Here is a 60,948-nt window from a genome sequence, read left to right on the forward strand (position 1 = left end):
CCATGAACAAAAATCAACTACTATCTAGACAATCGAAAAGAAGTTTGGTTTGTTCTAACAACTAATAAAAGCAAGTAGTAAACAAGTAACAATTAAGAACATGGAACACGGTGAGAAAAATGAGGTGAAAAGATAATATGGAGAAAATTGCAGAACTCAAGGATCCGATGCACAATTCCAAGCTCTTATCCAATCAATTCGCCTTACCTTTTGGTGTCTCTAGAGTTACTAAGTCAACCACAATTATAGATTAAACCCCCTCCCGAGGTGAGAAACCTGTAGATTAGATGCTAGAATTGAAGTCCCCTTCTAATCCTAAACCTCTAACTCCCAAAAGCCCGATTAGGTCAATGACCTCACTCAAAACCTCAACTCTCCCGAGTTCTATTGTATTAAGGTGTGAATTATTCTTCTTTTCGGATTAATTATTTCATCTCCCGATTAATCTAATTAATCATACACAATCAAGTGGTGATCAAGCAATTGAGAGGAATAAACTCAAGAACAATCAAATAACTACAAGAGTAAGGCAAGAACAAAATCAATCGGATAAAAATTATGAAATTAGTGCATCATCACCAAGAATTCTACAACAAATGTTTAGCTACTCATGTTCATCATAAAAACCATGTTCAACACATTGGAATTCAACAAATACATGAATAAAAGATACTCCATCCGTCCCACATTTAGAGTCACTTTTAGTTATGGCTAGGGTTTTAAGGAAGAGTTGGTTGGTGTAATAAATAAAGTGAGATGGTAGAATGTGTAATAAATGAGGTGAGTTGGTGGAAGATGGGTCCCTTTTGACTTTTTGGATTTAAATGATGTTTTGGTTTATTTTAATATTGATAATGGCATTTTGATGTAATTTTGATGAAGAATGGGGTAAAATTGTATGTCCAAATATTGAAAATTCTAAAAGTGACTCTTAAACTGGGACGGACTTTTATGGCAAAAAGTGACTCTTAAACTGGGACGGAGGGAGTACTAAGTACTCCTGTGAGATCGATCTATAGACTGAAGCTTCAATCTTCCGATGTGGACTCTTCAATCTTCAATTCTCTCTCTCAAAGGTGTGTTTGGGGTGGTGTGTGAGTGTAGGAGGCGTTAGGTGTGGAATGATTTTCGTCCTCTGGAACCCTAGCCTTTTTCTTCTTTCTTTTCTTTTTCGTCAAAAATCGCGTTTCAGCTTGCAAACGCGTCAGAGCACAGTACCCGGTCGGGTGCAATTATTGCACTGTAAATTCACCCGGCTGGGTGTCCCTTTTAGACCCGTAACTGGACTTCTATTATGCCTGGCCGGGTGCTATTATTGCATTGTAAATTCACCCGGCCGGGTGTCCTTTTTCGTTCCTCCTCTGCCTCTGAGTGTAATGTGCCTCCTTTTCTCCTCTTTTTAGCTGTTTTTCCTAAAACACTCAACAAACACATAAAACTCCGAAAAGTAGAGTCATTGGCTGGATAAAGACGATTTCAAGTGATAAAGTCGGCATTTAGCACTTCAACATACCAATTACACCTATGAAAATATGAGTTTGTCAGTGTTTGGCAATAGCCAATAATGTTCAAGGAAGAAAAATAGCTACCCAATTAATCTTATCTTCTACACCCTTTATTTCACTCATTTTATTCTAATGATAAATAAGTCATTTCTTTATTTGAAAAAAATCAACTATTTTAATCTCCTCTATATTATTGACCATTCATATATTATATGTGTGTGTGTTAAGGTCCTTCGCAGCTTTTCAGTCCAATGTTCTTATCTTGAATTGGATGGTTGTGATAATTTGCATTATTTGACGAAAAAATTGCATTATTAGTTGGTGTGCATTATTCAACTGAAAATCTGCATTATTACACTATAATGGTGCATTATTAGTCGGTGTGCATTATTCAACTGAAAATCTGCATTATTAAATGACACGTGACATCAATCTAACCGTCGGATGACAAAATCGTGGGGCTGAGATTAAAAAGAACAATAGAACAAAAGATACAAAAAGAAAATGAATACATCCATATATATATAGGGTAGTGATCTATGACAAGCACCCCTTAACCAAATAACTAGAGAACAAATCACAGCCACAAGATTAAGAAAATCAAGGGCTGGTATTAATACATGCAATTTTAGAATTTAAAGGAGAAATTAGTTCTCCCTCTCACAAATTTACTCCACAATAACGAAGTGGGGGTATAATGGTCATTGGCAGCTAAAATTAGGTTACGTCAAATTCAATTCTCAGCAGAAACATGGCTTTCTCTCAATCTCTGCAACTTCCATCGCTTGTTCGCTTACACAAATCTTCAACCCTAGTTCGATTCTCTTCCCTCCATTCATCTTACACGAAACGCTCTCTGATCCCCAAACCAGAGCTCTCTACAATAGAGACTTGGCTTTCGATGCTGCCTTTTCTTTCTCTCCCCAGGTACACCTCTGGCAATTATTATCTCAAATATACATATTTTTTCTTACTTAATTTAGTACTATAATTCAAAATGAGTGTGTGTTTTGTTTGGTTAGGGAATGGAGGAGCAGCTGGGAGTCACAATTGGACCAACTGCAGCAACGCAATTGTAGGGAGAGATCGTCGTGGGGGGCTAGAATGCGAAACTCTACTAATTAGTGGACTACAAATTAATTTATGTAGATTAAAATAATTGTGGATGAATCTAACTATCAAGTATAGTATGAATGTATATGCAAGCTAAGTTGCAACGTCGTGAATTATATGAGCTGTTTTTTTGTTGCTTGTTGAAAAAAAGTTCTCTCTTCTCTCACAACAGTGAAGTAAAATCATGCTAAGAGTGATGTGTTTTGTAAACAAGAGTATGTAAAATCATGCTAAAAGTGATGTGTTTTGTAAACAAGAGTGAAGTAAAATCATAATAAGAGTGATGTGTTTTGTAAACAAGAGTGAAGTAAAATCATGCTAAGAGTGATGTGTTTTGTAAACAAGAGTGAAGTAAAATCATGCTAAGAGTGATGTGTTTTGTAAACAAGAGTGAAGTAAAATCATAATAAGAGTGATGTGTTTTGTAAACAAGAGTGAAGTAAAATCATGCTAAGAGTGATGTGTTTTGTAAACAAGAGTAAAGTAAAATCATAATAAGAGTGATGTGTTTTGTAAACAAGAGTGAAGTAAAATCATGCTAAGAGTGATGTGTTTTGTAAACAAGAGTAAAATAAAATCATAATAAGAGTGATGTGTTTTGTAAACAAGAGTGAAGTAAAATCATAATAAAAGTTATGTGTTTTGTAAACAACAGTGAAGTAAAAAAATATTTCCTAAAATATATATAGGGAGTAAAACATAAATATAATTAATTTACACATTTTGTTTCAATAGTAAACTCCATTGATAAATATGACGGATTAAGAAAATGCATATTGTTATTTCATTTAGTAAAGTGGACTCAATTCTATAAATCGGAGGCAAATAGAGTGATTATGAGTAAACCACCCAAAATCAAATCGAGCATACCAACATTTGAATCAACATTGAAGGTTTAAAAATCAAAATTGAGAGTAGCAATCACCAAAATAAACATTGCATCTAAGGAAAAAACATAAGAAGTTCAACGCAAGTGCGTGGTTGAGGGAGGTGGTGGGCCTTTTGGAGCGTGCAAGTTCCTTCGACGCAAGTGCGTAAAAGGGTGCGTATTTGCACCGTATTTCGACTCCGATCAAGGCGCGGCCCACTTCGCCTCCGTGCACAGGGTCTTCTGGCGCCTCCAAATTGTTGCTTCGAATTCCGCCGCACTGCCTCCTCGACGCCGTTGTCACGCTTTGCAACGAGGCCCTCGCTAAGTGTATAACTGATTCAATCCTCTCTTCTCCTGCTACGCCATTGTTTGAAAGGTGATGGGGAGAAGGAGATTTGGAAGGTGAATTGAAACCGCGTAAACTTTAAATTTCATAATTTCCAAAAATACCCTTGGCGTATTTTATATTATTAAAATAAATAATATTTGTTCCATTTATTTGTGTGGCTGAGATTTGTTCTCTAGTTATACACTTAAAATTAGTTATATCTTGATCACAAACCTATATATATATATATATATAGGGTTGTATTATATACCAAACTAGTTTTAAACACTAAACGCCAAACACATCATTATATAATAATACGGAGTTCATTACAACTTTATTTGTAGTTCATTATAGGGAATTTTGAGGTTTAAAAACAATGACATCATCATGCATAATTTAGAAATCTGAAGTTCATTATAAGTTTGTTATTAGTTCATTATAATGGACTCCGGGTTATCATATAATGATGTTGTTCGGCGTTTAAGGTTTAAGAGTGGTTCTGTATTGATCATAATCCTATATATATATATATATATATATATATATATATATATATATAAAATTCTTTATTCCTTAATTTATTTTATTTTTTTCACTCAATATGAAATACAATTTTCTTAAATTATGTATCTAAAAAGAAAGTGCCAAATGAGATGAAGGGATTACTTTAAATTATAATACTCATTTCCAAAAAATATGAACACTTTCCATTGATCCGTCCCATGAAAATATCATCTTCTATTTTTGATAACTTATTTCTCACTAATGAAGTGGGGCACATCATTCACTAACAATACTCTAATTACTTTTTTCTTTCAATCACTCTCTTATTTTAATAATTGTGCATTAATTCTTATATCATCTCAAATATTCTTATTTTTAAGGACGGAGGAAGTAGTACTAATATTTGATGATGAAACGAAGTTTAGTTGGTAAAAGTATTTGATACGATTATTATTATTATTATTATTATTATTATTATTATTATTATTATTTAGTTAGTTAATTATGGATTTGCATATCTTTTACATATCTTTTGTCTTACTCATTAAGTTAGTATCCACTATTATAAATAGTGGACATTGTTCTTTAGTTCAATCATTCAAGAAATATCAATTATCCTTCTATTTTATTCTCTCTTACTTTCTTTCATTTCAAACGTGCAAAACGCACAAAACCCTAATTTTGACGTCGGATTGATCGACGGGCAAAAGCTCCCGCGACGTTCGACGCAAAATCTACGGGTTAAGGAACTTCATCCTTAACAATTGGCGAAAAACTGACGTTGGTATATTGTAGCTTGTTTGGGTTTGCCTTGTTGATTTGTGAATGCTACAATTATGAAGCAGGGGTTTTGCCTGGAATAAAAAAACAGTTTTAAAAAATATATATCTCGTATGAACTATGACCTCGCCCACATCATTATTTTCCTTGATCATTTGAGCATTTCTGCTTGTGTTATAAATTATATTGTCGTTCATGCGAAGGTTTTAGTCTTTTCAGCTTTGTTTTGAAGTTCTTTCTTGAGGTTAATGCTTGTATTATATTGTATGAACCTTGTAATAACCTCGTTTCGTCTTTAGTAGTCCGTGTGTAAGTCTAACACTTCATTCCTGCATTTAACATAGTAAGTAAATTGAGTGACAATAATTCTATTCCTACCTAAATTTGATATGATGGGAGGAGTTTTGGCCCAAAGGTGCTTCCAATGGTAAGAACTAGACTTTCCACTTTCTGTATGTTGTGTGTGGCATGTAACTTACTTTGGCAGGAGAGGCGATGCACTCAAGGGACGGATCGGGATGGATACATAAATGGGAGACGGGAGCATGGTCGCCCTCCAGTTTTGGTATGCTCCTAATCTCAACTGTCCTGTAGTTCTCTCAATCTGATATTCGTTGTACGACAACGTGCAAAGAGCCTTTCTCTTGACTTGAGTCTGCAAGAAAGAGAAGGATATGCTTTGATCCAATTTTGCAGCAATCACATAGTATAGTGGATTTTCTCAGCCTGTATATTTTTGTTGCAAACTATTTGAGGTTGCAAACTTCCCATTGTGTGTGTGTGAAAGGGATAGAGCTTGATTGAGATTATGTATAAGATTGCTTACTACGGAGTAGTTACATATATGAAATAAGTATAAGATCTTTTTTAAGGGTCATGGGGTTTTGGTTGGGTTAATTTTGATATTTGCTGCTAATCTTATCCGAATGTTACCTAAACTTCTAGGAATAATCATAAACAATATTAAAATCTTCTTGTTAGGATTTGAAGTTGTAATTTAGTCATAATTGAAGTGAAAGCACATGCTTTGAACTTAATCATGTGAACGCAACTATAGTATACTCTTGTTAGTAGTATAAAACAAAACAAGTTGCATTATTCAAAAGTTTCCCATAAATTCCCCCTTAGTATTTTATTTTTAAAACATGTGCTAGGTAGTATTTTTTTTTGTTATAAGGAATAATATAAATATTAATATTGATAAGATAAAGATTATATTCCTGACGATTTTATCTTTAAGTGAACAAGTGGACCAATAGTCGATATGTTCCAAAATTAAACAGTTATGATTCCTTTATACATTTTAATTTTACTACTACTATAATTTCATAATGTGTTTGTTCATATATCATAATTGAAAAACATTTCGTACACACTAATCGGATGAGAAATATTGTAGGTAACTTCAAAATTGAAAATAGTTGTTATTCTTAATATCATATTGAAAAATACGTATATATATTGGCAGATGACTCTCAAAATTTTAAAATCAACAAATATTAGTACTCCTCTTTCCCTGAAAGTTTGTCCCATTTTTCTATTTCCGTTTGTCCACAAAATTTGACTCATTTCACCTTTTCACCATTTTTGGTAGTGGACCTCATATTTCACTAACTCATTCCTACTCACATTTTATTATAAAACTAATACTTCATCCGTCCCAGATTAAGAGTCACTTTTTGCCATAAAAGTCAGTCCCCGTTTAAGAGTCACATTTAGAATTTTCCATATTTGGTCATACAATTTTACCTCATTCTTCATCAAAATTACATAAAAATGTCATTATCTACATAAAAATGTCATTATCTACATTAAAATAAACCAAAATAAAAATCAAACATTTAATTTCACACTCTATCATCTCACTTCATTTATTACACACTCCAAAAAGTCAAAAGGGACCCACCTTCAACCTACTCACTTCATTTATTACACACTCTATCATCTCACTTCATTTATTACACACTCCACCATCTCACTTCATTTATTACACTCTTCAACTCTTTCTTAAAACCCGAGCCAAAACAATAAGCGACTCCTAATCCAGGACAGAGGGAGTACTATATAAAAGTATGACTCACATTCCACAAACTTTTTCAACTCATTGTTCATTACATTTCTTAAAATCCATGTCGGGTCAAAGTGGGACAATATTTGAGGGACGGGGGGGAGTAATATATTTTTAAAACGCAACTTGACTTGGATGATTAAGAAAATAAAACAAAAACAAAACAAACCCATACCTAATTTATACTCCATACTCCATTGGAGAACTAGTAGTATGAAATACTCTCTCCAATAAAGGTTCATTTTGTTATTTTCATCCTTCCATCAATACAAGTCTCATTTACTTTTTACCATTTTTGTTAATGTACCTCGTATTCTACTTATTTTATCTCACTCACATTTTATTACTCCATCCGTCTCAATTAAGTTGAGACATAACTTTTGGGAACAGAGATTAAGAAATTGTGTTGAAAAGTAGGAAAGATGAATAAAGTAGGAAAGATAAAGAGAGAGTAAAGTAGATAGTGGAATAAAGTAGGAAAGATAAAGAGAGAGTAAAATAGATAGTTGAATAAAGTAAGAGTGATTAGATGTTTTGTTTTTTTAAAAAAGAAATGACTTAACTTAGTTGGAACATTCCAAAGAGGAATACGATTTAATTTAGTTAGGATAGAGGAAGTATAAAACTAACATATAAATATAGAATATTGCTTCCATTAACCTTTTCTCATCCATTTTCTATAACATTTTTTAAAATTAATGCTCAATCAAATATGATCTTATAATAATGAACAATAATGGCGGGAGAGAGTAACTTATAAGCAACGATTTTGATTTAATTCAAAATATGAAAGTATCTCCAAAAGATATTCATCAACGAATGGGCTTCCCCCACGTGGCCCAATTAAAAGCCTCCAATCACTCAGCACTCCCACTTTATAGGGCCCGCTTTAGCGTCGCCGAATATTCATTCCCACTCTCGCACAGAATGAAGCCTCCACCAAACACGCCCCTACTCTCTCTCTACTTCATCACTCTCTCTCTCCTCCTCCTCCCCTCCTCCGCCGTCTCCTCCTCCGGCCAGGAGACCTTCATCGTCCACGTCTCCCACTCTCACAAGCCACTCACATTCTCTACCCATCGCCATTGGTACTCCAGCATCCTCCGCTCCCTTCCACCGCACCACCGCCCCGCCAGAATCCTCTACACCTACGACCGCGCCGTGCGAGGCTTCTCCGCGCGTCTCTCCGCCGATCAGGCCGCCGCATTGCGCGGCGTCCCTGGCGTAGTCTCCGTCGTCCCCGACGCGATTCGCCAGGCTCATACCACTCGAACTCCCAAATTTCTAGGTTTAGCCGATTCGTTCGGTTTGTGGCCGAATTCCGACTACGCAGATGATGTAATTGTCGGCGTTTTGGATACTGGTATCTGGCCGGAGCGGGAGAGCTTCTCCGATGAAGGTCTCGGCCCCGTACCGGAGCGATGGAAGGGGAAATGCGCGGATTTCCCCGATTTCCCTTCGACGTTGTGTAATAAGAAGATTATTGGCGCCAGTGCGTATTATTTAGGTCACGAAGCTGCTAGAAACGAATCGACGGATGAATCGAGCGAATCGATGTCCCCGAGGGATACGGAAGGCCACGGCACGCACACAGCGTCGACTGCCGCCGGAGCGGTGGTGAGGAACGCGAGTTTGCTCGGATATGCGAAGGGTGAAGCTAGAGGAATGGCGATTAAGGCGAGGATCGCGGTTTACAAAATCTGCTGGACGAATGGATGCTACGATTCGGATATTTTAGCTGCGTTTGAGCAAGCGATCGAGGACGGAGTGGACGTGATCTCGCTTTCCGTCGGCGCTTCTGGCTACGCGCCGCAGTACGATGAGGATTCCATCGCGATCGGAGCTTTTGCAGCGACGGAGAAAGGAATCGTCGTTTCGTGCTCCGCCGGAAACTCAGGACCTGGCTCCTACACTTCCGTCAACATCGCGCCGTGGATTTTGACCGTCGGAGCTTCGTCGCTCGACCGCGAGTTCCCCGCCGATGTTGTTCTCGGCGACGGCAGAGTGTACGGAGGCGTCTCTCTATACTCCGGCGATTCGCTCGGCGAAGTTATGCTTCCGTTGGTTTACGCCAAGGATTGCGGAAGCCAGTACTGCTACACCGGCGAGCTCAATTCATCGAAAGTCACCGGAAAAATCGTGATCTGCGATCGCGGCGGCAATGCGAGAGTGGAGAAAGGAGAAGCCGTCCACGTCGCCGGCGGGGCCGGCATGATCATGGCTAACCTAGACGATTCCGGCGAAGAGCTCCTCGCCGATGCGCACTTCATCCCCACCACAATGGTCGGAGCATCCGCCGGAGACCAAATCCGATCCTACTCGAGCTCAGATCCAAATCCAACCGCTACAATCGTCTTCAAAGGAACCGTCATCAGCAATTCCCCTTCCGCTCCCCGCGTCGCCTCGTTCTCGAGCCGCGGCCCGAGCTACCGCACCGCCGAGATCCTGAAGCCGGACGTGATCGGCCCCGGCGTCAACATCCTCGCCGCCTGGACGGGCCACACCGGCCCCACCGGCATCGAAACAGACACGAGAAGAGTCGAATTCAACATCATCTCCGGCACGTCGATGTCGTGCCCCCACGTCAGCGGCCTGGCGGCGCTGCTGAAGCAGGCTTATCCGTCGTGGTCGCCGGCGGCGATCAAGTCGGCGCTGATGACCACCGCTTACAATGTGGATAACACCGGAAAGAATCTCACGGACCTCGCCACCGGAGCTGAATCCAATGCCTACATCCACGGGACCGGCCATGTCGACCCGAACCGGTCATTGGATCCGGGTTTGGTTTATGATTTGGAAATTACAGATTATTTGGGGTTCCTCTGCACAATTGGATATGATTCAAAGAGAATATCCGTGTTTTCGAAAGATGCTTCTTCGTTGGATTGTGATAAGTTGGGATTCAAGAATCCTGGAAATTTGAACTACCCTTCGTTTTCGGTTGTTTTCAGCGGCGGCGAGAGCGTGATCACGTACAAGAGGACGGTGAAGAACGTCGGGAAGGCAGCGGGCGCGGTGTACGAAATGGGAGTGGCGGCGCCGCTGGGGGTGGAGGTGAGTGTGTCGCCGAGCAAACTTGTGTTCGGTGAGAATGAGGAGAAGTTGTCGTACGAAGTCACGTTCAAGAGCAGCGCCGAAGCCGTGGATGCAGCCGGATTTTCGGTGGTGGATGGAGAAAAGTCTGCGTTCGGGTGGCTGGAGTGGAGCGACAGCGGTGGCCACCGTGTGAGGAGCCAAATCGCGGTGCTATGGAAGGAGAGCAGCGGCGCCGCGGCGGTGGCGGCAATGTGAAGTTGTTGAGGGGATTGTTGTGCTCTGTTGTTGTTAATCTTGTGTGTAAAATAAGGATTTAAAAGCAAAGGGAGAGTGTTGTTTTCATGTAGGATTTGAGATTCTTGATCAAGATTATGATTATTGGAGGTGGAAGAAGCCAATATATTTGGATTTATTGCATTTTTATAAAGTATAAACCCTTGAGTTTTCTGTTGTTATGTAATCAAATTTGAGTCTCTAAAACTTTTCAATCATGTCGCTATGCTGACTTTATTAAAAAGAAAGTGTTTGTTGCTTTCTTTCGATCAATTCAATAATAATTAAATCGATTAATTGAACCAAATAACAACCCACTACATAATTAGAATCCAACTTTAACTTTAATGATCATAAAGTAAATGACTTCTAAATTTCCACTGCAAGTATCTAATCTGCAAAATTAAAAGTTTCCACACAATTAGCTTTAGATTTTGATAAAATTATTTAAATCTTTAATCAAGCTATGACTATCATAAACTAAACCAACATACACCAACACCAATATTTCCATTAGAGTTAGCGCAATTTGCATAACTAAAAGCTTTTGCTCAAATCTACGCTAAATGGATCTTTTTTTTGGATTTTCATTGGAGATTAGGAATAGATGGACTCTCTATATAGGACTCGTCATCACTACTTTAGCGACTTGGCCGGTTACTCGAGATTCTCGATTATTTCATTTCCAATGTACAGTAGACAAATAGGTATTTTCTTCTTGAGATCTTTTACTTTATTTTCTCACGAGGGAGTTAGAATTAATTCCCGTTTAATAACAAGCCTAAACGTATTTTCTCCGGGTGTCGAAGATAGTGATAGAAGGTATATACCTTATTATTATAACCGTAAGTTACAGACCGTCGCTTTGGCCGAGTGGTTAAGGCGTGTGCCTGCTAAGTACATGGGGTTTCCCCGCGAGTGTTCGAATCACTCAGGCGACGATTTTTTGTAACTTCAAAATATTTTTCCTCAAACAGAACTCAGAAGCCCAATTTTATATGAGATATCTAGAATTATTGATATTTTTATTTTAACCTAGATACTACTCCATATAGTAGAACTTTATATGAGATATCTTTAAGCATAATTTTCGTTTAATGCACATTTAACACTATTTGTTTTATTCTACACATTTAATTTGATTATGATATATTGAAAAGTGTTATTGATATTTCTAATATTATATTTTTCATAAAAATATTTTATTTAAAAAAATCAAATAAAAATTAAAATATTAACATAAAATATAATTCGAATCTTTTGATTTAAATAAACAATTCTAACAAGACTATAATTTTGAATTTTTTGAAGAAAAAGAATCTGAAATCGTTATGAAGAAAGTTTATGTAGTTTTATTTTGTATATTAAATGGAGAGAGTAAAATAAGAGAAATGGAATAAAGTAGAAATAAAATTTGTTTCTATTTTAGTAATGGATCGTTTTAATTGTGAAAAATTAAAAAGGAAAGTGAGTAATTTATGGCAACATTTGGGAAGTAGTATTCCTTCTCATGCATTGGCAAGCGTAGGTCAAATTTTCGAAATTAGTGAACTTCTCAACAGAGCTGTATTTATTTTAAGCCTGTGTCGCTTCATACCTACTCAGATTAATTAATCATCATAATGTGCCAGTATATTTTTCCTTCTAAAATTAATCGCATAAATTAAATCCGACCAAAATTTTGAAATGGAGTCTTAATTTGATCTTGAAGTAAGCTTTGTATCATCAAAATTGCTAAACCCCAAATTTGAACACGCAATCATCATTAATCCTTGTATTTTATTAATTAGGTAAAGTTTGGATTTGTATTCATGTCTTGGCATTGCTTATGTGTTTGTTTGCTACAAACAAAGTGATTAATTTTTATGATCATTACGTTGCAATTATCGTACCAATGAATACATTTTGTGCATATCACTTTAACATGGAGTAACTCTCATGATTTGGTAAATAAAAAATGAAAAGAATAAAGCTATGCGGCCATAATGTGGCCGGCCATAAATTAATTAAATAACATAAAAAAGTTGATTTTTTGGTTTAATACAACTTGATTTTATCATTGCGTTTAAATTTACATGTTATTACATGTAAGCAAAGTTTCTTTTGTCACAAAAATAATACTGATATTATAAATAATGGAGATGTATATGGAATAAGGAAAAATATTAGTAGTAGTAATTGAGTCTAAAAATTTTTATAAAAAATTGCTCATGAATATATGAATTTTCTATTGAGTCTAAATACAATAATTTCACATATTTCATTGTGTAAAAAAGATCTAGATTATATATGATTTTTTCTGTTGAGTCTAAATTCAATAACTTTCACATGATTTCATTTTGCCTAAAATGATCTTGAGTATATAAGTTTTCTATCGAGTCTATAAACAATAACTTTCAAATGATTTCATTATGTAAAAAAGTACTCTTGATTAGTAGTATATGAATTTTCTATTGAGTCTAAAATCAATAACTCTCACGTGATTTCTTTTTGTACAAAATTTGCTCTCAAACTCTCAAGTATACTAATATTCTATTGCCTGATTTTATACAACGATTACCCTCATGAAATCTCTACATGAATAACCTTATGAAAAATATCAAAATATAAGTTGGACAACATCATGTATTTCCTTCGTTTCAGTAGTGTTTCAATCATTTCTTTTTGAACAAAATTCAACCTATTTTAAAAATATCCCTTACTTTATAATCTCTTTTATTCTTTTATATCTCTTATACTTTTATACTTTATTCACGTTCCACTTAATTCACTATCTATTTATCTTGGACTCCAACAGAAAGTGAAGGCGCATTTAATACAATTTGCCAAAAAAAAAGGAAGCAACACGCCAACAACATGTATTTACGAAAATGCCCTAGTTAGATCTATACTCCCTTCATTCACGAATAGAAGTCCCGTTTTTCCATTTTAGTCGGTCCGCAAATAGAAGTCCCGGTTCACTTTTACCATAAATGATACTAGAGTCTCACATTCTACTAACTCATTCCACTCACATTTTATTTAAAATTAATATATACAATTGAGACTCATATTCTACTGACTTTTTTTCAATCACTTTTTTCAATGTTTCTTAAAATCTATGTCGCTAAAAAATGAGACTCCTAATGGCAAACGTAGGAATAAATTTAACTTAATAGGAGTAGTAATGTCACACCACCAAACTTTATCCCTATATAGTATATAAATGCTCTATAACCACTCTATATGTCAACACTTTTCTCTCTCCATTTCCACCCAAAATATGTCTTCCGAAACTGCCCCCCTCAACCCAAAAAGCCTCAGCCTCAGCCTCCGCCTCAGCCGCAACTCCGCCACCCCCTTCCGGTGGAGCCTCGGCCGCAGACGGCCTCGGCTCCCCACCGTTCGCCTTGGCAGGAAAAGGTCCCGTCACGGCTTTTCCCTGCCGAGGCTCTACAAGAAGGCGAAACTCAAGTGGAAAGAGCTCCAGTATTTGAGCATCCTCAAAAAGTTGAAGAATTACTATAAAGGATTTATGAAGGATTTGATGGATGGAAGCACTACAATTGAGTCATATCAGCAACGCATGTTTCTAGAAGCTTCTTTCGGTATTCCGGTTATGGGCCTTTCAATGAACAGTTATCACTCTAGTCATCGACATTGGTGAGTGAAGATTGAACTCATATTTCTCATCGTATTTTAAATAATTTTGAGAAATTGTTGCGATTGTAATTTTGTTTCGGAAATAAAATGAAAGCAAGGGTAAGATCTATCACTTTCTTTTGTATTACAGATCATGTACAAATTCAATTAGTTTGGTTTTTCTAGAAATTCTTCTTACATTTGCATGTTGTTATGTGATTTTTATGTTTAAAGTATGTTCAGACAACGAATCTCATAATGATGCACAAATCAAGAAAGTCAAAGTTGATTAATCTTTTAAGCAAGTTTCAAGTTACAAGAAATAAAAAAAAACTATATTTCTTAATTAACCAAAATAATGTGCAAACAGCTATACTGCACATGTATCTCAAAATTGGAGTCCACAGCTAATTATGGTATATATATTTTCATTATGTGTAGTAGTAAATTATTTTGATAAAATAATATTATAATCAAGATCGATATAATAATAGGCTTAATTGAAATGAAAATTGATATGGTATATTTATTTTTCCTGCCGATATTCCGATTATTGATATGGTATATTTATTTTTTCATGTGAGCAATCACATATAATTAATTTATTAATTTTGTAATTAATTTATTGATTTGTAAAATTGATATACAAAATCAGAATTTTAAAAAAGTTTAGAAATTTATATGGAAAAATTGAGTTATATTTCAATGCGTCGTTTTAGAAATTTGGAAATATGTGCAAAAAACACGTATAATATACTCCACAATTGATTTCCAAAAAATAGTTTATTTTATAACTTGAAAATGAAAAAATAAAATAAAATACGTAACATAATTATTAAAATTAGAAAAATCACCTGTCATTTAGCCACTAATTTAAGTTTCAATAATGTAACAGAATACATGCAGAAATATTATTTATTTACGACAAATATTAAACAATCATTGAACTAAAGTAGAAAATAATCTGACTATATCATCAGTGCTTCCGTCACCTTTATATTTTGATCCATTACCTTTTCTCAATTATAAAACCATGTCACTGTCGTGTGCTTATTTTAATAAATCTTTGTCGTCAAGTATATTGAACACAACTCAAAATAAACAAGTACTATTGAACACAAGTTACACAACTCAGAATTAAATTAACAACATACAGCCAACTTCCAATATATTACGATTGTACTAATAAATTTCGAAAATTCATGAATTGTGATAAATTTTAGTACTATCTTAGTAACTTAAAAAGTTAGACGGATAGATAGTGAAATTTGAATTAGTTTGTAATTATCTAATGTCGATTTTTGTGAAATTGTATTTAATATGATAATTTGAAAATCAAATTATGTTAATACACAAAATGACGTGGCTTAGTTGTAAAAATTAACAATACGTTACTCCCTTGTATGAATTTTTTCTTTTTTTCGATCTATTCTGAAAAGTATGAATATTCTAATTTTAAAAACTCTTTTCTCTTTTTAATAAACTATGAATCATTCTTCACTAAAAATATTTTAAAAACTTTTTATATCTATCTCTCCTACTTTACCAATTATGCATTAAAATTCATGCCAAACCAAATGTTCATATTTTTCGAAGATAGATGGAGTATTATACAGTACATTGACAACTGATTTTTCCACTGAAATAATTGTAAATAAATCTAAATTTTGTGATTTTTTATTCTGGCGTTTAAATTTGGTGATATTGAACGAAGTTCATGATTTTTTGGACAATTTGACACATTAGGATAATTCACAGAAATATTCTATAAAAAATACGCTATAATAGTATACAATAACAATATGTAACGAAATTATAACAAATTATCACGAAATAAATTGGCTTGTGAAACGCCTACCCCAAGTACAATTTCTTTAATTTATTCAATGAAATAGAGTTAAATATTATTAAAATCGATATAATAAATTATCATATACTTTAATGTATGCTAGTGTATTTTCTTATTCCAATTTTTACTTCGCTGTTGTTTTATTTGATATGGGGAAGAAGATTTTGAAGATAACGGTTCGAGCATGGCTTGTGCAATTGACAATTTAGTGTACTTTGAATAAGGAAGTTCAGAGGTTCAAGTTGACACTTTTGTTTATCTATATGTATCCCTTCCCAGATCTTAAGATGTTATTGTCATCGTATTCACTAGGCTTCGATTCTCCTTTTTACTGTCTGAGAGACCTTAGATTGGTGTATGTTAACTTCGAAGATGAAGTGATTCATTACTTTCTTACATCGTGTCCCAATCTTGAGAAGTTGTACATACAATACTCTCGTATCTTAGAGAATATTAAAGTTGTTGATCCACCAAGCTTGAAAGTTTTGTACATAAGAAGTTGCATCGAGTGGAGATATCTGCTGCCAATCTTGTCTCATTGACATTGGGGAGGAAAACAATTTGGTTTTGAAGAGAGTTCCGAATTTTTGTGTGTTAATTATTGATGATGATATCTGTATTTCCTTTGTTTTACAACCCAAGCAACACTCGAGCTATTCAGCTCGGCTGGAAAAGCTCATATTGGATTTTCGCTCAGTGAATGGAGTAAACATACACAACCTTATTCTTTGTTCATATATTCCATTTAAATTTGTTCATATTTAACTAAAGATTGCCATTTTTCTGACTATGTAACTTTTTTCCCCTCTCAGGTATACAATATACCAATTGTTGCTTCTCCTGATTTGCCCCAATTATGCTCCCTCAAACAGCTGGAAGTGCAAGTTCACACCGGAACCCGTCAAAGCCTTCTCTTCTTCACATCGTTGATCAAGCCATCTCCACAATTACGCGATTTTAGGATTGAGGTGAACTAAATCTGTAGTTCCTTTCTTGAATTGATTTTGTGTACAATTTCATTTGCAAAATGTCTCTGATCTTCCTCAGACTTGGTTCAGTCTGATGTTTTCGAGATATATAATCATAATTTGCTGCATAGTGTTGACTCGATTTTAGGGTGCTCTGCTTTCATTCTATCGGAGTCTTTTCTCGAACTTCTCAAACATCACAAGTATACTGTAGTGGCCTCGTAGATATTCTGGTGCAGTAGACACCTGTAAGGTCAAGACTGTAATTCAGCTTGTTGTAGTGATTATAACACAAAACTAGTTAAAGAATCACTAAGCCTTAAACTTGATTGAGAAATTCATAATCATCATAATTGGAATGATCACTTTTATGGTATGTTTCCCATCTTAAGAGTGCTATTATTGATTTAGACAATGTCTTATCTGTGTGTGTTGATTTCATTTTTGTCACAGGTGCATTACTCAAAATACTCGTCATATTTGGTACTCCTCATCAACTCTATCCGTACAATTTCACTATAGTCGAGTTTATTGTTTTCTTTTGAAAAATAAATCTTCCTTTCCTAACACGAGTTTGTAAATCGGCCGATCTTCATCATGACAGGGATATATAAAGTTGTCGTTTCCTATTGTAAGTGCTGCAATTGCTGTGAAATTCGTACATAGTATTCTCAAGGTGGTTGAAATTGTGGGCTATGTTGGGTGCTCGGTGAAGAAGAGTTGCTGTTGGAATTGATCAAGATTGTTCCATTGATTGAAAGTGTTTCCATTGATACTGAGACTGATTACTACGATCTACACGAAACGGGGAGGCATTTGACGGAGATTGTGGCAACCACACGAAACGAAGCAAAAGAGCGTGCCAGACATTTCGTATCCAGCTTTCCGAAGCAAATTGAAGCCATCGTGATATGATAAACTGATGTAATCGAACTTACCATATGTTAGTTTCTAGCTTTACCTTGGATTATGCAGCTCATTCATGCTTGATTTTGGAGGAAAAAATGACTGATTTATTTACCTTGGTATTTTTAATCTTTTTTTGTGTGAGAATTTACTTAGATACCTGATGGAGTACGAACTAAACAAGCCCAACAGCAGTGACGGCCCATCAGCCCAAAGCCCAAGGAAGAGTATCAGTTCAGCATTACCAAAGAGTTCGGCCCCAGCCTACAGCTCGGTAAAAGCCGACCAGTCAAGCTCTACTCTCAGATCGGCTAAAGCTGCTCGGCAATAGTTCAGCAGTTCGGTCTCAGTATTCGACCGAACTGGAAGATAGTCAACTCATGCAGGATCACATGCAGGATAGTGGACCAAGTACAGAGATAGTGGACTCATGCAGGATCTCATGCAAGATAGTGGACCCATGCAGGATCTCCATGACCTCCACGACATCCACAACCATCATTAGTGGTGAAGCAAGCCACGATCTTAGTTCAATGTATAAATAGAACTTAGATCAGATAGAAAAGGGAGGTTCTAAAGAAGCTCTCGAGAGATCAAATATCAAATAGCAAGTCTGTATTGTAAGCTGTAGAAAACAGATCAAGCAATACAACTCTGCCCTCTTTTCTTCCCGTGGACGTAGATTTACCTCAGTAAATCGAACCACGTAAATCTCTGTGTCGTGATCTGCATCTTCCTGCATTCATCACCATCAAAAATTCGCCAAACCATCACTGGCGCCGTCTGTGGGAAACAGAGAACCAAATTTGTGATAAAGCGAATTTTTGACCCTTTTTCCACCCCAAAAAAATGCATACCAGATCACATACTACCCGTAATACCGTTCGTGAAAACCATGAGGAAGCTAGTCCAGCCCGCAGGTCCGGAAAACAACCTCGGGAGACATCTACTTCCAGTTTTCACGATGAAGGAACAAGCCGCTCAAAAGGTCCACACACCGAGTCTTCCCAGCAGCCTGATTTGAATGAGGCTGTCAAGCTGTTCTTGGCTGAGAAGCAGGATGAGTTCTTAGCCTTCCTGCAAAAGAGCCAAGAGCCGAAGACGAAAACGGTGGATTCTCCTTCCTCATCCAGACATGAAAGTCACTACCGCAGTAGTGCCGTGTCTTCCAGGAAGAAGAATCCTCAACCCCGACATGTTCCTGTTCCTCCTCGGTACCGGAATCACAGGAGATCTCCATCTCCTCCATACCGAAGAGATGTCGGGTTCGCCATGTACGGAGCATTGAAGACTCCGTTCTCGGACGATATCACCCGAACTCCCCTTCCACAGAACTACCGAACTCCGTCGATGACTTATGACGGGTTGGTGGATCCTCATGACTTCCTGGGACGCTATCAGTATAACATGGCGAACCAGGGTCTCAATGAGGTCCATATGTGCAAGCTGTTCCCCGAGCTGCTTATCGGGAACGCGAGAAGGTGGTTCGATAGCCTCCCCCAAGGCAGCATTAGATCTTACCGAGATCTAATGGATGCTTTCCACAGGAGGTTCTTTCAGAAAGCGGAAGCCCGGATCACTTCGGCTCAGCTGCTTTCTATACGTCAAGGTCGCGACGAAAAGATCAGCGACTTCATGACGAGATTCCACAAGGAATGCCTACAAGTAGATGATCTCAACGATCTACTTGTCATTTCGGCATTCCAAAATGGAATCCTGCCCGGAGCTCTCTACAGAAAACTCGTGGAATGCAGTCCGCAAACAGCTCAAGAGATGTGGGACATTGCGGACAAGTTTTCTCGTGCCGATGAGGCAGACCGTCGAAAACGGTCTTTAGACAGCTAATCTAGAGAAGACAAAAAGAAGCCCGATCATAGCGATCAGAGGCTTCCTCGCCGAACACCTTCCCCACCAAAGGAGGGATAGCGGTCATCCGAGGTGATCGAAAAAGAGCAAGTGTGTTCGCAGATTGCGCTTAAAAGTGCCGAGCAATCAGTTCGGCACCATCAAGCATAGCAATCACAGCAGCCGGAGTCAGAGGCAGGCGAAATGACCGAAGTCACACCGGAGCCGAGCTCGATGGTGTACGGCACTGAAGCCGTGATTCCGGTTGAGATCGGCATACCCAAACTCAATTTCTCCTCAGAAATGAATGGTGACGGACTGAGAGCCGAACTAGATCTTGCCGAAGAAAGAAGAGAATTGGCCTGCATAAAAGCAGCCAAGTACAAGGAACAAGTAGCCCGGTATTATAACCAAAGGGTGAAAAAGCTGCAATTTCAAGTGGGAGATCTCGTCTTGAGAAACAACGAAGTAAGCCGAGCAGAAAAGCTGGGCGAACTCGAACCCACATGGGAAGGTCCATATCGGGTGTCAGAAGTCCTCGGCAAAGGGTCTTACAAATTGACTCACGTGTCAGGAGCACAAGTACCCCGAACATGGTACGTTTCCAACCTCAAAAAGTTCCATTTGTAAGAGACAGTCCGGTCAGTCTGTCTTGTGTCTAGTTCGGTCCTAAGGCTATGTGCGTTTTTGTCTCTATGTGCTTTTTATTTGTCTAGGTGTGTTTTGTCTGTCTATGTGCGTGTCGTCTCTTACAAATGTTGCTGAGGTATCTTGTTCTTCGAAGGCTGATCCCCTTTTTAGAACATATATAAGCCTACGATTGTGAGTCCAAGCTTCTGAAGAAGATACAAGACCACAATTCGGCTTAAGAAACAAGCAGTTCGTCTGAAACGAACTGCAACAATAAGCCAACGATTGTGAGTCCAAGCTTCTGAAGAAGATACAAGACCACAATTCGGCTTAAGAAACAAGCAGTTCGTCTGAAACGAACTGCAACAATAAGCCAACGATTGTGAGTCCAAGCTTCTGAAGAAGATACAAGACCACAATTCGGCTTAAAAAACAAGCAGTTCGTCTGAAACGAACTGCAACAAATGGATAGTCCGATCCACGCGATAAAACTCGCCGAATTAGGACAAGGGAAAGTCCGATCCAAGCGATAAAACTCGCCAAATTAGGACACAAGCTTAGTCCGGTCAAAGAAATTTATTTCATCAGACCAAAGACGAGTCCGGTCAAAGATGTTTATTTCATCAGACCAAAGACGAGTCCGGTCAAAGATGTTTATTTCATCAGACCAAAGACGAGTCCGGTCAAAGATGTTTATTTCATCAGACCAAAGACGAGTCCGGTCAAAGATGTTTATTTCATCAGACCAAAGACGAGTCCGGTCAAAGATGTTTATTTCATCAGACCAAAGACGAGTCCGGTCAAAGAAGTTTATTTCATAAGACCAAGGACCAAGTCCGGTCAAAGAAGTTTACTTCATAAGACCGAGGACAAGTACGATGAAATTTTTTCGCTAAGCTGTAAATACACAGTGTTAGAAGCGAAAACAAAATTTCATTTTTCAAATCTTGTTCGGCACACAACTCCGCTACCCTACGAGATGGCGTTACGCTATTACAAAGGACTATTCTACTGTCCAGGGTTGCTAAAGTTGAGCCATCTATTCACAAAATCCTCGTGAAGCTGAGTTCGGGCGTTCCAGGCAGCTGCAGAATAAGCAGGTCGACGAGATGCTCTAATCGACCTGCCACCTCTTCTCTGAGCCCGGGAAGCCCTAGCACCTCGGCGGCGAAGAGTCTCTTCACGAAGCATTTGCCGATCTTGCTCACTCATAACCACAGCTCCTCTGCGAACTTCAGTCCGTCCTCGACTTGACGTCTCTGGTTGTCCCTGAGTTCGTTGCTGACTTGGAGTAGGGTTTTGAGCAAGTGAATCAGAGGTTTGAGCTGGAGTACTAGCATCTGTTGACAGGAAATGCCTGAGGAATCTCTCAATTGAGGGACGCCGGGAAAGAACTATGTCGTACCGAGAAGCCCAGCGCCGCAATGATTTCACGACTTGTTGGCAAGCCGAGCTCTCCAGCGCATTGTTCCTCCGGAGTACATGATATTCCTCCCACAGTTCGTCAACTCGTTCCTGAACTTCAGAGATGGTCATTCCCCCACTCCTGCAGATGAAATCCTCATACGCAGTCCTCTCAGCGACGGCAGTGTTCAGCTCGGCCTCCAGATCCTTCTTTTCGGACTCTAAGTCCTTATTATCGGCCTCCAGCTTCATTGAACGAGCCAAGAGTTCGTCATTCTTCACCTGGTCAGCTATGGCTCTTTTCTCAGCTTCGTCTAAAGCCGAAGAGTACAGCCGCTTCCAGTGAAGTACCTCCAGCTCCTTAAGAGTTCAGAATATAGAGCAGCTATGTCAGTTCGGCATTTCAGATTACTGAGCAGGTAGTAAACCACAACAGGAGTAAAAGAGAGTACGAAAGGCTATACGAAGACACAAGAGCAGAAAGAAGAATTTTTTCATTCATAAGAAAAAAATTTTTCTACACAAGGGCTTCAAGGCCGTTTTACAAGAAGGAAGAAACTAAACTAAGAGAAGGGAGACGAAATCATACTCCGCCAGCTTCGTCTCCGCCTTCTCGGTGAGGTTCAGCTTCCTTCTCCTTGTCTGCTTCAGCTTCAGCCTCGGCCTCCCTGCTCTCCCCAGCCTGCTCGGCGCCACCGTAGCCGATCTGCTGCGCCTCCTGCTCGGCCTGCTCATCGCCGGTCTGCCGCTCATGCTGCTCGGTCTCACCCTCTCCGTGGAAAATTGGAGCGGGTGAAACTGACCCTATGGAGGCAAAGATAGCCTCCATATTCTCATCGCGGTCAGCTCGGCAACTACGAACTTGGTCCGCAGAAAGCAGGACCGAGGACGAAGCAAGCTCCTCAAGCACCGGCAGACTCTGGAGCCGAGCTGCTATCTCCCGGCCGTACAGCGGCAGGACGACTTCAGGCCCCTGCTCGGCTTTATCGGTCATCAGTTTCAGAAGATCACCGACAAAGGCCGAGAATTGGTTGCTCAGAAAGAGTTTCTCCACGAAAGCACGGAGAACCTCTCCTTGGGCAACCACGGCGGCAGCATCCCTCCGTTTCGTCTGCTCTCGCTGGATGACGAGCTGGTTTTTGGCAAACTGAGCTTCATCCTGGACCGAGATCCTAGCAGCTCTGGCCTTCTCAAAGTTGGCCTCAGCCTGTTCGGCCCGATGACAAGCAGCCGCCAACTTCCTCTGCATCTCAGCATAGTCATTGGACGCTTTGGAGAGTTCGACGGCGACGAGCTTGGAGAGCATATCGTTCCTCTGAAAATGGATAAAGAAAAAAGTCAACAGAGGGCACCAAAAATACAGGAAAGAAGCAAAGCCAAAGAATCAAGAAGACAATTCACCTCGGCGAAGTCCGTGGGCCATGCAAAAGGCTCACAGACATTTTCCGAAGGGGGCCCCATGACGATGTCTCTCTCCGACGCTCTTGGGGGCTTCTGGGCCTTCCCCTTCCCCTTTGCCGAAGTCGACTCCGGCTTCTTCGGATCCGAAGAGGTTTTTTGTCTCTTCGGAGTCCTCTCGGCATCAGACGCCGAGCTGGTGGTTTTCGGCCTCTCCGGCTCCTTGGACTCCGAAGATTTGCGGCTCATCTTATTCAGCATGTACACTGCCAAAAAGCAAGAAAGCAAGGTTAGTTTTCGCCACTAAAGCAGTAAAGCATAAAAAAGAAATCCTCACCCTCAGTTTCTTCGTCCGAAGACGAGATATTGAACACGAGGTCGCCCTTGACGAGCTCAGTTTCCGAGTACTGTTTCCTAATCATAGGAATCTTATTGAGCTCGCCCTCGAGCTCGGCCAACGGTTCTAACCGAGGATGGGGAATCACGGACTTCGGCCCTCTCCAAGGAAAGCTCGGAGCCGAAGTCCTATTATAAAAAAAGAAACGGTTTTGCCATTTCGGCCACTTGGTTTTGCAGAAGGCCCTAAAAGGCTGTAAGGGGATCAAGTAAAACCAAGATCCCTTCCTTTTAAACTGGAAAAAATTAAGGATTGCCCGCAGAGACAGATCCTTATCTAGCCTACGGAGTTCGGCAGCAAAAGCCGACAAGTGCCTCCACGAATTCGGAGTCACCTGACCTAAAGGGAGTTGAAAAAAATCAAGAAGCTCTACAAAAGGTGGGGGAAGAGGGAAACGAAGCCCGCATTCTAAGCAGGCTTCGTAAACGGTGGCATAACCCTCCGGCGGGTCGTTAGCCCTATGATCATCGTCGGGAACCACCGCCTTCCCCCCGGGTAAAAAATATTTTTCGTGTAGGGATATCACGGTGTCCTTACTCAAGACGCTGTGAAAGTATTCTACAGTCTTCTCCCCGGACTCTTTCCGGCTAGAAGACCCCTTGCCCCCTTTCCTACCGCTACCTAACTCAGAAGAAGAAGAAGAAGACATGGTTCTTACTCTTTGCAAAATCTGAAGAAAGTCTGAAGAAATTCTTGAAAGCGGAAGGAAATTTTTTACGCAAAAGAGAGAGATTGCAGAAGAAGCAATAGCAAAAAGTGTTCAACTGATGAAGAAAGGACGTATTTATCAGATTCGGAGAAGATTTCAAAATCATCGCACCGTTTCGAATCCCACCTTTTCAGGATTCAACGGCCGGATTTTACTGTCGCATTTAATGCAGTCACGCGCAAGGCACGTCCCCTGACGTCAGCCTCCCCCATACCTTTATCCAGAATGCCGAAGTGACTCGCTTCGCCGAAGTGATTCACTTCGCTTTTCGGGGGGGGTAGTGATGGAGTACGAACTAAACAAGCCCAACAGCAGTGACGGCCCATCAGCCCAAAGCCCAAGGAAGAGTATCAGTTCAGCATTACCAAAGAGTTCGGCCCCAGCCTACAGCTCGGTAAAAGCCGACCAGTCAAGCTCTACTCTCAGATCGGCTAAAGCTGCTCGGCAATAGTTCAGCAGTTCGGTCTCAGTATTCGACCGAACTGGAAGATAGTCAACTCATGCAGGATCACATGCAGGATAGTGGACCAAGTACAGAGATAGTGGACTCATGCAGGATCTCATGCAAGATAGTGGACCCATGCAGGATCTCCATGACCTCCACGACATCCACAACCATCATTAGTGGTGAAGCAAGCCACGATCTTAGTTCAATGTATAAATAGAACTTAGATCAGATAGAAAAGGGAGGTTCTAAAGAAGCTCTCGAGAGATCAAATATCAAATAGCAAGTCTGTATTGTAAGCTGTAGAAAACAGATCAAGCAATACAACTCTGCCCTCTTTTCTTCCCGTGGACGTAGATTTACCTCAGTAAATCGAACCACGTAAATCTCTGTGTCGTGATCTGCATCTTCCTGCATTCATCACCATCAAAAATTCGCCAAACCATCAATACCGATTTTCTTTGTTTAGTTACTATGCCTTTGAGCAGAGTCATGTTTTGTGTAAAATGTAAATGCTTTTTTCATGAAAAACAGAATTCAGAGTTGTTAAGTATTTATGTTGTGATTAAATACTTTTTTCATGAAAAACTGGAAAAAAGTCGACATTTATCGTTCCAAATTTTCAAACTATCATCAAATTCACGCTTATCCCATTTCTCGTTCTCAAATTATTGATTTACGTACCAATTTTAAAATTCTGTTACTAAATTATTGATTTGTATGATTTTGTAGCTAAATTATTGCTTTGTCATGATTCTGCAATTAAATTATTAATTTGTTCAAATTTTGCAATCAATCAAAATTTTGGCCATGATATAAATTAATGGCTTACTTATTTTGTTATTGAATGTCAACTAAAATGCCGTCACATTTTAGACAGCGGAACTTAATTTAATAAATTTTTTTATTGAATTATTATTCATGTTAAATCATGTTAGCATCAAAAGGTTCATTGGTTAGAAAATTAAAGTAAATCAATAATTTAATAATTTTCAAGTAAGTATAATTTAAAAAACCTAAAAGTAATTGACAATCCATATATTTCAGATAGATGTTCGATGACAAGATAAATATTTATAAAAAACAAAAGTAGTTAGAATTTATGTATTTACAGATAGAAGTTGGATGGCGGGCGTCTCATACCTTCATTCATTTAATAATAAGAGGGAACATCATTTTTGTTCCACGAACTTTGTCAAAGTATCATTTTTTGTCCGTGAACTTTGAAAGTATCATTTTAGGTCCGTGAACTTTAAGTTAGTATCATTTGAGGTACTTTTTACTATTTCCAAGTTTTTTTGGACGAAAATACCCTCAGTACCTTAAAGTGTATATATTTTTAATAAATTTATCATATACTCATAATTTTTTATAAATATCTTTACAATATATTTTTGACAAATTTTCTAAATATAATTTGACCTTAAATATTATCACTTAATTTTGTGACATGCAAGTAAAATTGCTTCTTCAATTTTTTATATTAATTTTTTTAAATATTGAATAAAGAACTTTTCTTTAATAATAAGATATTGAATAAAGATATTTTCTTGCATGTCACAAAATTAAATGATAATATTGAAGGTCAAATTATATTTAGAAAATTTGTCAAAAATATATTGTAAAGCTATTTATAAAAAGATCTTTATTCAATTTTTTATTATTAAAGAAAGTTCTTTATTCAATTAAAAAAATTAATATAAAAAATTGAAAAAGCAATTTTACTTGCATGTCACAAAATTAAGTGATAATATTTAAGGTCAAATTATATTTAAAAAATTTGTCAAAAATATATTGTAAAGATATTTATAAAAAAATTATGAATATATGATAAATTTATTAAAAATATATACATTTTAAGGTATTGAGGGTATTTTCGTCCAAAAAAACTTGAAAATAGTAAAAAGTACCTCAAATGATACTAACTCAAAGTTCACGGACCTAAAATGATACTTTGGCAAAGTTCGTGGACCAAAAATGATGTTCCCTCTAATAATAATACAGTGTGCCAAAAAAATATAGTATTCCATATAAGGAAGCAACACTCTCATCAACATATATTTACGAAAATGCCCTAAAAAATGTCACAACCACCAAATTTATCCCTAGACTATATATATATATATATATATATATATTTGCTCTATCCCACTAGAGAAATACTTGTATAATATGTCTTCCGAAACTGCCTCCATCAACCCAAAATGGCTCACCCTCCGCCGCCGCCGCTCCACCTCCTTCCGGTGGAGCTTCCACCGCAGGCGGCAGCGGCCCCCCACTGTCCGCCTCGGCGGGAAGAAGTCTCGCCGCGGCTTTTTGGTATCAAGGATATGCAATAAGGTGAAGCTCAAGTGGTTAAAGCTCAAGAATTTGGGTATACTTAAAAAGTTGAAGAATTATTATAGCGATTTGGCGAAGGATATGACAAATGATTCGCATCATCAACGCATTCTTATACGGACTTCTTTTGGTAGATTCTTCTTATATGAATGAAAGAATCATAGAGTTTAAACTACAATTTTTTTTAAAAAATTACAAAACGTATTTTATGCATCATTGCTAGTTGAAGCGATATATTTTTTTCATATGTGTTTTTAATAATTTTTAGAATTTGTATGAATGCGATTGTATTATATATGTTTCAAAACTAAAACGAAAGCAAGTGCAAGGTCTATTACCTTTCTTTTGTATACTAGTATAAGTTGTTATGTAATTACATCAAGCATTTTTTTTCTTCTATGGATCCTTCTTATATTAGCATGTTTTTATGAGACATTTACAGTCAAATTCTTTTGAGTTCGATATTTTTTTTTGTTCATATAACTATAAGTATGTGTGTAGTTTTATAGCAATTAATGGGTCATAAAGAGTTAACATGAAGTAAATGACTGTATTGTATAGAGGTCAAGAATGCACTATAATTAGTAGAGATGAGTAGGTCATATTAGGGGTGAGCATTCGGGTTTCGGTTCAGTTTTTGTGCCCAAACCAAACCGAACCAGAAAAACTTAATTCCACAAACCGAACTATACCGGAAAAATTGAAATTACATTAAACTTCAAACAACCGAAAAATCATAAAATCGAAAAAAACATATATATATAATATTATTAATATAATATATATATATATATATAATATTCTATTAATTTAATGTAATACATTATATTATTTATATATTCTATAAATATATATAAATATAATATATTATATTACACTAATAGAATATATATAATACTGATATTATATTAAAATACAATTAGATTTTTTTTTGAACCGAAAAACCAAAAAAATTGTATTTTTAAAACCGAACCAAACAGAAAAACCGAAAAAATTAAACCGAATTTCAAAATTTCAGTTTGATTCTGTTCGAGTATTTGGTTTTCGATTTTTTTTGCCCACCCCTGGTTCGGATTTGCATATTTAAAAAATGCGAACACAATCACACTATTTTCTACACTATAACATCATTAATTCGTAATTTTTCTTTGTTTTGCACAGACACCTTTTAATTAACACATGATCCAGTTTTTTTTATTTAATTTCAATTAAGTAACTTCCCAATACTGACTTCCAAAATTAGTTTTCTCGAATATGACAATTAAAAAACACAACTCAATTATTAAATTTGACATATCATTTTATTAATTCGCCCCTAATTTAGGTAGAATACTCTTTATTTATTCACGACCAATAAACAATCATTGAACGTGTATTTTCTTATTCCATTTTTATTTGATTGACTAAAGTCCCAAAATGGTCCTTAACATATTGTGTTTTTTTTTTGGTACAAAACATTATCTTTTGAATTATTCGGTCCCTCACATTTGGTCCATTTTGGACGGTTCCGTCAAATTTTTTACTGTTTTAATTACCGAGTCACAAATCCGTCACCATCAAAGCCCAAATCTGAAAGCTAAAATACTAGAGCCCAAAGGCCCAAGGGTAAATCCCAGATGAAATTAAAATAGTAAAATACAGTACATTACTAATTATGAAATACTACAATTAAATGAAAGCAATAAAATGCCAAATTATCATCTTTTTTTTTTGCCGGAACTGAATCGAAATTCCAGTTCTCTATATGTTTAGGAATGTCAAATTCAATCCGCTATTTTTTTTATTTAATTAGCTACATTTGAGACTTAGGAATTTGTCACATGTTGAAGCTCATCTTTTGGCTAATATATTGGTCTTTCTTTGCTATATTTATGTGTTTTAAGATTAGTATTAAGAAGCTATAACTATAATAGGAATGTTGTAAATTTGTTAAATTTTGGTAAGTTGAGAGCTTAAGTTGTATTTTGAATCTTTGATTTCAAAAGAAACATTGTTGTTGTAAAATGATTTTTTAGCGTGTAATGTTTGGCTCCGTCACTGTTCGTATTGATTTTAAATTTTATTGATATCACGTGGATGACGATACATTGGAACCATCACTTAGACTTTTATTTTTGTCTTTTGCTATTATACTGAAAATATGTTTATAACGTGGAATTAAAAAATAAGAAAGATGGTGCAATTTTTACGTTTTTTTGATAAAATTATGTCGTTTTTTACACATTTAAATCTGTAACTACGACTCTTTGGGGTCATTTTGGAAGTTGGGAACGTGTATTTGATAAATAAAGAAGATTGAAATCTAACTCTGAACAAATCACAAATTTAAAATAAGCTTATGGTACCTTAATAAATATATATCTTGCAAAATATTCCCAATCTATTAAATGTACATAAAATTAAAGCCTAATCTATTAACCTTATCCATTTTTTTGTTATAGTATATTAGCAAGTGAGAAACATAAATATATTTAAAATTAATTCATATGTATAAAATTCCCAACATATAGAGCTAAATTATATTAAAACCGACCACAATTTATATTCAACGCCTAAAAACAAAGTCATTCTCAAAGAAGTCAAGTTATTGGTAAATGTGAACATAGAACTGCAGCAATATTATTATTCCAATTATATAATTTTAAACACTTTTAAGACATAATAATTATAAATGTTGCAATTACTTTGGCCTTTAAAAAATTGATAATATTATTGGACGGTGTTATACACATATTTGTTTGGAAAACGAAATAAAGCGGTATTTTTGGACCATTAATTATATATCTGTAGATAGTACTATAATAGTACCGCTCACAAAATGAATGGTTATTTCAATTTTTTAATGGAAAATTTATGACTGAAACTTACACACGTATTTTCATTAAACAAGAAGCATAAACCTAATTTTATAAAACCTATTATTATCTTTGTTTTTAATTAGTTAAAGCTCTTGTAAAGTGAGTCAATTAATTGGTTTTAGGTACTAAATAGCTAGGTAGAAATATGGCATGGACATAGAATGGATATAAATCTAATATAACCCAATTTTTTTAAAATGAAAATAAACCTAGCATAAAGTACATTATTAAATAGGAATGTCAAACTTGAACTAATTCGATATGTAAAAGTTAATTTAATTATTCATGCCTTATTAAATAGTCCCGCCAAATAACTGGAATTCATAATTGCAAATATTTTGTGTTGACCAATGCCCCATCATTTAAACTAGTATTTTATTCCAACATTCATATGTGCATAATGCATGTACACTATAAATATTAATATTTTAGAGAATAATAAAATACACTTACGTGGAAAGAAATTAAAATTGCTGTATATTTTCCAACTTTCAACTGCCTAATATTAAGTGACTGCATAATGGTGCTCTTCAATCGTCATGGATGAAAGTCCATAATTTATTTTAATATTATTTTCCTAAGTGGGAATATTAGAACAAATCAAGTCAAAGTTCGATTTCCAAAACTTTAGATCTTAGTTTGACAAATTTCACGGTTTTTGACTGTAGGTATTTATTTTAATGTCTCCATAGAACGAGCATTCAGTTTGACTTATATTTTAAAAAATAAATTCAGACCTCCAAATTTTACATTTTCTAGTATTGCATACAATAATGTTATTTTTAATGAACTTTATTTGGAAGTGTTTGAATCCGCTATGCAATTTATTTGATTTCTATATACTTCGCGTATCATTATGTTATGCTCATATGTAACTACCAAACAAAACATTATACATCAAGATTAATTAGAGTTATTTGTGATCGCAAAGTATTACTATTATTATTAATAATTATTACTCCTCTTATTTATCTTCTATTATAATATATCCGATAAAAATGATGTCTTAATTGTGAATAATGAACTAATAAAATATGTTATCCATCTTTATATTATATTACCTGAATATTATAAAGTCTTTGTGCATTATTCGAATTGACTAATTAACTTTCCAAGTTTGTTGTTTCACTGTGTGAGTGTGTGTATACACGTACACATAAATTACTATATTTTGTAGTCAACTAGTTATATTTAAATCACATAACAGAAAAGTTTTAATTAGCTACAACAAACTATTTTGTTTTTTCATTCTCAAATACCACCCCATTTCTCGATTTTAAAGTCTCAATTTTTTAAATTAGTCTTCTCAAAACCTTTTGACGAGTCAAAGATAACATAATTATGAAAATAATAAAATAATTCCCATGGATTACGAAGCAATTAGACTTAATTATTCTCAATTTTATAATAATATTCAACAATTCGAGAAAAATTCAATTGAATTGACCCTAAATTAGGTCCACAAAATTAATAAACCTCACGCAGTCGCAGTTGGAAAATTGAGACCATGAAATGGCTAAGTCCGCTTTAATTTTTTGGCTGCCAAACTACCGGCAAAAATGGTCAAATTTTTCAATATTTTATTATTCAAAGGACTTTAAAATCATGTTAAAGTCCTTATTGCCCTAATTGCTTGAACTGACAAAAATTGAAGGAACTTATAAGCAAAATTGGAATCCATAAATTTTTGTAATGAGGATCAATTAATGGTTCCTCATTTAATGCTCATGATCATGAAATTCGAATTTCCTATTTATTAGTTGGAGAACAAACATCTAGTCAACCAAGCAACATTTCACTATCAAATTTTAGTGTATTATTTGTGATCGTAAGCACTGTATTTAGTGCTATTTTACAATTGTGAGATATACAGTACTCTATCCGTCCCAAGTTACTTGAGTCGTATTTTTTTTAGATTGTCACAGGTTACTTGAGTCATTTCTCTTTTTGACTAAAAACAAAACATCTAATCACAGATACTTTATTTTTTCTTTTACTTTACTTTCTCTCATCTATCTAACTGTATTCTCTCTTCTACTTTATTTTACTTTATCTAACTCATTAAACACAACTTTCTTAAATCACGTGTCGAAAAAAAACGCATCAAGTAACGTGGGACGGAGGGAGTATATGTTATAAATATTAGACAGTAGTAACATTTTTTTGTCCTAGTGATTCTAAAATAATAAATTTATTGATTCTTTAGACATCACTTTTTTTTTACTTGACTGGCATATTGCTAAGAAGTTAGAAGTTAGACATTATTAAACGTGTGAAATATGTTTTTAAATAAGAAAACCCATAGTAGATCGCATCATTAATTATGCATTAATTTATTCTAGTGAGATGTGATTATGAAATAAATTACTACTTCACATTACCCTAGGATCCCCAATGCACTATTAAAGAACAAAGTACTTTTTTTGTTTGTACATCTTGTTTTGTAAATGAAATGTAAATAAGATATCACTCTCTACATGCATCAAATGTGAAAAATAGTACTCCTATACTAACAAGTAACACCCACAGAAGTAATAGTAGTAAAAAGTTAACCAACTAACATATTTTACACTAAAACTAAAAATATCACCAGCAGAATAAAATAAAGTGGAAAAATAGAATTTCATGAACGTTCGAGTTATGTACAATTATTAATTGGGTATTGGAAATATATGGGGCCAAGAAAAGAATATATAGCCGTCCAATTCCCACAAAATGCCACAATCTTAACTTTAATGAATATCACACGACTCAAATTGTGAGAAATTCTTTTTTTGGATCTTCCATGTCCCACCAATATACATTGTAAATATTTTATTCATTTTGCTTTGTTCACCTCAAATTATATAATGGAGTTGTTGAATAATTTAAGGGTTTCTTTCTGTTTGTAGATAAATATAATTCGGTCACGTTTATGTAATTTCTTATCTTGACTCAAAGTTCCAAACGGAAGTATTAAATCAATTAACTACATTATAGAAAAATCTAACTCTATATATATATATATATATATATATATATATATATATATATAGGGCGTGCATGAGTAACTCTATTCTATAAGTATTATTCACAATCAATGTAGGGTATATAATCACCCACATGTTTTTTCAGCCTGCAAAGAATCCAATCTTAACTCAATTATTTGGCCTCAAGATTCATATAGGGGAAAAAAAGCAACTTTACATGTAAGCGAAAAGACAAGAGAAAAGAAACATGCATGATTAATGTATATTTGTATATTAACGGTTCCTTTTTATTATTATTGATTTTGTTTTTTGCATGAAATATTTACATGTAAAACTAATCTTTAGATTTTAATTAATTTCTATGAAATCAAGATTCTCATTCTACATAATATTTGAACTTGAAACAATCGCTCCACCTGGTCTATCAACCACGAGAGACCATAAATTTAAATTTCTTCATTGTTTTCTAAGTTGAAATACACACTACAGCAATAAACAGATACTACAAGCTTTGATTTCTCTATCGACTATTGTTTCTAAATTGAAACATATTACAGTATATTGTATGTGCAATTATTACCGGTACTAAAAATAAATACATGAAAGTACACAAATTTTAAGTTTTATACTTATAAAACTAGCTCAAACAACATTAAAAAAAAACAATAAATACCCAATAAAAAAGCACAAACATCCAAATAAGAGCATCCGCAATAGAGGTGAACGCACCGGCTCGCCGATTTTTGGCGCTCGCCGGTCCGCTTGCTGAACTATTGCAGCCGGCGAGCGCCAAATCGGCGAGAATTTCGGCTAGCGCACGCCGATTCCCGGGCGCTTGCCGATCGGCTTGCCCCTATTGCAGCCTCCCGATCGGCGAGCGCAATTTTGTTTTTTATTTTTTATTTTTGAAACTCTATATATACGCGATTTGAACTTCATTTTCATTCGCACCACTTGTTTTAACAAGTACTCTCTCTATCTTAATTTCTGTACAAGAGCAACAACGAGAAATGAATCTCAACAACGAGCCTGCTCCAGGGACAAGCGGTTCTCAAACTCCCACGGTCCCCGTGGGAGGTGGATGAGGTCAGATGCCCGGGTACTACAACAACATGTACCCTTGGCAGCAGATGATGCCCGGGATGGCATCCGGGGGTGGTATGCGGGGGGGTCCGGCGATGCAGGGCTGGCCGGCGGTTCTGGGCGGGCAGGGGGTACCGGGGATGCAACCCGGGATGCTGATGATGCCGGGGTGGGCACCTGGGATGCAGATGACGCCGGGGTACCCGGGGATGCAGGGGACGCCGGGGAGGGGACAACGTCTATCGCCCCACACTTGATTTTGTTACTGCTTCTTCGCACACATCGACCCCTACGGCGACGCAGTTCACTAGCTTTGAGACCTTCTCCTTAGAGGAGTTGGGACTAGATCTCGGGAATGCGGGCACTCCCGTTCAAACGGGGGGAGTAGGGAGGTGTCGGGGCGTGCCCAAGAAGAAGAAGGGGAAGAGGGTGGTCAGCGAGTCGTCGCAGCCAGCTGGTGACGACAGCCAGCCACGGAGGAAGTGGACGGATGCGGAGAACGTCGCGATGTCCAAGGCGTGGGTGAGTGTTTGCGATGACCCCCTCGCCACGAACAATCAGAGGATCCTCAACTTGTGGGCTAAAATAGCAGCAGCCTACAAGGCATTTTGCCAGGAGGGGAGGATACGCAGCGGGGAGGAGTGCTGGAAGGCGTGGGACCGAATCCGATCTGGGGTCTCCCGATTTTCGGGGTTGTACACCAACGCCCTCCGAATGAAGTCCAACGGACAAACTGGCGAGGATTGCAGGAGGGAGGCGGAGAAAGAGTTCCCCGTGCCCGGGCTTTACAAGGACTTCACCTACTTGAACTGCTAGGAGGTGCTAATGGATTCCGAGAAGTTTCGGGCAGGTGTCGATGCGGGCTGGCCGAAGAAGCAGCGCTTGAACAATTCAGGTGATTACGCCGGCGGTAGCAGCGGCGGTTCCCACGACCTCCCCAAAGATACTCAGGAGACCCCGTCCCCTCCCGCGTTTACTCGCCGCACTCGCCCGGTTGGTCAAAGGCGGGCGCAACCCGATCGCCAGAGGTCCCAAGAGGTCCAGTCGGCATCCCCCCTGTTGGCAGCTCGACAGCCGACCTCGTCTTCTTGGCGCATCAACAAGCGCGGGCTCAGATGATCAAGATCATAGATCAATGGAAGAATGCAACTGACCCCGAGGAGAAGAGTTTTTTTCACGCCGTGCTCGTGAGTATGCGAGAGGATTTGAATCCCGACGCGGCACAGATGGGGGGCTCTGACGAGGGCTCAGATGCCGCAGATTTGGGGGTCCCGGATAGCGGCGACGACGTCGAGGAGTGAGGCGGCGGCGGAGGCGGGGGGCTCGGGAGCGGATTAAGAGTTTTTTTAAGTAATATAATTTTTTTATTTGACTTTTTTTTAATTAATGTACTTTTAAAAATTTTAATATTATTATTTAATTTTCCCGTATATGTGTCGTAAATTTAATTCTGTATTTTGTGTGATTGTTAATTATTTATTTTTAGTGCTGATGATGTGGCTGAGCTATGACTGGCCTATTGCTTGTCCAGTTGTTTGTCCTGCTGATATGGCAGGAGGAATTTAGTGCTGCTGATGTGACAGAGGAGTTTGTGGCTGGACTATGGCTGGGCTATTGCTTATCCACGAACTATTGTGGATGCTCTAAATATTAATTATTCTCCTCCAAAAAAAAGGAAATTTTCATACAACCTTTTGTTCCACTAGGGACACAATCGCCATTTAAAGCCACACACAAGGACAAAACGGTCCACCACTCAAAAAGCAAGACCCACTTTCCCTATGGATTTCCTACGCCGCGTTTGCATCTAACAAAAAACCCCAAACTCTTTTATTTGACCTTATATTAGTATTATTTTATAAACATGAAAATTCTTAATAAATCATAAAAAGAATAAAATTAAGTTTTTAGTAATTTTTTCTGCATGTGGTCGTATCTAAGAAAATTAAAAACGTGTGGCCGGTGAGATTGTTTCTTCATTTTCATCTTCATTTTATGTGTATATATATACCTCCATAAATGCAGAGAGAAAGAGAGAGAAACACCATCGATTTCCTGCTAATCAAACCTCCAATTCTCGCTCCTCGAGCAAAAGGGTCACTCAAACCAGTATAAAGATTCAACCTTTTCAATGGCGCTAGCTAGAGAGCTCATGGGCTTGTCTCTAATGGAGAAATCGTCGTTCTTCGCTTCTGCTTCGTCGACGAGGCTGGTTCTGAAGCAAAATCGGAGCCGGTCTTTTCTGCCCTTGGAGGGGAGGAGAGTACAAGTGGTGATACGGAGGAGTACAACGACCCCTGTTGCGGCGATCAGTGAGGATTTGGATTTGGATTTGGTGAAAGTGCTGCCGGAAAAGGCTGTGAAATTCAAAGTTAGGGCGGTTGTGACTGTGAGGAACAAGAACAGGGAGGATTTTAAGGAGACTTTGGTTAAGCATTTGGATGCTTTTACGGATAAGATTGGGAGGAATGTTGTTTTGGAGCTGATCAGCACTGATTTTGATCCCAGTAAGTTCCATGTGTTGGATGAAATGCCTCAATGAATACTTGCTTGAATTCTACCCTTTTCTTTTCTCAGTGGTTTTTGATTAATTATTACATTTTTTGTGACATTGATTAGAAACAAAGGCTCCAAAGAAAAGCAAAGAAGCTGTGTTGAAGGACTGGTCCAAGAAATCAAACCTCAAAACTGAGAGAGTGAATTACACAGCAGAGTTTGAGGTGGATTCAAATTTTGGGACTCCTGGTGCAATTACAGTTAACAATAAACACCAAAAGGAATTCTTTTTGGAGAGTATCACAATTGAAGGATTTGCAAGTGGCCCTGTGCATTTTCCCTGCAATTCTTGGGTTCAGCCCAGGAAAGATCATACTACAAAAAGAATTTTCTTCACTAATAAGGTATACATTAGTTTATGCTTTTAATTAGTTGTTTTTGAATTTTCTGTTAGATTCTGGTGATATGTTGTTAGATGAGTTAAAGTTGGTTATAAAACTGTTGATTTTGATGATTATTGGCATTGTTATGATTATTTGGTGTTTGATGTCTTGTATTTTAAGCCTTTTTTTTTTCAAATTGTGAATGAAATGTGATGTTTTGCTTTCAACAGCCATATTTGCCACATGAAACACCTGAGGGACTAAAGGCTCTTAGAGAGAAGGAGCTGAGAGAATTGAGGGGTGATGGACAAGGTGAAAGAAAACTGTGTGATAGAGTGTATGACTTTGATGTGTACAATGATCTCGGCAATCCAGACAAGGGGATCGACTTTGCTCGACCGCTTCTTGGTGGCGACAAGATTCCTTATCCTAGGCGCTGTCGAACAGGGCGTGCTCCCATGGATACTGGTCAGTGATCAATCTCAGCGATATGTTTCCATTATATGCTCGTCTTCTAATTCGTGTTCCTGAAAATCAGATATGAAGTCTGAGAGCCGAGTAGAGAAGCCGCTGCCTACGTATGTGCCTAGAGACGAGCAATTTGAGGAGTCGAAGATGAATGCCTTTTCAACCGGGAGGCTGAAGGCGGTCCTTCATAACCTCATACCGTCTTTGATGGCTAGCATCTCCGCGAATAACCAAGATTTCAAGGGATTCTCGGACATTGACAGCCTGTACAGCGAAGGCCTTCTCCTCAAACTTGGCCTCCACGACGAGATCATGAACAAGATCCAATTGCCTAAAGCTGTCACCACAATTCAAGAAGGTGGTCTGCTCAAATATGACCTTCCAAAGATTGTATCAAGTAAGTAGCTCTGTTCTCCTTTCTCGATTCAGAGATAGCAATAGTCTATGTTTGGTGGAAAACATGAGACTAGAAATACGGATTTCGGGTATAGAAATGAAGAAACTTGTGTTGGCTATCGCTTTTGACTAGTGGGAGTCCCTTCCCTTAGTCAATATTTAGGTTATTATCGACTGTCGTTTGGTTTAATTCGAACCTAATTTGTAGCTCTTAAAGATGTCAAAGTGCTAATGTGAACTGTGCCTGTGGCTTGCAGAGGACAAATATGCATGGTTGAGGGATGACGAGTTTGCACGTCAAGCCATAGCCGGGGTGAACCCTGTCTCCATCGAGAGGCTTCAGTCGTTTCCCCCAGTGAGTAAGCTTGACCCCGAAGTATATGGACCTCAGGAATCAGCTCTCAAGGAAGAAAACATTGCTGGACAACTCAATGGCATGACAATACAAGAGGTAGTTATTTGGGCCTTTTGGAAAGTATGAAAAATCAATGGATGGTCGTAGTAGCATATGATATCTACCGTTCATCTAATGTAACTTTTTTCACAGGCTTTGGATGCGAACAAGCTCTTTATCATTGATTACCATGATATTTACTTGCCATTCATCGACAAAATCAATGCCCTAGATGGCCGGAAATCATACGCAACACGAACTCTTTATTTCTTGACCGATGCTGGAACCCTCAAGCCCATAGCTATAGAGCTCAGTCTTGCGCCAAGCTCTACGAAGCCAAACCGTGTAGTCACACCGCCAGTGGATGCCACCACCTATTGGATGTGGCAGCTGGCTAAAGCCCATGTTTGCTCTAATGATGCCGGAGTTCATCAGCTTGTCCACCATTGGTACGTATTCCTCTGTTTCGTGAGCACGATGAATGTAACTCGATCTTGAAGTGTCGATTCTGATGGTTTAATGTTGTTGGTTGCATAGGCTACGAACGCATGCAACACTGGAGCCATTCATCTTGGCAGCACATAGGCAGATGAGCGCGATGCACCCGATTTTTAAGCTCTTGGATCCTCACATGAGGTACACGCTGGAGATCAACGGGCTAGCACGTCAAAGCTTGCTCAGCGTGGACGGTGTGATTGAGTCTTGCTTCACCCCCGGCCGTTACTGTATGGAGATTAGTGCGGCCGCCTATTCGAGCTTCTGGCGCTTTGATCAAGAAAGCCTCCCTGCCGATCTCATCAGAAGGTATATATCTGTTGCCAAATATCAGTTTGAATTTTCAAAACAAACAAATGTTGTATGAAATCCGAAGTCTAATGTTTTGGTTTTGTTTCTTTCAATCAAATTTCAGAGGAATGGCCGTGCCGGACCCCACACAGCCGCACGGGGTGAAATTGGTCGTTGAAGACTATCCGTACGCGTCGGACGGGCTAATGATATGGGGCGCTATCGAGAATTGGGTCCGACATTATGTGAACCACTACTACTCGGACTCGTCCCGAGTCTGCAATGACAAGGAGTTGCAGGCTTGGTACGCCGAGTCCATCAATGTGGGCCACGCAGATCTGCGTCACGCAGAGTGGTGGCCCACATTGGCAACTCCCGAGGACTTGAGTTCGATCCTCACCACCTTAATATGGCTAGCGTCGGCCCAACACGCGGCCCTAAACTTTGGCCAGTACCCCTACGGAGGGTACGTCCCGAACCGGCCGCCGCTCATGCGGCGGCTCATCCCCGATGAGAACGACCCGGAGTACGCCATTTTCCTCTCCGACCCGCAAAAGTACTTCTTTTGCGCGCTCCCGAGCTTGCTACAAGCTACGAAGTTCATGGCGGTGGTCGACACGTTGTCGACTCACTCGCCTGACGAGGAGTACCTCGGCGAGAGGCATCACCAGTCCATATGGTCCGGTGATGCCGAGGTCATCGAGGCGTTCTACGAGTTCTCGGCCGAGATAAGGCAGATCGAGAAGGAAATCGAGAAGAGAAACTCAGACTCAAGTCTTCGGAACCGGTGCGGCGCCGGAGTCTTGCCGTATGAGCTTCTCGTGCCGAGTTCGGAACCAGGAGTGACATGTAGAGGTGTACCTAATAGTGTGTCCATATAAGTTGACAATAATGCTAGAAAAGAGAGTTTGTAATTAGGTTTGTATGTATGTATATAGTATATTTGTATCTAAGATTAATGTTGTAATGCTCATTAGTTCAACCTAGGTTTAAATATGTAATTTATAGTAGAAATTAGCCTTTGTAATTGCTGTTTAAAGTGCATAGATGAGTCAATTATATGTAAGATTAGGCTTGTAATCATTTTTCAATTATTGGGTCTCATTAAATACCTTTCTTTACTTTTTGTTTATATTTTTGCATTGAAATCAAAATTAGCCCATTTAACAAAAAGATACTCCCTCATTCCCTGAAAATTCGTCCCAGTTTACCATTTTGGTCCGTCCCTGAAAATTTATCCCACTTCAAACTTACTAAAAATGGACATATCTTTATACTCTTCCATATTCACGATATTTACACTCTGACCCCCCTCTCTCTCCTCTCAAACCCACTACCAGCAGAAGACCTCTTACCCGCCGCCCAATTATCAGTCTCATCTGCCCTAGACGGTGCCAATTCGCGATTCGACTCCCGATTGAAACTCCCCTGGCGCAGCGGCTGCTCATCCCTCATCCCGCCGCCATAGGATCTGAATCCCCCTCCTAGCTTGTTCCGATCGAGCTCTTCCGTCGTCCGCTCTCGCAGACCCATCGGGAGAGCCATCAGTTCGTCCGTCGTCAACCCCTTCGCCTGGAAGGCCGCCGGCTTCGCAGCGCTGTAGATCGAGAATTCCTGGAGCGTGAGGACCTGGTTCTTTTTCTTCTTAGTCTTCGCCAGAGCAAGGGACGGGAAATCCGCCGTCTCGGAGTGGCCGTTTGGCGCCGCCACCGTTTCCTCCTGCTGCTGGAGGAGCTCCGACTCGTTCTCCTCCGCGTCCAGAGCCCACGCGCCTGGCTTCGCCCACGCTGTCTTCACCGTAGCCGCCATGATTTTTTTTTACACACACACACCCACACCCACACACACATCGGAGTTCGTGATACATTCGGCAAGCGAGCTAACCCTGACACACAACCCCTCATGGCTCGAAAACTAGCCCTGACACACGCAGCCGCGCACCAGCCTGTGAGCAAGCCCCTGCTCAGGCTCGTTCTCTAGCCCCCCATTCGACGGGTCCGGGGCAGCCGGGGTCGGGACCGTAAATTCTCGCCATCAAGCGGGTCGGGGTCTGCAAGCTTGCCAAGCCCAAAGGCCCACAGGGGAAATTAATCCCAAGTTGCGCCATCCAGGATTCGAACTCATAACCTCCTGGATGGGCGGTATCCTTGCCTCCCTTCTCAACCAGTTGAGCTAGGAGGCTTGGATGCCGCTATGATTGCTGCTTCTCGATTTCTCTCTCTCCGATTTATTTTCTCTCTCTCCCATTAATTAGTTAATCACATTAATTATGTAATCACATTAATTCCGCATTACTTTTTTAATCACAGATTTTTGTAATCACATTAATTTTTTAATCACACCTCATTTAAACAACAATAAAAGAATAGCATCATGTGAGACCCAAACTCCACTACACTCCTTCATTTAATACAAAGTCAAACTACTCCTTAAAACCCGTGCCCGGTCAAACCGGGACGAATTTTGGGGGACGGAGGGAGTACAACTTTATGAAATAGAAAATCACTAGATGAAAAATCTGCCTAACATAATGAGTTTGATTCAAATTAAGTGTGCCTGCACTTTGCACATTTATATCTCTAAATCTAAAAAATATCACCTTATATTTTTGAAGATATATTAATCGCATTTCAGACCCTTTTTACGAGTCTTAGGCCTTATTTTTCTTCCATTTATGCTCCTAAGGGGTTAAGGAGCAAATTGAAAGAAAAATAAGTCATGTAGTGAAAAATGACCTAAAAATGATCAATGCTTTTTCGAGAGATGTGATGATATTCCCTCCACAGTAATAGAGTTATTTCATTTTCTGCGTTCGTATTGGAAAAATTATAACAAATAGTTAAAGTAGATAATGATTAAAGTAAGAGAAAGAATAATGTAGAATATATTTTTATCTGTATTATATTTTTTTACTTTATTCTTTTTCTATGTTAACTATTTATTATCATTTTTCCAAAACAAATGCAGAAAATGAAATGACTCTACTAATGTGGAACGAATGTAGTATTTTTTTTAACTATAGAGACCTCAAATATATAAAATCATAGATTAAATTTGAAGCTAAATCACGAAAAAATAATTGCAATAAGTAGTAATGGGGCAAAAATGAATTTGTCTAGTTGGTGACGAGACATATCATTCATATTTTCATGGAAATATCAATATCCATCATATATTCAATTAATCAAGAGAACGAGACACGTATGGCCCTCTGCCTTTGCTGTTCAGTTACTACTACTATAGAAGAATTTAGTTTTTTATTTCAATTATTAGTATTCAATTATTATGAAGATTTTTTATTTTTTCATTTTGAGTTATATAAGCTGGAGTTTTACATTTCATAACACCAGCATATGATATCAAATTATCATGATCAATAAAATCCCAATTTATTCACACACCCTTATCTATATACTATCATTACTCCTCATACTCACTGTAGTAACATTACACATCCGAAACCATGGCCCGTGATAGGATATCTCAACTTAATCGGGCCGCTCCCTCCACAACCTCTCCCAAAAGTTCGGCCCGGTAATGCTCCTCAAATTCGGCTCGTTTCCCATCGTCGTTGGCTCCTTCCTCGATGCAGCCAAGATCTTCCTCAAAAAAATGGACCTCACCTTCGCCTTGCGGCCCAAAACCTTTTCTAGCTCGCGAGGATTCGACGTTGGAGGTCAAGCTCGAGAGACACGGGGTCAAAGCGTTTACTCAGATATGTATGGTGATAGAAATTTATGGAGTTTCATCTCAAAAAATATTATAGTAATAAGTAGAGTGTAATAGTTTAAGTTCTCTTTTTACACTATCATTTGATGTTTGTTTGTTCTATTTACTGATGTGGTGTTTTTATTTATTTATTTAGGATTTGTTAGCAGGTGGAACTGAGAGTTCGGCCGTGACAGTGGAATGGGCGATGTCGGAACTGTTGAAAATACCTGAGATTTTTTAGAATGCGGCGGAGAAGCTCGATAAGGTTATTGGGCAACATAGGTGGGTGACGGAGAAAGATACACCTAGCCTCCCTTATGTGCTCAGCGAACCTATTGCCAAGGTTCAAATGGAGTTTGCAAGATGAAGAGTTGCATAAATATATCCTTTTTACTGTATTTCTTAAACTCGTGTCAAATTAAATGGTGCCAATTAATGGGGGACAGAAGTTGTATGCTAAATTAAGGTTACATTATCATTATTATGTGAAATAGTTAAAATCTCATGTTATAAACAAGTCTATCTCAAAGAAAGTCTAGTTCACAGCTATAAATAATGAATAGTACAGCCCTATTTGAATGTTTTTTATTTGGATTTTGATGTTGAAATCCCAAGAAAGTGCCAAGAAAAGCCTGGGTTATTTTTTTTAAGGCCAGTCAGCAGACAATAAAAAGTATACTCCTATTTTTCTAATCTTCTTGTCATAACATAACCCATCAAATTCGACATAACCAATCTGTAAAATTAACAAATACTGTAAATACAGGCGACTCATCGAAATTAGACTATTCAAATCAAAATAAATAAAAGAATTAAAATGCCACGAATTGCAAATCGTCATAGGCGTGCTACTCTCGACTTTGCAGCTTCGTAAGCATCACATTGTAAATGTGCAAAATGAATAATCCCAATTTATTCCAACCCTCCTATCTATATAAGTATATATAATACACCTAATCAACATTCTCTTTCATAAAAATATTCCCAATGGAAAACCAAATCATAGCAATATCATTACTCCTCACACTCACCTTACTAACATTACACATCCTAAAAAAAATATTCCCACAAAAAAAACTAAACCTACCTCCCGGCCCGAAACCATGGCCTGTGATAGGCAATCTCAACCTAATCGGGCCGCTCCCACACCGCTCCATCCACCAACTCTCCCAAAAATACGGCCCGGTAATGCTCCTCAAATTCGGCTCCTTTCCCGTCGTCGTCGGCTCCTCTGCCGCTGCAGCCAAGATCTTCCTCAAAACAATGGACCTCACCTTCGCCTCGCGCCCCAAAACCTCCGCCGGAAAATACCTCACCTACAACTACTCCGACGTCGTGTGGTCCGACTACGGCCCGTACTGGCGCCAGGCCCGAAAAATCTTCTTGATGGAGCTCTTCAGCGCAAGGCGGCTCGAGTCGTACGAGTACATTCGGGCCGAGGAAATGGGCTCGCTTGTGAAGGAGATTTTTGGGTTTTCGGGCCGGGCCTTTTCGGTTAAGGACAGTTTGTCGACGTTGAGCTTGAACGTGATATGCAGAATGGTTTTGGGGCGGCGGTATATGGACGGCGGCGGGGTGGCGGTGGAGGAGTTCAAGGAGATGTTGGATGAGCTTTTCCTTCTGACTGGGGTGTTGAATGTTGGGGATATGATTCCGTGTATTAATTTCTTGGATTTGCAAGGGTACGTGAAGAGGATGAAGGTGTTGAGCGAGAAATTCGATAGGTTTTTGGAGAATGTGCTCGATGAGCACGAGGCGAGGAGGCGGGAGACGACGGGTTATGCGAGCCGGGACATGGTGGATGTGCTTCTCGAGCTCGCCGAGGATCCGATGCTAGATGTGAAGCTCGAGAGACACGGGGTCAAAGCGTTCACTCAGGTACATATGATCATTGTCGTAGAAATTCGATATTCCATCTTTAAATTAACTGATGATATTACTTACTCCTTTCGTCTCTAATAAATAATAGTACTCCTTCCTTCCTATAGAAATAGAAAATGACTCAATTATTTTAGAATTTTTCAAAATAGAAAAGTAACTCAATTAACATGGAACGGATGAAGTACCTTTTATGGAGATAATAGTCATTTAAATTTTTGTCTTATAATAACATTTGAAATTTGACTATTAAATTTTAAAGTTTCGATTTTTACAATTGTCTTATCCGTACATAAAACGGTGTATTTTGGTGAAGTTAAAAGTGGCGTTGTTTCATTATTTTATTAAAATAAGCAAAAAGAGAAGAAAAGAACGAAAAAAAAAAAAAAAAGACTTCATGAAACTCGTTGTTTAGAACATGATCAAAATATGTAGTCTAAATCAGAATATTAAATCGCGAAGTTTGTAAATTTTTTTAATTGATATTTACCCCTTTGTACTTGTGAGTGGTGTGACATGGCATTTTGTTGTTAATTTAGGATTTGTTAGCGGGTGGGACCGAGAGTTCATCTGTGGCAGTGGAGTGGGCGATGTCGGAATTATTGAAAAACCCGAGATTTTAAAAAAGGCGACAGATGAGCTTGATCAAGTTATTGGGAAAAATAGGTGGGTGATGGAAAAAGATATACCTAGCCTCCCCTATGTGAAAGCTGTTGTCAAGGAAACCATGAGATTGCACCCAGTGGCGCCTATGTTGTCGCCACGTTTAGCACGAGAAGACTGTAAGGTAGTAGTAGTAGTAGTAAATAAATGCAAAACACAATTGGTATTTAATTAAAATAGTCCTTATATGTGTTCCGTCTCTTATTAATTGACATCGTTTGACTTAACACAACTTTAAAGAAATATAGTGAAAAATGGGTAGAAAAAGTCAGTGGAATGTGAGTTCTACTTTTATATACTTCGTATTAATATTATAATAAAATGTGAGTGTAATGAATTAGTGGAATATATAGTCCCCTATAAAAAGTAAAAAAAAAAGTAATGGTGAGAATTAATTGGGGACGGACAAAAAAAAGTGATGTCAATGAATATAGAAGGGAGGAAGTATATAAAAAGCCAATCAATTTAATATTAAATTGACATATTTGCAGGTAGGTGAGTATGATATCAAGAAAGGGACCCAAGTTCTTATTAATACATGGACAATCCTTACAGATCCATTGTTATGGGAAAATCCCAATGAATTTAATCCAGACAGATTTATTGGAAAGGATATTGATGTCAAGGGACAAGATTTCGAGCTTTTGCCGTTCGGGTCGGGCCGTAGAATGTGCCCGGGCTATCCGTTGGGTTTGAAGGTAATCCAATCAAGCTTAGCGAACCTATTGCACGGGTTCAATTGGAGTTTGCCTGATGAAATGAAGCCCGAAGAGTTGAATATGGATGAGATTTACGGGCTTTCAACGCCAAGAAAGTTCCCACTTGTTACTGTTGCCGAGCCTAGACTTCCACTTGACCTCTATAATTCTATGATTTGAATGCATTATATTTGAATTAGCAATATATTAAATGGGTTTAATCTAATTATGATTTTGTGTGTCAATAGTTTGATCTTCATTATCTGTCGAAAAAGAGATTTTCATTGTTTGTATATATTTATTTTAAGGTGTTTTATTATTGTAGATCGTCTTACTACTATTAAATACTCTATAGTTGAGTTTATACTAGTAGTATTATTTAGGGTTTCCTTTAATGAATTGATTGCAATGTTCCTATTTTTATTGTGGTGAATTGTTAGTGTGTTTATGACTTCTGGATGGTGAATTTTGATTTTTGTTTTGTTTTGGCTGGATGTGAAATTTAGCCACTTTGATTCAATACTACATATATAGATTATTAGATTACCATTAATCAAGGAATCATACAAATTGTCAAGTTGTCTTATACAGTGTCACATACGCATGATTGATTTTAAGAAATAAGTACTATACATTGTTACAAAAGATGGTTGCAAGATCTAATGTAGTTAACAAAAACTACACATTTAAAATTACCATTCTTTGACTCTTAGTTACGCATAGTGTATAAGTAAAAATCATTATCCCAAGATAATAAAATAATTAGCAGTGCAAATTGATATATACTACTTGGCATTAATTTTTTTAATTTAATCCTCTATTTGTATGTATATGTATAGTGGTTCGTAAATGTAATATTTATATAAGTTTATAGTAGTATAAATTAATATTTTTCTAACAACTTCTCCCAGTAAGTGGAAACTTACATTTTTATCAAGAGAAGTAACAACAGTAGTCCCAATCTTTAAAAGGATCTAAAGAATGTGGTTAGGTGTTGGATTCAATTTCTTTAAATTATAAAAAATATATGAGTCTATTTTTAGCAATAATTTAGAGTTGAATTATTTTATTATTATATGGAGGGAGTATTTGTTTTGAATTAGTAATAGGTTATACGAACCACCAATAATTCAGTCAAAGTTTTTCTTCTCCATTTAATTTATTAATAAATATTTAAATGATATGCAGAGACAGCCGTTGGCATTATCAGCGTGTTATGCAGTAGGAGTATTACTTGATTCTTATAGACTAAGACAAAAATTATTTATCTCATCATTAAAATATTGAACTACTCCCTCTGTCCACGAATAGGAGTCTCGTTTTTCCATTTTAGTCCGTCCGCGAATAAGAGTCCCGATTCACTTTTACCATAAATGGTAATAGGGTCTCACCTTCTACTAACTTATTCTACTCACATTTCATTTAAAACTAATACTATATACAATGAGACCACTATTCACTAATTTTTTTCCACCCACTTTTCTTAACATTTCTTAAAATCCGTGCCGGCATAAATAAGACTCCTAATGGGGACGGAGGGAGTATCTTTTTTTAAAAATATTTTAATAGCATGAAAGGGACATAGTAAAATACAAAGCCCTAAAGAATCAACTAGTATTAATCTAAACGTTACCTTTGATCAATAATCTTAATTTGTTCACATACCAAAATGAAAAATTGGGACAAATAATTGGGGACACCGAGAGTAATTACTAAAACTCATTCACATTTCATACTCTAAAGTCTAAAACTTCCCTCCCACCTATATAAATACAACTAAATAATCATCTCCCACACCCTCTCATCAAAAGTTTTCCAATGGAAAACCAAATCATAGCAATATCATTACTCCTCATACTCACCTTACTAACATTACACATCCTAAAAAAATTATTCCCACAAAAAACACTAAACCCACCACCCGGCCCGAAACCATGGCCCGTGATAGGCAATCTCAACCTAATCGGGCCGCTCCCACACCGCTCCATCCACCAACTCTCCCTAAAATACGGCCCGGTAATGCTCCTCAAATTCGGCTCCTTTCCCGTCGTCGTCGGCTCCTCCGTCGATGCAGCCAAGATCTTCCTCAAAACAATGGACCTCACCTTCGCCTCGCGCCCCAAAACCTCCGCCGGAAAGTACCTCACCTACAACTATTCCGACATCACGTGGTCCGAATACGGCCCGCACTGGCGGCAGGCCCGAAAAATGTGCTTGATGGAGCTCTTCAGCACGCGGCGGATCGACTCGTACGAGTACATTCGGGCCGAAGAAACGGTCTCTCTCGTGAAGGAGATTTTCGGGCTTTCGGGCAGGGCTTTTTGGGTTAAGGACAGCTTGTCGACGTTGAGCTTGAACGTGATCAGCAGGATGGTTTTGGGGAGGCGGTATATGGACGGCGGCGCCGCCGTCCCGCCGGAGGAGTTCAAGAAGATGTTGGATGAGCTTTTCTTTCTTGGTGGGGTTTTTAATATTGGGGATATGATTCCGTATATCAATTTCTTGGATTTGCAAGGGTATGTGAAGAGGATGAAGGTGTTGAGCGGGAAATTCGACCGGTTTTTGGAGCGCGTGCTCAACGAGCACGAGGCGAGGAGGCGGGACGCGACGGGTCACGCAAGCCAGGACATGGTCGACGTGCTTCTCGAGTTCGCGGAGGATCCGACGTTGGAGGTGAAGCTTGAGAGACACATGGTCAAAGCGTTTACTCAGGTATATATGATCACTGTCGTAGTAATCCATCTTAAAATTAATTGATGATAATTGAAGTAGCTCATGAAATTGTCAATAGGTGTCATTTTTGTTATTGTTATGAGCTGTGTGATGCGACATTTTGTATTTTATTTAGGATATGTTGGCTGGTGGGACCGAGAGTTCGGCTGTGACAGTGGAATGGGCAATGTCGGAATTGCTGAAAAAACGTGAGATTTTCAAGAAGGCGACGGAGGAGCTCGATCGGGTCATCGGGCAAAATAGGTGGGTGACGGAGAACGATATACCTAGCCTCCCTTATGTGGAGGCCATTGTCAAGGAAATCATGAGACTGCACCCGGTGGCGCCAATGTTGGTGCCCCGTCTAGCACGGGAAGACTGTAAGGTATATTATTTATTTATTTATTATTGTATAACCTATAATTGGCATTTAATTACAATGCTAATCATTGGTGTTTGGTTATTAATTATAGAAAATGTTAATGAATTTGTTAGTAAAATAACATGTGTAGGTGGGTGAGTATGACATCAAGAAAGGAACCCAAGTGCTTGTTAATACATGGACAATCCATAGAGATCCATCCATATGGGAAAATCCAAATGAATTTTATCCGGATAGATTTCTTGGAAACAATATAGATGTTAAAGGACAAGATTTCGAGCTCTTGCCATTCGGATCGGGCCGTAGGATGTGCCCGGGCTATGCACTGGGCCTAAAGGTGAATCAATCAAGCTTAGCAAATCTGTTGCATGGGTTCAATTGGAGTTTGCCGGGTGACATGAAGCCCGAAGAGTTGAACATGGAGGAGACTTTCGGGCTTTCAATGCCAAAAAAATTCCCACTTGTTACTATTGCTCAGCCTAGACTTCCACTTCACCTCTATAATTTCATGTGAATTTTTGCTTCTTATTTCAGACTTATTGCAATGCATGGTGCTATCAGTTATGTGCTATAATAAAATGTTGCACTTAATTTTAATGATCCGTTTTCAAAATTTGACAAAAAAAATAGCTTCAGGCAATTTTCAAACAACTTTCGATGACCAAAATTAGACACTATCTGAGGAAGTGTTCGGGTCCCACGGGCGCCCCGAGATGTGTGTTGACATGGTCGGCAGGTAGCTCGAGGCGGGTTTCCATCGAGCCCATCTGGAGCTCGTTGACCATGTCGATCCCTATGAGCTCTTATATTGTGAAAACGGGCTGGGCCCATTATGCCGAAAGGCCCAATTCAGACCCATCATCCAGATCCATTATTGAAATCTTTTTGCTGCTTCATGCCAAAATTGAGAGCATGAAGTGTAGGGTCACCTTATCGATAAATCTTATCTTTGGGGCAATAAAGTGGAAAGGCATAAAAAAAGCATTCACAAATTATTGATCTCAATAATGCTGCACCTATGAAAAGTTGCAATTCTCAATTGTGAAATCAGATTGGTTTATTTCATCTTTGAATATTAATTACACTGTGTAACAGATTGGTTGTATTTCTTTCATTGAAAGAGTTAAACATGGCGGCTTATGGAGCTCTACTTTCTCTTATGCATATCATAGATACCCTCGAGAAACATCCTTCTCCCCCCCCATTTCTATCGACGCGGAACAAGTTGAATCTCTCACTCAAATTGTTACCTTCTTGCTGGAGTTTCTTGATGCTTATATTTCCCCTTTTGTTGTTGATGGCCGCGAAGCTGATCCATTGGAGCGTCGCATTGCGGATGCAGTTTATGCAGCTGAGGATGTTATCGAGTTTCATATTGTGCTTCAAATTCATAGCCATGAAGCTGATCCTTTGGAGAGTCGTATCGAATCTTCAATATGCGGGAAGAGAGTCGGTTTTCTTAACTTGTTTCGAGGTATATGTAGATGCACAAGCGCAACTGCCGAAGAAGACTTGTAACGCAGTATGCAAAAAGTGATAAAGGAAATGAATCTGATGAAGAAAGAAGCCGTTGCTCAGCTGCGCGGAAAGGCCTCTTCGATCCATGTTGGCTCCTTGACGTCTTCTTCCATTGTGAAGGAAAACATGATGGTGGGATTTGATGAAGTGTTTCTCGAGGTCTTGGATAAGCTCACCGGATATCAACTCAGCCGCGAAATCATCCCCATCGTGGGGATGGGCGGTATTGGTAAGACCACTCTTGCCCGAAGTTTATTTGAGAATGAATTAGAAAGTATTGTAAAATGCATGATTTATTGAGAGATTTATGTTTGAAAGAAGTTGAAAAGGAAAGGTTTTATCCATGGATGTAGATAGGAGAGAAAGACAGAGATTCATCGCGTGGTCATGAACTCATCTTGTTTCTGCTTGTAGTTCGATTGTTTGTAATTTGTGAGAGTGAATTAGAAACATATCACCTTTTATCCATGGATGTAGATCTTACATTCGAACCAAGTAACTCTTTCCTGTTCTTGCATTGCTTGTCGCATTCTTTTCAATTTGTTTACGTCTTTTATGGTAGTTTAAAATTTGATACTACTTGGAGAAATATGTGTGTAGTACATGTGCGTATGTGCCGGTGCTTTTATGAGAGTCTCAACGACTCGGATTGGTGGCATGACAAAGGAACCCGTTGTAACTATCATGGCCATGACCAAGTACCAACAAGGACGTTTTTGGTAGGCAACTCGGAGTGATGGTCTGACAATGTAGCCCACCGTGACTGACAAACAACTCGGAGTGGTGGACTGACAAAAGAATCATCAGTGATCAAAAAGGATGATGATCCTGAAAAGGTAATTGGTGTTGCAGTTTTCTAGACAAAATGTGATCTCTTTCCTATCCTGATAGGCTAGTTTTTTGCATGAATTCACAACATTATGCCTTTGGGAATCTTCAACGCGTTGGATTTCACCTCTATAAATTCATGTGAATTTTGCCTCCGATTTTGGACTTATTGCAATGTATGGTGTTATAAGTTTAGTTTTTTTTATATATAAAATGTTGCACTTAATTTCAGTGATCCGTTTAAAAAATATTTTGTGAGATACATTTGTGAGTTTGAGAAAATTTATGTTATTGATTCCTTTCAAGTCTATTTAGTATTTCACGTTTAATAACTTCTGCTGTTATGCATGTAGATATGAATTGAGGGATTCTTGATATTTCACGTGGTAATTAATTTTAAACTAATTGTGTCTATAAATACATAGATTAGGACTGATATTTTATCTTTAACTAACTCAAAATTTTGGATAAAACCATACAAAGTATTGAAATTTGACGTGAGCAAGGATTCAAATTTTCATAAAGAAATAGATAGAGTTTCGCGATAGTAATTCACCGACAATTTTTCAACAACTTTCGATGACTAAAATCAAACACTATATAATGGCGGGAGTGATTAATTGCTAACTACAACTAATTTAAGATCATAGGATTTTAGAAATCTTGTGGTCTACAATTTGCCACGTGTAATTTCGTTTTTTTTTTTAATATTAAAAAGATAACAACCATGGGCGAGAATCTAGCCTATTAGGTGGTGGGGCAAATGCCCCTCCTCAATTCTTGTTTGCCTTTATAAATTTGTTATAAAATTTTAAATATAGGTTAAAAAGTGTACTTATTGCCCCTGCTCAAATATAATTTTTTTTCCTATATATCATTTTGCCCCTCTTACGATAAAATCCTGGATACGCCCCTGATAACAACAACTATTAAATTTAGGGTTTAGAAACACAATGTCAATTCATTGTATGAAATACATCAACACAAAGGCATGACAATGTGAATACAATTTCATATTGACATTGTACAAGCATTGTATTGACATATTATGCGTGATGTATTGATATAAAGTTGTTATGAATATTTACAAAAAATTTATCAAATTTTGAGAAATTTCGTTATAATTCTTATAAAATTATCTTTAATTTGATATATGTTATGCGAAAAAATAATTTAAATCGAGATAGTTATATGCATTTAAAGTTTTGGGATATTTTTCAAAATTTAGTTATAACTAATTTGTTGTTAATTGACATTAATACCCTAATTGATATTTTTTGTGCATGATATTGATACTAAGGGCAGAATGATATTGACCTTTAATTTGAAAATCTAATGCTTACCATTTAGTTGTAGTTAGAAATTTAAAGGTGAATAGCAATATAACAAACTCCATAAGTTTGAATATATATAATAAAGCAAGTGATTTAGTAACCTTAATTTGCATAGCAAATTAGAAATTTAAAGGTGAATAGCAATATAACAAACTCCATAAGTTTGAATATATATAATAAAGCAAGTGATTTAGTAACCTTAATTTGCATAGCAAATAGAATTAAATTTATACTCCATTCATTTAACGCCAATACAGCTTATAACCTATTGATGTAGAAAATTATAATTGGCCAACGAGAGGCCCAAATACCCCTCAACAAAACAAGAGTGGGTTGAGTTGCTGAAAAACAGGCCCATTATTCAAAACGAGTAGAAATATTATTGTAAATATGCCCAAGTTTCTAATATAGTAGTATGCACTAATAAAATTAACACCTTATAATATGGTTTCCTACTCAAATCTATGGCTGCCTTAGATGACATGAGCTTCATCACCATGAGTCTAAGAGTCGGTGCTCGTTGCCACGAGCAGGCACCGTGCCGACGGCGCGGCGAGCACCCTGCTCGCCGCTGTGCTCTTGCCGACGACACGGCCCTACTTGATGCATCGAGCACCGCCGTGCCGAAGAGGAGGGCGACGTGGCGTTGCGTGATTGGCTCGTTTTTATTCGGTTAAAAAAAATCATAAAAATCGAAAATAATCTGGAAAAAAGAAAAGAAAAATCGGATTCCAAAAAATATAGCCGTTTTTTTATCATTTTTCAAATTTTTTTTATATTTTAAAAAAATATTTTATCCCAAAATCATCTATAAATATCCACATTCATCATCCATTCCTTACATCAAATTATCTCTCATTCATACTTCATTTTTTTATTATGAATTTAATTATATAATTTTTAATTTTTAGGATTTTAATTATGTAATTTTAAATTTTTTAGTAATTTGTAATAATATTTCGAGTATTTTTAATGCATTTTAATGTTGTGGAAATGTTTTTAGTAATTGAAGTATTTAAATTGAATAATAAAATGGTGGGACACTTGAGCATGCTCTTGCGGAAGAGCATGAATGTAGGTGTTGTGCTCTTGCGGAAGAGCATCGAGTAAAAAATGAATAAAAGTGGGTCCGAGCCCACATCCATGCTCTTTGGCAAGCAAGAGCATGGATGTGGATGCTCTAACGGGTGATGTCAAACCAAAGGATTTTCACTATAATTTTCGGATATATTGTATAATGAGAGAGCAAAAATAATGAAATCTAACCCTAATCGAGATAGAATTCAAATGGGTCTAAAATGTAATTGTAAGGCAACCCAAACCTTTGCATCGGGAGTGAGTTTGATACGAGAATATCTATGGACAGGCCCGGCCCTGGGGGGGGGGGTCGAGCAGTGCCCCCGCCCCGGGCCCCCAAAACGTTGGGGCCTCCAAAATCCAAATACATACATGAGTATATACATGCTACTGGGCCAGGTCCAAGCAAGAAACAAGAGCCCACAGCAGAGAGCCGCAAAGGCAGGCAGCGCTAAAGTATTATTATGGGGCCCCTCTTTTAGTTCCGCCCCGGGCCAATAAAAACTCAGGACCGGGCCTGTCTATGGAATACCACCATATCTCTATTATTTAGTTAATTAGTGATTTTCTATATCTTTTCTATATAATTAGGATATTTATTTCTTGATCATTAAGTAGGTTACTCCTATTATAAATATGGACATTTGTTATCTTTTGAATCATCCATTTGAAGAAATATTTATCTTTATCTTTTTATTGTCTTTTACTTTTCTCTGCAAATTACTTTATCAAAAACCCTAGTTGAACGATAGTTGGTTGCTCGACGGGAGGATCCCGCGAACGAACCAACATCTTCTCCGCGATCTCTCGCAGTTATCTCTCGATACGAGTTTACTTATATCATCTGGTGCTTTCATCGATTCTCATCCTCCGCATTACTACCGTCTCTACCACTGCCACGCCTCTATCCGTCAACATGTACCAGCAACGACAATTCTGGGAGTTGCAATCGCTCTACCAAGGATTGCAATACGATGTGTCGTTGTTTAGCGCGGCGGATCAGTTACAACCCGATCCCTACCACCAGGGTCATCAATTCGACCACCACACACAACCGCCGCAGCCATGACCCTCTTCCTGTTGGGACTCGCCTTGGTATCACTTGCAGGAAGAGTACAGATCATATGTTCAAGAATCCCCAACCGGCTGGCCATCTACCTGCTGGGACTTACCGACGCCCTATTTTACCAGCCCCCACTAGTCCGGAATCAGTTTGCTCACGACGCCCTCATCGCCGGTCATTCCGGATGGTATCAACAACCTCAGCATTTGAATCCTAATATTGACGAGCAGACCGTGAATCCTTACTGCCAACTAGAAGCATACCAGCAATGGGCTGTTGACCAGCTGCCTGCGCAACCATCCTATACGGGGTTCGATTTGCCGGAACCACCGTTATATCCAGGTTCAGAGCCTCTCGGCATGCCACAAGTTCCGGTGATGCCGGATTTGGAACCGGACCTACCGTTGACATTCTTGGTTTCACGGCTTGAGCGCCTAACTGCAATTGTCAGAAAATTGGAGTCTCGGATGGATGACAACAAACGTTGCCTGGGGGATCCACCTACTGCCACAAAACCTCCTCCAATCCCTACGTTCAGCGTCCCGTACACGGCGCCAATATCATGTCCCCTGCAGCAGCCACCAACGCAGTGCTCCCCACCGTACAGCCATGATATCAGGTATGGCTCAATAGAGTCCCTTGCCAATGATATAGATGAACATAAATCAGTGCAATCTCAGCAAATTCATTATGATGATATCGTAAGTGGTCGTTTACTTAATCGAGATAATATTGGAGAGGAAGAGGACAAAATTGGAGAGGAAGGGGTATCGTTAGACATTAAAGAGGAAAACGGGATTCTAAAAACTTCTATTCCAACCAACTTCGAGTATGTCAAGGAAGCAGAGTTGGTCGACGACATGTTTGTAATTCATTATTTTCTGGAATACTTGAAAGAAGATGTTACAATAGTAAACATTCCTACGTATGCCCCTGTTCGGTTCTACAGTGACAATATTTTTCCTCGGTTCAAAGAAAAACAGATAATGGCCTGGATTACTTTTGTTGATCGACTTGGGAACCGGGAAGGAGAGAAGTATTTTGTTGATGCTTTGCTTGATGTGATGAGGAATGAGAGATTTCGTGGGCATATGCATACATTTGACCCAGGTGGGGATACCTCGCCAAAGCTTTTGTTCGCCACACTCTTCGTTTTGTTGTGGTTTCCACCTTGAGGACAAGATGCATTTTAACCGTGGGGGAGTTGATACAAGAATATCTATGGAATACCACCATATCTCTATTATTTAGTTAATTAGTGATTTTCTATATCTTTTCTATATAATTAGGCTTTTTATTTCTTGATCATTAAGTTAGGTTACTCCTATTATAAATAGGAGCCTTTGTTATCTTTTGAATCATCCATTTGAAGAAATACATTTATCTTTATCTTTTTATCGTCTTTTACTTTTCTCTGCAATTTACTTTATCAAAAACTCTAGTTGAACGATAGTTGGCTGCTCGACGGGAGGATCCCGTGAACGAACCAACATCTTCTCCACGATCTCTCGCAGTTATCTCTCGATACGAGTTTCCTCGTATCAGAGTTGGATCACGGGATTAATTAACTTCCTTTCATGCTCCATACTCAACCTAAGTTGCAAAAGTGATTAGACATTTAAAAACTACGCCGAGTGAAGGTCTTCAAAGTTTAGGTTTGTTCTATACATACAACTTTTTCAAAAGATGAGACAAAAGTGTAGGGTCATTATGAAATATCTTAGCTGTCTGGTAATAATGTGGAAAGGGACATAAATGCATTTCACATCTTTGAAGTTTGAATGAATTATTGGTTGTCTTTTTTCATTGAAAGAGTTAATCATGGCAGCTTATGGAGCTCTGGTTTCTCTAATGCATATCATAGATACCCTCCAAAAACATCCTTCCCCTCCCATCTCTATCCACAAAAATCAAGTTAAATCTCTCACTCAAATTGTTACCTTCTTGCAAGAATTTCTTGATACTTATAATTCCCCTTTTTCCTATAGCCATGAAGTTGATCCATTGGAGCATCGCATTGCTGATGCAGTTTATGCAGCCGAGGATGTTATCGAATCCCATATTGTGGATCAAATTGACAGACGGTCCACAATCGTCAAAGATCAGTACTTCTACCAAAATCTTCAAAAAGTGATAGAAGAAATGAATCTGATCACGAAAGAGGTGAAGGAGATTATAGTCGAAGCTCGGTTGCAGCAAAGGCATATTGTTACCATGACGTCCTCTTCCACTGTGAAGGACGACGTGATGGTCGGCTTTGAAGAAGTATTTCTTGAAGTCTTGGATAAGCTGACCGGAGACCAACTCAGCCGCCAAATAATCCCAATTATGGGGATGGGCGGAATTGGTAAGACCACTCTTGCCAGAAATCTATTTAACAATGCAGCTGTTAAGGAGCATTTTGATATTCGTGCTTGGACTACAATTTCTCAAACTTATAATGTTAGAGAAACACTTAGAGAAGTTTATATTCAAGCAATTGGGCACTCATGTGATAGGAATGAGAATGAAAAACTCAGTGATCTAAGTGAAAATCAATTGAGAGAAAAGTTGTACAAGTTTTTATGTGGTAAGAGGTATCTTGTAATAATGGATGATATGTGGAGTGTAGAGGTGTGGGAGAAGATAAGATTTTTCTTTCCCAGTCAAAAATGTGGGAGTCGAATAATCATAACAACTAGGCTATCAAACTTGAGCTCTCAGTTGAATGAATCTTATAGAGTTGATATCGAATTTCTAGATGAAGCTAGCAGTTGGGATTTGTTTTGTAAGACCGTGTTTGAAAAAGAAAGTTGTCCTTTTGAGTTAGAGAATATTGGAAAGGCTATTGTAGTAAAGTGCAAAGGACTTCCTTTATCAATTATTACGATAGGAGGACTTTTGGCAAAGTCTGACCGCACAAGAGAATATTGGGAGTTTATAGAGCAAGATTTAAGTTCTGTTATTAAAAGTAATGATGAATCTTGCATGAAAATATTGTGGATGAGCTATATCTATCTTCCAAATTATTTGAAGCCGTGCTTTTTATATATGGCTAATTTTGAGGAAGATCGTAGTATTCGTGTGTCAATGCTCAAAAAGCTATGGATTTCTGAAGGATTTTTAAAACCAAGGAGTGGGAAAAGTTTGGAAATAATTGCGCAAGAATACTTTAAGGAGTTGGTTGATAGGAATCTCATTTTAGTTGATAGGTTAGGGTCTACAGGAAATGTTAAGTACTGTAAAATTCATGATTTGTACCGAAATTTGTGCTTGGAAGAAGTCGAAAAGGAAAGGTTTTATCATGTCATAAGAAACGATCCTCCACGCTTAAATAGCAGACGTCGGGTTGCTCTAAAAAGTGAACTCTTAGAATCCTTGTCGCATGCTCGTTCCTTATTACGCGATGAACCTCAAATCCCACACCATCTTAGATTGTTGAGGACATTCAAAGCATATGATGAAGATACTACGAGTGGTTCTTATTTCCTCGACAACGTGTTTGAATTGGTGAACTCGCGATACCTTGCTGTTAGAGTTCATAAAGAGTCTAAATTCCCTACTTCGATTGATCTACTATGGAATCTTCACACGTTGACTATTCATTGTTGGCGTTACCTTATTGCACCAATCGAGATTTGGAAATTGCATCAACTTCGACATCTCGAGTTTCATGAGAAAGGATTGATTCTCCCTGATCATCCTAGTGGTGGCGTTGTCATGGAGAATTTGCAGACACTCAAAGGAGTTTTGAATTTGTTTTTAAATGAGGAGGTGGTTAAGAGAATTCCCAACGTGAAGAAATTGCATCTAATCTACAATGTGCAACAAATGGAGGAAGAAAATTGTCTTAGTTATCTTCAGTGTTTAAGTAAATTGGAAAACTTCCACTGCACCACTAGAAATGGATGTGATGACTATTTGCAGAGGATTAGGTTCCCATTCTCCCTCAAGAAGTTGTTCATCGATGCCTCTCCCGATCCTGAATTGGAAGACATGTTGCGAAAAATCGGTTCATTGCCCCTTCTCGAGAAGTTTGTACTACAAAATGGCTTCTTTAAAACAGGCAAGTGGGAGACAGTTGAAGGTCAGTTCGCAAGCCTCAAGTTTCTACGATTGGAGGATTGTGGTGGTCTAGACGATTGGATTGTGTCGGATAAGTCTCACTTTCCATTTCTTCAGAAGCTTCATCTTCGTAATTTAGGCCAACTAAAGGAGATTCCATCAGAAGTTGGAGAAATAGCAACATTGAAATCTATTTCATTGGAATATTGCAGTGAATCGGCGGTGGTGTCGGCGAAAAGGATAGTAGATGAGCAAGAGGATTTATATGGAGACGAACTAGACCTTCATGTTCGAGCTCTAGTTCGGAAGAAAGAAAAAGCAGTGAAGAACTTGGCAAACGCCAACTTTGAAGTTAATGTTTGTCTTATACCTTCCAAGGCCTCACTTCCTCTTCCCTTTCCAACTCATGCCCAAACACATCAACACCCAGCTTGCTCATTACAATAATGAACTAAAGTGTTCTTTTAGTAACATGATTTATAAGGACAAGATTTTCCCTTTAATGTCTATCACAACTCACAAGAATGAAGCATGCTGAGCTTCTATTTTTATTATTGTTTTTATAGACTATTTTTTCGATGAAACTTCCACATATGCGTAGTAAACACACTTAATTATATACATAAATCCACCCTCCAACTTCTATCCCAGCAAGATAAAATTTTAGAATTTTCATACTACTATGCTCTTCTAAGTTAAAGATTCTAGAAGCGAGTTTATACTCTCTGGTTCCATGTTAATTGAGTCATTTTCCTATTTTGGGAAGTTCTAAGTCAATAGAGTCATTTCTAGTTTTGGCAAAAAGTAATTTTTTATTTTACTTTATTTTTTATTCACATCTCTTACTTTTTCTCTTACTTCTTTTATCATTCCTTAACACACTATTCTTAAACTTTCGTGCTGAAAAAAAATGCCTAACTTCAAGATGCATTACAAAAAGGAATGGGCTGATTGATGGAATCCAAGCCCATCATTAGGATCAAGTAGACAATTATATCAAACTTTTTATATTATATCCAAAGCTGTCTTGCACTAATGCAGATCTCATTATCTCAATAATGCTGCACCTAAGTTCTTTATATTATTTGCCACTATAAAAAATTGCAATTCTCAATTGTAAAATTAGAGTCATATTGGCAGTCTTCATTCATTCAGAATTCAAAGAACAATTAATCATGGCTGCTTATGGTGCTCTGGTTTCTCTTATGCATATCATAGATGCACTTGAGAAACATCCTTCCCCTCCCATTTCTATCCACAAACAACAAGTTGAATCCCTCACTCAAAATGTTACCTTCTTCCAAGAGTTTCTTGATGCTTATATTTCCCCCGCTGTTGCTGATGGAGATCAACTCAACCGCCAAACCATCCCCATCACGGGGATGGGTGGGATTGGTAAGACAACTCTAGCCAAAAATATATTTGAGAATGCACTTGTGATAAACTCGTATTTTAACTGTTTTATTGGGCATTAAACGTGATGATAATTGGTGTTTAAATGCATATTACTTGAGTTTACGTCCATATTTCACTATAAAGGTGCTTTGATGAGTTTATCCAGTGTTTGAAGTTAAAATAGGTAAAAAGGAGTCAAAATGAGCCAAGCCGTGACTGGGGTCTGCTTCAAAAGTTAATCTGCCTATCAATATGGGGTCCAAATCCTATTTTGAGAGTACCATTGTCTTCATCATCGAAAGAGCTTCGCGTGGGTACCTCACACGCCCCAATCGGAGTTCGGATGAGAGAGATATGACCGATCTACGAAAGCCGCGCGGACTGCCGGGAGCTACCCGGCCGGGTGGATTTTATGTGCAATAATTCCACCCGGCCGGGTGGCCAATTTTTTTCATAAAGAGTCCAGAGACTTCTACCCGACCGGGTGGATTTTATGTGCAATAATTCCACCCGGCCGGGTCCGTCTGACTGACGATTTTTAGCCCAGAATCGATTTTTCTGAGGAAAAATAAAAAGAGAAAGGCTAGGGCAACGAAAATTGATTCTCCCCAAGCCGCAAAAACACACACTCTCTCTCTAGGAAGCACTCTTGGAAGAAGATTGGAGATTCAAGCTTCAATTCCTCCGCCAATTGTAATCCGTATCATGGTTTCCCTTGTTTTTCTTAGTTTCTTTTTGTTATCTACCTTGAACATGAGTAACTAAACCTTTTATGTAGAATTCTTGGTGAAGATGCATTGATTCAGAGTTTTAATCCAA

General features: G+C 38.1%; 5 protein-coding genes, 1 non-coding gene and 1 pseudogene across 7 annotated transcripts; 6 read left to right on the forward strand and 1 right to left on the reverse strand.

The window, feature by feature from the left end:
* Positions 1 to 8,012: 8,012 nt before the first annotated feature.
* LOC121794162 (subtilisin-like protease SBT1.4) lies at positions 8,013 to 10,668 on the forward strand. The gene has a single exon (XM_042192206.1). The coding sequence runs from the start codon at positions 8,100 to 8,102 to the stop codon at positions 10,461 to 10,463; it is 2,364 nt and encodes a 787-aa protein (XP_042048140.1). The 5' UTR covers positions 8,013 to 8,099; the 3' UTR covers positions 10,464 to 10,668.
* Positions 10,669 to 11,340: 672 nt separating this feature from the next.
* TRNAS-GCU lies at positions 11,341 to 11,422 on the forward strand. The gene has a single exon. It is a non-coding gene; the product is annotated as a tRNA-Ser (tRNA).
* Positions 11,423 to 35,907: 24,485 nt separating this feature from the next.
* LOC121794163 (linoleate 13S-lipoxygenase 3-1, chloroplastic-like) lies at positions 35,908 to 39,947 on the forward strand. Its single transcript, XM_042192207.1, has 8 exons — positions 35,908 to 36,410; positions 36,523 to 36,803; positions 37,013 to 37,250; positions 37,321 to 37,647; positions 37,904 to 38,097; positions 38,194 to 38,489; positions 38,578 to 38,844; positions 38,951 to 39,947. Exons 1-8 carry the CDS (start codon positions 36,035 to 36,037, stop codon positions 39,705 to 39,707), a joined length of 2,736 nt encoding a protein of 911 aa, XP_042048141.1. The 5' UTR covers positions 35,908 to 36,034; the 3' UTR covers positions 39,708 to 39,947.
* Positions 39,948 to 40,122: 175 nt separating this feature from the next.
* On the reverse strand, positions 40,123 to 40,635 carry LOC121795245 (eukaryotic translation initiation factor 4B3-like). Its single transcript, XM_042193735.1, has one exon. The coding sequence runs from the start codon at positions 40,633 to 40,635 to the stop codon at positions 40,123 to 40,125; it is 513 nt and encodes a 170-aa protein (XP_042049669.1).
* Positions 40,636 to 43,524: 2,889 nt separating this feature from the next.
* Positions 43,525 to 46,009, forward strand: LOC121794164 (annotated as a pseudogene).
* Positions 46,010 to 47,502: 1,493 nt separating this feature from the next.
* On the forward strand, positions 47,503 to 51,447 carry LOC121794165 (trimethyltridecatetraene synthase-like). Of its 2 annotated transcripts, XR_006049246.1 has the most exons (4): positions 47,503 to 48,488; positions 48,625 to 48,873; positions 49,001 to 50,617; positions 50,989 to 51,447. XR_006049246.1 is itself a non-coding variant. In XM_042192208.1 (3 exons), exons 1-3 carry the CDS (start codon positions 47,595 to 47,597, stop codon positions 49,382 to 49,384), a joined length of 1,527 nt encoding a protein of 508 aa, XP_042048142.1. In that variant the 5' UTR covers positions 47,503 to 47,594; the 3' UTR covers positions 49,385 to 51,447. The 2 variants fall into 2 exon arrangements, 1 of the variants encoding a protein (XP_042048142.1); XM_042192208.1 differs by having other exon boundaries at positions 49,001 to 51,447.
* A 5,057-nt stretch (positions 51,448 to 56,504) lies between these two features.
* LOC121793526 (putative late blight resistance protein homolog R1A-10) lies at positions 56,505 to 59,288 on the forward strand. Its single transcript, XM_042191549.1, has one exon. The coding sequence runs from the start codon at positions 56,512 to 56,514 to the stop codon at positions 59,179 to 59,181; it is 2,670 nt and encodes an 889-aa protein (XP_042047483.1). The 5' UTR covers positions 56,505 to 56,511; the 3' UTR covers positions 59,182 to 59,288.
* The last annotated feature ends 1,660 nt before the right edge of the window (positions 59,289 to 60,948 follow it).

Source organism: Salvia splendens, chromosome 3, assembly GCF_004379255.2.
Source record: "Salvia splendens isolate huo1 chromosome 3, SspV2, whole genome shotgun sequence".
NCBI lineage: Eukaryota > Viridiplantae > Streptophyta > Magnoliopsida > Lamiales > Lamiaceae > Salvia > Salvia splendens.

Excerpts from the sequence above, each read along its gene's own strand:
- LOC121793526 (XM_042191549.1), top strand. The coding sequence starts at position 56,512 with ATGGCAGCTTATGGAGCTCTGGTTTCTCTAATGCATATCATAGATACC.
- LOC121795245 (XM_042193735.1), bottom strand. The coding sequence starts at position 40,635 with ATGGCGGCTACGGTGAAGACAGCGTGGGCGAAGCCAGGCGCGTGGGCT.
- LOC121794165 (XM_042192208.1), top strand. The coding sequence starts at position 47,595 with ATGGAAAACCAAATCATAGCAATATCATTACTCCTCATACTCACCTTA. Across the intron at positions 48,489-48,624 it reads TGGTCAAAGCGTTTACTCAG|GATATGTTGGCTGGTGGGAC; the intron begins GTATATATGATC and ends TATTTTATTTAG. Across the intron at positions 48,874-49,000 it reads TAGCACGGGAAGACTGTAAG|GTGGGTGAGTATGACATCAA; the intron begins GTATATTATTTA and ends TAACATGTGTAG.
- LOC121794163 (XM_042192207.1), top strand. The coding sequence starts at position 36,035 with ATGGCGCTAGCTAGAGAGCTCATGGGCTTGTCTCTAATGGAGAAATCG. Across the intron at positions 36,804-37,012 it reads GAATTTTCTTCACTAATAAG|CCATATTTGCCACATGAAAC; the intron begins GTATACATTAGT and ends TGCTTTCAACAG. Across the intron at positions 38,845-38,950 it reads CCTGCCGATCTCATCAGAAG|AGGAATGGCCGTGCCGGACC; the intron begins GTATATATCTGT and ends ATCAAATTTCAG.
- LOC121794162 (XM_042192206.1), top strand. The coding sequence starts at position 8,100 with ATGAAGCCTCCACCAAACACGCCCCTACTCTCTCTCTACTTCATCACT.